The following is a 72089-nucleotide window of genomic DNA, read 5'->3' as shown; positions in this document are numbered from 1 at the left end:
CAAGCTATTGACATAAATGGTTAAGAAAAGTACTCTGCAGGAAAATCACTACAATATGTTCATGTTGTGCTAAAAGCATCAATGCATCTTCTAATTGACATTGAGTTTATGACTATTTAAATCTTCAGCTTCAGAATAGGATTCAAATTCATGTGCAGCCATTCCTCATCTCAGAAGGGACAATATCAGACTCCATGTGAACAGCAGGGTTTGTTTGCCCCAGTGGGAGCTCAGTCCTCTTCTTTTATAATCCCCCTTGGAGCATGGGGAACATGGAAGAGTCAAAGGGGCAGACTACACTAGAGAACCTGAGTGATGAGGTCCACCAGAAATAACACTAATCGAACATCTCTTATCAGTCTATCCCACAGGCAGGGCCTCCTTTGGTGAGCACAATGAAATCCTCTCCACCCTTAGGCTGAAATCCCTTCTGGCATGCACACAATTGTCTTGACCTGGCAAAGTATGGGTATATACCTGCCAGTGCAATGTTAGTGAATCTTGTCTGCTGTCTGTGTCCTATGGCCTACCCTGTTACTTAACAGTGAGAATAATACCTCACACCCAACCACATCACTCTCATACTCTGAAAAACTATTCTGAGTTTTTCTGAAATAAGAATTATGCCTGTAAAGAATTCTATTACTTAAGGACATGAATATTCATAAACCTCTTGATTCCAGCCTATAGGGAGTTCTGTTTTCAAGCAGTGAAAAATACATATTTTACACTGCAGTCTCATCCTTTGTTTTTGAGCACCTGTAATGGGAATGTCAGGAATTTATCCATTGGTGATGCTGCGGATTGTAAATTTAGGCCCTGTATTTCCACAGTTGTCCTGTGATAGCTAAGGAAAACCCCATTCTGCTACTTGTTGGTAATGGAAGATCTTGAATTCAGAGTCTTTAGTACAGTTTGTGTTATTATTTGAAATGGCTGATCTGATGAGCTTGATGTCTGTGTTTGATATGTCTCTCTGTTATGGCTGTTGTATAGGAAGGAGGGCAGGCAGACATCAGACAAAGATGTCTAGTTCACCTGAACAATTTTGAAATTGCATTTATCCAACTTGATCCAGGGATAGATGTTCCTCTGCCTCCCCAGCTAATGCCTTCCAGTTCTCCACTGTCACCAGCAGTTAGAAGGCTTCCCCTAACCCAGTTGTCTATTTCTAATATTTTTTCTGGGATGCAAATATTTTTTTTCTAGTGCTATTTCCAGAAGATAAGTTCTGTCTCCTAGCAGCTAACTCCAGCAAATTTCTAGGTAGTTAAAAAAATTCCCTTCTAAACCAGTATCCAAGTACAGTACTTTCCATAGACACAGGGATAAACAATAATTAAAGCAATAGGAACCACTGGAATGTGTGGGATGCATCCTGAGGACCTTGGGGTAGGCAAGCTGGTCAGAATGATACCAAGATTTGCTGTCCTGTTAGTCTCTGAGAGACTGTGAAAAAAGGAAGCTGCAGAGAATCTAGAGGCTGGTTGCACAAGCTGTTTCTCTTTTGGGTTGGGAGATGTGCAGGCAGGAAACAAGTCTGTGGTTTCTGTCATTTGTGCAGTGTCTGTCTGAAAGCTTGTCTTTTATTATGTAGTGATACCTGGACCTTGTGTCCAAAGTGGCAACTTAGAGCCACACTGGAGTTATTCTGGATTTATTCTGATGTACCTGGAGACAGAATTAGGGCCATAGGATGTGTATGGTTCTTCGCACCTTCAAAGCAATTTACAAACAAGAATTAACTAATCATTAATTGAGTACCAAGCAATATCATATGTAATTATGGAATCCTCCCTCCTCCACCTACTCAAATCTAAATGACTGAACACGCCTTTAACATCTTCCCAGCATTATTCATATGGGATCTGCTTCTCTCTCTTTGAAGTCAACAGTGGCATTGTTGTTGGCCTGGATGGGAGGAGTGCTGAGAACTCACACGTATTGTGTTAGTCATCAGGCTGCAGTGGTAGCTCTGGTACTGTCAGCATTTTGGGACTTTTACATCTTTCTTACTCATCCACAGCCCTGACTAGAAAAGGGTTGCAATAACGAACCCTTCCCTTTATTCATTCTACATCTCTTTAAAAAGTGATACATCAATGCATATGAAATAATGAGAAGCAGAGTTCAAATGTAAGACAAACACTCATATTTTAAAAATATGCAATTTGATCACTTTTTAATTGAAACATGGTTTTCTTTTTCTATACTTTGCCTTTTCATATGTCACTAATGAATGTAGTTTATCCAATTTGATCACTTTTTAATTGAACACGATTTTCTTTTTCTATACTTTGCCTTTTCATATGTCACTAATGAATGTACTTCATCCAATTTAAAGGGGAAGATTTTCTAGATGATTTTTCTGGCCTTTTGTTTTCTGATTCAGAGGAGGTAAGGTGTTTCCTGTATTAGCAATACTTTGAATTTCACCCAGGATGGAGAACCCGTTACTATTTCAACAGTTGTGAGAGGAATTATTCAGGAATTATGACAATGCTTGTGTCAGGCTGAAGAATATACTTTGAAGTTTGATTTATTTTAAAATAAGTTTATTGAAAGAACTGAACACTTTGGGAAAGATTCCACTGAGATTGTTTCTGTTGTCCTATTGTTATCTTTTATTGTATGTAGATACAATACATTTCCATAGAGTAACTGAGCTTAACCATTAAAAAAATGAACAGAAAAGTAATTTCAATATAGGGTGTATGCCATTATCATTAAAATTTGAGTTTTTCAAATTAGTCATGCTAAGTGCCCTTAATAAACCTCCCCAATAAAATCTGAATTCTGATATGACTTTGAGTGTTCTGGCTGCAAATGCATGTTTGCTTAACGGCCATTTTACTCAGGAATGTAAAACTACAGGCTTAAGTACCTAGTCTTAGGTGATAATTCCTGCATCTGGAATTGCTTTAGTTTCTATTTCTACAATAAAATTTTTGGCAGAAGAACCTATAGGTTCCTGATTCAATTCTGGCAGATGTTTCATATGAATATACATGGAGAGGATTTAGCTCCTGACTATTTTTATGTGCAACCAAGTTATTAGTATGATGCGTAACCATAGCCTAACAACCAGGGGGGGAAAAAAATAAGCATAGATAACACATGGGAAAATGTATCCAGACAAAAGTGCATAAGAGATGTGGTGAATTTAAAATTATTGGCTGTCACATGATAGCTGGCAGGAGAAGAGTCATACCCGATCAAACAGGTTATTTCCATAAAACGTGTCTGTGCTGGTATCACAAACAGAACTCCCTTACTCATGAGAATAATGCCTTTGAAGTCACATGAACAAGGGTTGCAGAATCAGTCCCACCAATGGTGAAATCCATAGAGAAAATTATTTGTTTCAGGGCTGGTAAGTTTCCTTTTTTTTTTTTGACAATGCAGTAGTGTGCTAAAATATGTATAACTTCATGGTAATTTTATTTGATGCAACTTATTAACAATATACTAACCAGACGCACCATTCAGACAGGTGATTTTCATGAAAGATTAGTCAAGCTGAAAGTCAAAATCCTTTCTCAGAATACACTAACACTGGATACATAAATTTATAATTTATATCTCTACATTATCATTATAATTTAATGATCTCTACAGTTTGTCTGCCACCTTTCTATAAAGTGCTGAAAGATGCTATTAAGCTGCACAGGCCATCATGAGCATTGCTGGGCAGAGCAACGCATAACAAGAACAAGGCTTTCCTCTGGGTTGTAGAAGTTCAAATATTTGATAGTCATCAAAACACAATGGCATTTTTCAGAATCCCTCCTTTTTTCTCACCCAACACCTACCGTCCATCACTCACAATTGTAACAATAATACACTGAAAGAAAGAAAATGGCTCCAGAGTTGCTGAGAGGAGTAAAGCAGTAAAATCTCTTTTGAATGGACAGATCTTAGATGCAACACAGTCAAACTTTTTGAACCTCGACACACTGGGAGTGTGCATCACCAGGTAACTGAGTAAAATGAGTAGTTACTAGTGCTACTTGAAAATCCGGAAGTGTGAGTGTGGTGTGCAACAGGCCAGTCTCAGACACCTCTGTGCTGCCTTGAAAAAGCAGAAACTTATCCGAACCATAACTTGCTTTTGCCAAGTTTTGCCCTTGTTTGCTTGGCAGCTACTCTGTGTTAGTTCTACTTTACTGATTGCAGAGCTGTCACCTAAAATTAATGGATTGCATTTTCCAAATGGTTTTAGGATTTCTTATTCTATAACACAAACTTTTTCTCAGACTACAACATTTCTAGAAAAGTCAGTAATGAGAAGTTAACAAACATTTACCCTTACTAATACACTGTGTAAAATGTAAAATTGCATGAAAACCACAGGGCATAACTATAGTAGAAATCTCACTCTTCTCAATCTTCAGGGCCTTAAACCTCTACCTAATTTCAAAAGGTCAGCACAGATGAGTAAAATTAATCCACACAAAAATCAGATTGCAGGAACAGTAGGGCACCCATAGCCCTTTTAAGTCCCTTCTGGGTAATTTCCATGCCTTGATGAGCACATCGAACAACTATGCCACTTGACCATAGCCACAACTTTCCTTTTACAGTGAGAAAAACAAACCCAAAGAGTAACACTTTCATCATGCACTCACTTGCTCAGCACATGGCGGCTCAGACACTAATGCACTACAACACAGGAACCCTTTGCAATGTGAAATAATAGGCCAAGTCTTGATTTTTTCTCAACTGAGATCTTCACTAAATTTTGTCATTTTTTTCTCTCAAATATAGCTGTAGGATTTGGTCAGCTCTGAAACAGTCTTGCTAATGAGTTTAGAAAAAAGAGATTTGAATATTTTAGAAAAAGATATTTCCTCAACTGATAAAAAAGTAAAGACACAGAACCAAATTGTATCCAAACATTAAATTTTTTGTAATGACGAGCATTTTATTAATAATTGTGACCCCTAAATAGTAGCCACAGAAAACATTTGCCTGAAAAGTCATACCGTAAACATAGAAAGTCACATCTTGAACATCAACAGATTGCCAATAGTCTAAAAAGAAACATTTGTCAGTATTTAATGAAAAGCTAATTTAATTCTATAAAATGTTCAGAGGGGCTGTTTAGAATGAGCAGAGCTTTGATTTTTATGGTAAATTTCACAAGATATTTTTGGGGAATAGTTTACACTGTAAAATGTAATCGTCTGCTGAGACCAAACTACTGTAGTCACAGAATTTACAAATAATATTTTAAATTCTGACTTACCAAGAAAAGGAACAGAAAAGCAGCTGTTCGGTGAGGGAGCCAATCCATGGCATCTGACTTCTCAGAAACAAGTCCAACTGAGTTGTGGTTACAAGCCTGTTCCTGTACCCCTCCCCCCCCCAGCTCTTTTGACTATTTAGAAAGACGCTCCGTATATGTCCTTATACTCGGCCCTTCAAGGTGTCTCTGCCTCCCTCTGAGGGAAGAACTGAAGATGCTGTATAACAGAGTGTCTTTCCCCACCCCAAAATCCTGGGCTGGTCTCACCTGAAACGCTTGACAACATCATTATTGCTTGCAGGTAAAAGCTAGGAGACACACCTAAATTCTTATTGCACTGAAACCCTTTGTTGGATACGAGAAGGTACATTTTAAAAACAGAAGGCAAGCTTTGCTGAGAAGATACCGAGTGATTTATAAATTACTCACAACATAAGGAATCATTAAAATGGTAACTTATCATTGCTTTGAGTGCAACTTCCAGTTTTATCTTTGCACCTTATATAATAGAAGAAGTTAATGAATATTACCATAAAGAATATGGACTTTAAGAAATTATTCGTTTAAATTAGAAGTCCATTTGTTTACTTCCAGGCACAAAGAAGTCAGTTCCATGCACCTTGTTCACAGAAGGGAAGCAGTCAAAGCAGAATGGGGTTGTTGCTAAAGAGGTATCATATTAATTTTGGGGAAAAAATAGTGCTTTATTCATGAGGCCGCAAGAATATCTGAAGCAGAGGAAGAAGATTTTCTGCCTTTACCATCTGCAAAGCCTCCTCATGCCACACTTCTCCCTTCCAATGGGCTGTGCTCTTGCTGACACAGTGGAGAGGGAGAATGCCAGATAAACTGGAGAGCTGCTCAAAACAACAGGTAGTGGAGCTCCGGGAGAGAGGATGTTCTGCACAGCTCTCTCGTGGCCTCATTTTGGATGGCAGGAGCACAGTTTTGTGGGGGACAAAGAAATCAAAGGGGATTCCCCACTTTGCTCTCTGTTGTGCAGCAGAGGTGTTATAAGCGCCTCCTTTTGTCTTTGGGACACCTGAACCACTCCTTAATGGACAAGAAAAAGTCAGAGTGACCTTCTGCTCTTCCACTGAAGCTGGGAGGGGGGTGCACACTTTGTCCCTGAAAGTGCAACACCACTGGTGTGCTTCTGAGCCTGCTGAGCCCTCCATGGTGCTTGGCATCTCCCAGGGCTTGGCTTGAGCTGGGAAAAGAGGGCTCAGCACCTCTGTGGCTGCTCAGCCCCTGCCAGGGTGAGGTCCCATGCTCCTGCTGGGTAAGCAGCTTTGCAGCACGCTGCGTCCCTGTGTCACTTAGCATGGGTACTTTGCTGTCTTGCAGCTGGCTGGGGCTGCCAAAGCCAGTCGTGCATGTCCCCATGGTCACTCAGATCTTGGTGCTGAGCTCAACATGCCCAGCAGTGAGTCAGTGAGGCAGACTGGGACAGGCTGTGTTAAATGGATCATATCTGGATTTTCTCTTTTCTGGGAAATTCTCAACAATCTGAAATTTGATTTTGGATTAAGTAAAAAGTTAATTGTTTTGCATATAAAATATGCATATTCCTTTATGAACCCAATTATCTTATTTCAGAACTTTTGCTTAATCATATAAATCATCATTTAAAAAAAAAAGTCAATTTAAAAACACTTTTTGTTTTCGATTTTTCAATTGTTCTTTTTGGATGGAATTTTATTTTTTTGTTTGCAGAATTGAAACATTATTTTTGTATTTTTTATTCTTTCACATCAGACTGATAGCCAAGAAACACTGACAGTATGTATCACTCAAAACTGCTCCTGGCAATGCTGAAATTCTGTTTTGACCACTGAATAGAAGAAGTTATTTCTTGCAAATGTAAAATAGGCATGTTCTTTTACAGACCAAAATATCCCTTGCTGTGTCAATTTTTTTTTATTATAACAGAAGACAATTTGAAAAAGTTGATGAAATGCCTCAAACAACTATAATAGCCTCAGCAGAAGTGAAACAGAAGTACCAGCTGTTACCACTGCCTCTTTCTGTGCCATACCTCATTATGAAGAGTACACGTGGACATATGAGAAAAGATAAATAAGAACAATTCTTCAGTGGGAAAACTTGTCATGAAATTTCAAATAGGATTTCCAAACAAATGCTCAAAAAATACAGTTTGCACATTTACAATGTTTTAAAATGAGTTTATTCTAAGTAAAAATGACTAAAAAATTGATGCAGCTTGAAGAAGAAATCCTAATCTGCTGACTTTACCCTTTTGGAATATGGGAGTTAATAAAACAGTACCATTGGCATCCACCTAACAGTCATTTTGTGCTCTTGGTGCTTTTCTCTCCTTTATATTCTGGATGAATGTTTTTGTGCTTTTTTCTCTTACCACTATTAGCACCTTACAAAACAGTAGAGGAAGGGGCCATGGATCATTTTGGAAACAGAGCTACATAATTTAAAGTATAATTGGCACATAATGCAGTTAAAACTTTCATTTCCATGGAAAGATTTTTAAAATATTTTTTTGGCATCCAAAAATTCGACCAGTGACTTACTGATATTACAGAGCTAGCTAAGAGTCCACATCCTAGTGACTCCCATTTGCAGGAATTATCTGATGTATTTGAGTGCTTCTGAAAGCACCCTTTCTCTATGGTAGTGGTCTTGTTACTTTTAAAACACGGTTCTTGAGTCAGTTTTTTAAAATGGGTCTCCAATAGTGCAAAAGCCCAAGCCTGCAGCTGATTTCAAACCTGCTTCATCCGTATTTGATGCAGTCTACTTTCAGACAAATATATACATATACACACATTTCCGTCAACTTTCTGAACATCTCACAGGAAAATATTTGGTTCTCCACCCCTCCCTGGCACAGCCCCTCTTGTGAGGTTTGGAGAGGAGGCTTTTGATCCAGGTCAGCAATGAGCAATTTCCCCCTCGAGGGTCTCGTATCTACATGAGATAATAATGAACACACACCCTAATACTGCACTCTCAAATTAACCTTCCTGTGTGGGAAGTGAAAAACCCCAACAACAGAAACAATTAAACTTTTCTGCTCTAGCTTTACCCTCTTGATGAAAGGAAGCATGTTTACCCAGCAGTTACCTAGGGAATCTGTCATACTTAAGTTAACAAAGACCTCCATTCTGAAAGAGAAATCCAGCCTAAATCCCGGACTATCTGTTTTCTGGCAAACACCCAGGAATACGGATTTAAATTATATTATCAGTGTTATATTCAGACTATATGGAAGACTACAAAATAGAGTTTCTGTAATAGAAGGGGAAGGCAAATGGGAAATGCCATGAGCTCTGTCAAAGCAGTGTGTGATGAGGTTGGTAAGATTTACCTTGTTTTAATATGAGGAACCCAAGGGACAGCAAGATGCAGTGACTTGTCTGAAATACCTCAGTAAAGCAGGGACAGGACTCTGTCTCACCTGGTGCACTTGAAGATAACTTATGAGTGGCATATGGCAAAGCACTCACCTCTGATATACCTTATTTTACATTTATGGAGCTGAAGCTCCTGGGACTTGTTTTACAAGTAAGGCACACAGACACACTTTGCGATGCTTATTATACACAGGTTTCTGCTTCATCATATACTTATGTTTTGACATATTTTGAGAATCTCACTTAAATGTCAGCAGGACCACTGGTTTTTGCTGATAAAACTTTTATGCAGTATGGGCTTCTCCTGCTAACATTATTTCAGATTGCTAAGCATACGTATCAGTCCAAAAGAATTTCTCTCATTATATTATCAACCATCTGTCTGGGTATGAAATTGAATGTTAAAATTTGATTTTCACAGAATCATGCCAAAGGCAATTTTCAGTTTCCTCAGAACAGATGATTTTTGGAGCCTATTCATTCAGCTTACTGCTGCTAGTGACAGTTGATAATAATAATCATGATGATAAAAATGTCATTTCTGAGTTGCTGAAAATGTGTGGGGCAAACCTAGAAATATAATCAGAAAGACAGCCTTGCAACTAAACTAGAAAATGTATATAAGAAAAAAGTGTGCAGAAATAAGAATGATTAGAGCAATGCAATCATGAAATTGCTCACTCTCAGATTATGCCTGTCATCTCTGTCAAACCTTTGGATTCAACAGCAGCAGACAAATATTTGGATTCATAAGAGCCCTGAGTCACAGTCATCTGCTATTTTTTCAAGCAATTAGCATCTCCTGGCTGCCTTCTTATTCTCCCATTTTGGGGCACAATCTTCCTTTTATTTTTAATGAACAGCTAGTGAGTTTCATCTTCTGCTGAAGCCAAGTTCAGTGGCTCAGGGGTTTGCAGTAGGGTCTAGGCTTACATGCAGGTTAAGGATGCCTGAATGAGTTACTGCCACAGGTCCCCCTAAGTGACGAGTCCCACCACTGAAAGACAATCTTGTCATCTCTCTGCTATTACAATCATGGGAGTACTTCCCAGCTCCTGGGCCTGACTGCACAGCCCAGGATCTCTCCAAGGCCTATGTCCAAACCATGCTATTCCCTTAAGTTTTCTGTGTAAGGCAGGTCTGCAGTGGTGGAGCACAGACTTCTGGTGTAAAATAGAACATTCACTGGCATGGCAGCATCTGGGAGGTGATATCAGAGAATACACGATGTGCTGACCAGAGAAGTTCTTCAGAGGTCTTCAGGTGCCATGTTGGAAAGTCAAGAAACTCTTTGGAGACTATGGCCCTCTCCATCTCTCTCAAACCCCAAAGTTGTCCTCTGTCTTTCATTATTATCTCCTAAAAAGGAAGACGTAATTGAGAAGGCAGAATTCACTTACTACTGAAGTCGTCCCAAGCTTCCTCACTTTCTTTACCTCTTAGAGGGAAAGAGGCTAGGCAGATCTTTTTTTCATTCCTTGAGTTTACTTAGCCTATCTTTGGTGCCTAGAAAGGAAGAACTGAAGACAGGGTAATAGACATCAGATAGACTCTGGAAAGCAGCAGCAATCCAGGAGCGGTAAAGATCAACAAGATATTTGCTTAGGTAGTGAGTTCCATATGTAGTGGCCAATCTCACAAATTATTCCTTTAAAGATGGGGATGATGATCACCTTCATTTCATTTTCTAGGTTTTACTGCTGATTGATTACTACTGGTTTTAAGAAACCAAATGCAGCAGCTCCCATTCCCTCCAGTGAAATCTAAGGGTGCTTGGCCTTGGCTTTGTAGCTACCTGGGTCTCCAAAGTAGTAGACACAGTTGTCTGATTTCTGGTATTTGTCCAGACTAGATTTTGCTTTTGTTTCTGGTGAAAGAGTATCGGTTTGTGGGGAATGGACTCTGCCTTGATCTTATCTCACTTTCACCAGAGAGAGCAACAGACAGGATCAGGATCATTGCTCTGAGCAGGATGCAGAAGTGCTGCAGATAGGTGAAGGCAATGGCCTCCTGGTACAGAGAGAAATTCTGAATGCATCCAAGATGAACAAAGTTTGGCCTAACTGTTACTTGAAAGTCAAAAAAAAAGAAAGGAGACGTTCAGAAACTTCTGCAGTTTTTACTCAATTATCACAGAAAATAAAAATCCTAGAAACTTATGGTTCATATTAATGAAAGGTGAACATCTTGTATTCCTGGTGGGATTAGCAAAGTCATAATGAATTAATGCCTTCACAGGCTTTGGCCTGTGATGGTGATTTTAGAGCTGATTTTCTTGAAGATGTTTAGGTATGAAGGGAAGCATCCTTGGAGAGGGGAACTGAAACCAAAGGAGAAGCACAGTCCTTGCTGACTTGAGGGAGAAAATGGTCTTAGTACAGGAAAGTTAGACAGGTCAGTGGCAGGACCAGTGTGCTGCTTTGCTGCAGGTTGCTCGTATCTGCGATGCTGCATGTAAGAACGTAGCTGCCTGTATGGTGGTCTGCTTTCTCCTAGTTTGCTAAATAAAGAAATAAAACCAAAACCTTCTGATACAATAGGAGAGAGGAAACCTGTTCAGTTCAGACAGTAAGCAAAGCTCATGTGAGTGCAAAATAAATGGTTTATATTACTGCTTTTTAAATATAATGTTTAAAACATCACTTGCAACACATAATTAACTTTCTTCTTGTTAAAGAAAGACATTGATCTAACAATTTTATATGAAGGGCAGTCAATTTATTAATGTATCTCAGCTGACATTTTGCCTGACTCGCTTTGGGTATGGGTGAAATTGGTGTACTTCCCTGTGCTGTGCCAATGTCTTGACAGCATTTTGAATATAATCCATTGCAAATTTCTATTTGGGTGTGGGGTTGGAGACAAAGAACCACACTCACAATTCAGGAACAAAGGGGACACTGCTATTTTACTTCACAAGCACTGGAGAGCAATCAGTCTCTTCCCTTAAAACACATGAAAAAGTAAAAAGCAGTTTCATAAAAAAAGGATATGAAGAAACCCCAACGTGCTTCTGGAATTATTTCATAGAACACCTTACTTCATTAAAAGCTATTGGAAAGTTGTTCTTTGCAGTACCTGTGACATACATATTGGCAGCTAGATAAATAATGAAAGATCATCAGAATTGAAGAGACTATAATGTTAGTTGAAACACCCATCTGAAACCAGAAACAATCTACTATTTATATTGCAAATATTTTAACATTATTATATCTTTAATTATTTATTTCAGTTTTTTGAATCATCAGTGTTAAGTGAAAGATAATTAGTGGTATCTGATTACATTTCTGGAATTTCAATAATGCCAAAAGATTACATTATATCTCCAGAGGTTAAAAAAAATCCAAGCAACCAAAAAACCCAACCCCAAACTAAAAACCCAGTGAAGTACATGCGAGGGAAGTTAAGGTTAGTTTGGCAAAGAGTAGGATGGATAAAGCAATGTGGATAAATAAAACTCTGGCATAACGTTTGAAATATGTTCTATATTTTACGATTTAGTCCAAGTTTTTCAGTGCCTAATGAGTAAAACATTAATATTAATTTGGAAATTTTGCTTTTACAGTTTATTTTGTTTAACTAAAAATAAATTAGAAATCTCAAGAGCTATCCTGCTTACAGATAAAGAAGAGAACTTCTGTGCTGGGACAAAGAACATTTATAATCCTAGATTTAAGGGTGAAAATGCCAAGAAAGTATAGGTCTAGGAGGATAGCAGCAATATGGAGCTACTCAGGACCAATTTTGTGACAGGCAGAGGCTGAACTTCAAGCAAAATCTCTTACCAGGTAACAGAATCATGAAGTCACATCCAAGCATCTAAGTGGCATGACATTGAAACATGTCAAGCACCACCAGATTAGTGCTGCTAAAATCAGGCCTGCTAATTAGAAAACCCTGTTGGGTAACAGCATCACAGCATCACTTCAAGAGAGGATGATTTTGAGTCCAATTTCAGCAGTTAGTAAAAAACCCCAAACAAGCACAACAAACCAACAACCAGAAAATCTTGACTTGTAAAGCTGAAGCATGAACCTTTATACTTATGTCAGTTAAAGGTGAATTTGATTTAGATGGTGAAAGTTAGGTATCAGTTTCAAAACATTTGGCTTCAGGTAAGCAAGTGGAAGAGCAGAAGCATGTCTGGGCATAACGGGAAAAGCTGTAAAACTGTGTCTGGAGCCCTTCTTCACTCTTCTGGTGATCCTCCCTCAGCTGACTTGCTAACTCTTTGTAGTTGATAAGAAGATAACAGCAAGGATAAAGTCTGCATATAATCTTGAGAACCTCAAAGTTCATGACAGGAAAATTCAGATTTTTTGGATAAATATTCATAGCTATATATTTATATATTTATATTTCAAGTTCATGTTCAGGCCCCAAATGAGCCAGGAATGTATGTCTAAACTAACACAAACAAACTCACCATCTCTAAATATATTAGATTAAAGCATCCATGGATTTGAAACCCTGAGCAATGTTATATTTTTATTTGGTCTTAATGCTTTCAGTAGCCAAAAGCAAGTAAACTGCAGCATAGTGCTCTCATCCTGCTTTTACTTTCAACTTTTTTCCACTCCAGCCAAGAGACATCTCATTCCCATCTTTGTTCAACCAAAGTCTTTTTTTCTGGAGAGCTCTGTTATCTCTGGTACCTTGATGTGTTTCCTTCCCCCTGAAAACTGCTAAGCAGGATGGGCAGATGAGAGACAGGCAGAAAGACAGATAGGCCTGCTCTTAGTCCAGCTCTCACTGCAGCGGAGCTAGAGGAGGGGTCGCAGGAGTCTTGCTGGCTGGATGCTTCTCGCAATGCCTTCAAACGTGTTGCAAGGAGAGTTAATCCCTTAACGTCGCCTCCTTCCTGAGAAGAAGGACAGATGAGAGAAAGGAAAGCAGTGCCTTTCCTTCTAGCCCTTAGAGCCTGTACTCTAATTAATGGGTATGCCTGGTGATTAGAGAAGTCCCAGTGCAGCCTTTTTATAGCAATGACCAGGTATTTGTAGATGCTGCTGCAGGGCATGGTCAGCAATCTTCATCTGCTGCCTTTGCTGAGGCTCAGGGAGCATTTGCACTCCCACAGCACTAACAAACCAGCTCTCATGGCAGTACTGGGGAGTGTGATCGTTTCTTTTCAACTGACTTTATAGTCTAGGTATGTGAGCTACAAGCAAAACATGCAGTTTCTTGTCTAATCTGACGGCTCAGGCAGTGATTGCTGTGTGAATTGCATGACTAATAGCACAAAGATATTCTTGATCCAGCCTTAATCAAGTATGAACTGGGTCCCTGAAAAAGTAGCCATTTGTTTGGATGTTTTTACCATTTTAGTCATCATGACATTGATAATGACTTCAGGTGGTGCCCTGCCCCTCCAAATTATTTTGGTGCATGGACACCTGTGTCTTTTTTTCAAGACATATCTTTGTGGTGCAGCCTGCATCTGGGTGTTAAGGCACAACGAGAAAGTGGAAGTCATAGGGTTCAGCAATCATCATTGCTGTATTGCCATTGGCAACAGTAACCAGTAAGGTTAATATCACCTCTCTAACACAGTGCTTTATTAAAAATTAGTAATTAGACATGAAAGTCACTAAGTAAAATAAAAATATTTTAAGAGGTCAGATTTTTTAATAATTTTCTGTGTGAAAAAGCCAAAGTGACAGGCTTAAGCCTGGAATATGTATTTTAATATTTTCCATAACATAATACTTCTCTTTTATATTTTATTTACATAACATATTACACATCAACTTCTTTAGTGCAGTGGCATTGTTATTTTCTGGTTTTATATCAGCACTGGTAATGTCGGCATCTGAACTTTTTTATGTTTTAGACAAAGCCTGTCGAGCGTTATGTCTGGCTGAGGATCTTTGTATATTCTGTGCTTGCATACTGAACTTATGAGAAGATGTCTTAATAAAGATATTAAGTGGACACAATGACATAAATATGTATCACATCACTAGCCATGGATATCAGACCATAGTTCCCTTGCCTAACAGCTTGAATCTGAGAGTGGCCAACAGCAATTGCTTGGTGTAATAGCCAAGCTCAGAAAGGAACTCATGAAAGAGGGTCATTGGTGGTTAGGAACTTCATGAGCTGGAAGTTGCATCCATACAGCTAAGCCTAACAGTATTTGATGCACTGTTAATGCTTCATTAATGGAACACTTTTATACCACCAAAACACCCTGTGGCAGTGAGTTCCTCCAATTTGGTTGGGTGCAATGTGAAGAAGTTCTTCCTTCTGTTGTTTTAAACATGAGGACTTTTTCACTGAATGCAGTCTGTTGTGAGAGCAATAAGTTGTCGTTCATTAGTCGCCTTCTCCAGGTCATTTACTGGCATCTTACTGAATGATGGGGCCTTATACAACAAAATAAAGAGCATACCTTCTAAGAATGACAACTAAACTTCTCTTTTAATCAAGAGTAAGCCTTCCCTGCAAATAACCATCATTATGTACTATTAAGGATTAATGTGGTGCGTTGCTGGAAATAAAGATCAGCTTGTTTTATCTCTCCAGTTGTTCTGGATTCTGTCTTTCATCTCTGGGAAGTGACTGACCCAGAGATTATTGAATTCATGGGAATGGATGTCTCTGAGTTCCCTGAACTTTGGAATAGGTCCCATGAGGGGAAATCTGTTTCTGTAGGTGAAATGGGTTTCCCCATATATAGTATAGCAAGAAGCATCTCTACAGGAGGTTTGAATCCCCATCCATGAAGCTAAATTATGTGAATCAGGCTTCTAATTTATTCTCCTGATATAGGCACTTTTGTACACCTGTCTAGTTTGTTAGGCCTTGCAAACCCTCTGTTGAAGAGCAGATGGTGGAAATTTCTCACATCTCTAAGTCCAAGAAATAAAACTCCCCAGGGTGTAAAGGGGATCACCTGAGGCTGGAGCAGCATTTAAAAAGCTGTCTACTATTTCCCATGCCTATCATACCTACTGTGTGGACCAGCTTTCCCTTACATCCCTCCAAGGCCTGGGTTCATATAACCTGCCTAAGTTAAGCATTACAAATACCTCTATTGTCAATAGAGTGTCACCTGCTCCAGACAGATCAAAGATGAGCCTCGAGAGATGGCTCTTTCTGACTCTTTAGAAAGTTGAAATGACTGTGCTTCTAGCATCACACTCTGTGGTGCCTTTGTTGGGCAGGCGCTTAGTCAGACAGGTGGGATTTATCTGTGCCTGGGTTCTAAACTCTGTGTGAACTGAAGATGTGACCAACCCTTGCGCTGGTCACTTGGTGATGGGCAGGCTCACAGTGTGTTATTCCATTGTTCCTCTGTCAGCTTCTGTTGCAATCTGGCCCATGGACATTTCAGACAAGTTGCTGAAGAACATCCAGACTGGGTTGGGTACTTATTACAAGCCTAATTAAAAGGAAGCAATTATTGGGATTACATATACGACTGAGATTCTGTGCAAGCAAATATCCACTTTGGTATTTATTGAAGCTTCTTTTTAAAAATACTTCCTACAAAATTATTTGTCTATTAATTTGCCTTAATTATGTATACAATACAGAGATTTAGATTTCTTATGAAGTTCTGCATTTTATCCAGATCTGTTTCCTTTTGAATCTTGAGAGGCTAATTTTCTGTTTTGGTCACCATCACATGGAGGAAACTCTGAAAAGTTTGAGATCCCACTTCTCTCCAGTATAATTAACACAACTTTTACTACACCTGTGAAATCTCCCTGCTTTCTGTTGTCTACTCACAGTTTTCACAGACACCACAACTCCCAACACCCATGGAGACAACAGCGCTGCCTCTGAGCACAGGGGGAGCCAACAGGACTGCAGAGACTGATGCCAAGTGCTCACTCACCTTGTGTATGATATCTAAAGGACACATGAAAAATTTTAAGTCATGCTTAGTTTAAATCATTTGAACAAGCATTCTAGGTATATGACAAAATCTCAGGAAATAGGTATTCTCCATGTTGACTAATCTAGTTTTTGTTTGTTTGTTTGGTTGGTTGGTTAGTTGATTGGTTGGGGTTTTTTTGCTATTTCCCCCCCTCTGGGGGTTTATGTGGGAAAATTGCCTCTAGGAAACCCTTTTAAACCAGCTGATATGTATTTTTCTAATTTTGTTTGTATGGCATTTTGGCTAAAATGCTTCAGACCTGAGCCATACAAATCTAAAAATGTGTATTTTTCCACTAGTGCCTGGTACACACCCCCAGTGGCACTATGAATTTGCAGTACTTGTAGGGACTGGTGCTGAGCCCCTTGGCATCTTAGGGGATGTCTCAGGGGTGTCCCTCAGGGCAGACCTTGTCACTGTGGTAGATCATCCCGTGGTACCTGCAGTGGGGATTTTCATTCTCCAGACCTTTACCATGCCCTCCACCCTTCCCCACCTGCAGCTTCCTCCATTGCTGAGGAGGGCTCCCTTGCTGCTATGAAAGATACACAAGTTTTTCCAGGTGCTCTCTCTGATCATTTGGTATATCTAATCCATGCATGAAATATGACACTGTACTTGAAGACACATTCAGAAATTTATCAATATGATGGGAATGTATAATCACCTTGCATCTGCCAAAAGATGTTGAGATACCCATGCAACATCAGACAATATTACGTTGTCTGCCATTTCACTGAACTCACAGTCATCCCCTCCTTGCCTTTCCTCTGCATCTGTTACTCAGCTAGAGATGTTCTGAAATTTGACCTTGAGACAAAGCTGGCTCTTGCAGCAAATTTAGAAAAAAACACAACCCCCCCACATGCTGTCTTTGAGCTTCCAGGATATTTTGGGTTTCTTTTACACAAAGACATAAGATGGGAAGGTGGAGCCAACAAAAGAAAAGCAGGTATTAAGAATAAGTCTTCAAATGGATTTCACACTAGTACTTAGTTCTGTAAAAAGGTAAATCATTACCAGCAGTTTATACCTTTATGACTGTGATGCATAAATGATGTTGCCAGAACAAGCAAAGATTAAACACTAAAAATGTCTCAATCACTGTTAAATATAAAACTGATGCCTCAACAACCCCAAAAGAAAAAAAAAAAGAAAAAAAAGAAAAAAAAAGAAAAAAAAAGAAAAAGGAATCATGGTCATAATATTAGCAAATTATCCAGTTGGTTTCACAAGATATGACAGTGCACATGTAATTAGACAAGGAATGAGAGTGGTGAAAATGGAGAGGTGTGGCTTTATAGTGCACTGAGTACTGGCACACACCTAAGAAAACAACCAGTCACTCAGGAAGCTGATAAACAGTTTCTGTACCCCACATCCAAGGTGATAAGCTGAGCTCCAGCAAGGCAGAACGCTTCATCCACTGATTCAGCTGTGTACCTGAGCAATGCAGGTTTGCCAAACTAGCTTTAGAAAAGTGTGTGAAACCTAAGTCTACTTCAACCAAGCACTGACTTCAAGTTGACGGGGAGAGTGCAACTCCAGGAAGCAACACAGAGGGTACTGTGTGTTCTGCAAGGATAGGCTACTCTGCTAACCATATATACTCTTTCTGCCCTCCCACCTTTGGACTATGGGCTGACTGTAACTGTGTCTATTTTTTTTGTTAATTACTGGCAAGTGTCTTATCACAGAATGGTTTGACTTGAAAGCGACCTTAAAGATTATCTAGTTCTATCCTCCCTATGGATAGAGAAACTTCCATGAGATGAGGTTGTTCAAAGCCTTATCCAATCTGGCTTTGAGCACCTCCAGGGATGATTCGTCCACAAGTTCTCTGGGCAACCTATTCCAGTGTCTCACCACCCTTACAACAAAGAATTTCTTATATATCCAAACTAAACTTACCCTCTTTCAGTGCAAAGCCATTCCCTTTAGTCCTATCACTACATGCCCTTGTAAAAAGTCCCTCTCCAACTCTCTTGAAGGCCCTCTTCAGGCACTCAAAGGCTGCTATAAGGCATCCCTTGGAGCCTTCTCTTCTCCAGACTGAACAACTCTCTCAACCTGTCTTCATGGGAGAAGCCCTCTGATCATATTCATGGCCCTCCTCTGGACTTTCTCCAACAGTTCCCCATCCTTCTTATGCTGAGGGCCCCAGAGCTGGATGTAGCACTCCAGGTGGTGTCTCACAAGAGCAGGCAGAGGGGCAGAATCATCTCATTTGACCTGCTGGCAATGCTGCTTTTGATCTAGTTCAGGTTGCGGTTGGCTTTCTGGGCTCATAGCGCACATTGCTGGTTCATGTTGAACTAAAAGCTCCAGGTTGTTCTCCTCAGGGCTGCTCTTAATTCATTCTCTGCCAAGCCTGTGTTTGTGCTTGGAATTGCCCTGATCCAGGTCCTTGCATTTTGCAATACCTTGCACTATGCTTTGTTGCACATGGGCCCACCTCTCAAGCCTGTCCATGTCCCTCTGGATGCCATCCAGAGGAAGGCATCACTTCCCTCTGCTGATTGCACACACAGCTTGGTATCAGCAGCAACTTGCTGATGGTGCACTCAATCCCAGTGCCTGTGACACTGACAAAGATGTTAAACAGTGTTGTTCCCAGTATCAGCTCTGAGTAATGCCACTCATCAGTGGTATCCATGCAGACATCAGGCCACAGCTGACCATAATTTTTGATTTGTGACCATTCAGCCAATTCATTATTGACCAATTGACCATCCATCAAATCCCTGTCTCTCCAGTTTAGAGACAAGGATGTTGTGCTAGACAGTGTCAAATGCTTTGCACAGGTCCAGGTGGATTACATCAGTTGCTCTTCCTTTATTCACCAACTTTGTAACCTGGTAACAGAATACCACCAAATTTTTCAGGCATGATTTACCCTTAGTGAAGCCATGTTGACTGTTATCAATCATATTCTTATTTTTCATTTCCCTCACCACAGTTTCCAGGAGCATCTGGTCCTTAGTCTTGCTGGGCACTAAGGTAAGACTGACTGACCTGTAGTTCCTTGGGTCTTTCTTGGTTATCTTTTTAAAAATTGGGGTTATGTTTCCCATTTTTCCATCAGTGGCAACTTCACTGGACTGCCAGAACCTCTCAAATATGATGGATAGTGACTTAGCCACTTCCTTGTCCAGTTCCCTCAGGACCTGGGGATGTGTCTCATCAAGTCCCATGGATTTCTGTACCTTCAGGTTCCTTAGTTGTTTTTGAACCTGATCTTCTCCTACAGCTGGCAGTTCTTAATTTTCTCAGTTCCTGTCTTTACTTTCAGTGACTTGGGTGGTGTGGAGGGAACAACTGCTGATGAAGATTGAAACCAAAAGTCCTTGAGTACAACTGTCTTCTTCTTATCTCAGGTAACCAGATCTCTCATTTCCTTGTTGAGAGGACCCACATATTTCCTAGTCTTCTGTGTATCACCAACTTACCTATGGAAACTTTCCTTGTTGCCCTTTATGTCCCTGGCCAAATTTAATTCTCTTAGGGATTTAGCTTTCCTAACCTGATCTCTGGCCACTAGGACAATTTTCTCTTTATTCCTCCCAGACTACCTATCTGTGCTTCCACCCACCATAGACTTCCTTCTTGTGTTTGAATTTGTCCAGGAGCTCCTTGTTCATCCACACAGGGCTTCTGGTGTTCTTGCCTGACTTCCTTATTCCTGAGCTTAGAGGAGGTTATCATTGAATATTAACCAGTGTTTTGGAGCCTCTCTTTCCTCCACACTGTATTCCCTGGTGCTTTATGAAGCAGATGACTGAAGACGCCAAAATCTGCCTGATGTGAAAGGTAGGGAACTTGCTGTGCACCCTCCTCACTGCTGTGAGGATCTCAAATGCCACCAATTCATGGCTGCCCCAGAGCTTCACGTTCCCTGCCAGCCCATCCCTGTTTGTAGAGCAAGGTCCAGCACAGCACTGGTTTTTGTTGGCTCATCTGTCACTTGGAGAAGGAAGTTACTATTGGTGCATTCCAGGAGCCTCCTGAATTGCTATGTTGTCCCTCCAACAGATATCCTGGCAGCTGAAGCCCCACCATGAGCACCAGGGCTTGTGAATGCTCCTATCTGTCCATAGTGAGTCTCATCTACCAATCTTTCTGGTCCCATGGTCTGTAGCAGACCCCCACTATAAAACCACCTGTCCCTGCCCTCCTTTTAATCCTGACCATTAAGCTTTTGGTGGCTCTTCCTCCATCCCCAAGCAGAGATCCATGCACTCCAACTGGTCATCCACTTAGAGCACAACACCCTCTCCTTGTCTTCCCTACCTGTCCTTCCTAAAGAACCTCCATCCTTCCCTTCCCTTCCAACACTCCAGTCGTAGGATCCATCTCACCATATCTCTGGTCTCCATTATGCCAGCAAGATCATAGCCTGCAGGCATGTGCACATCTCTAACACCTCTTTTTTATTCTTTGTGGAAAAGAATTTGGGTTTAGTCATGTTCATAAAAAACACAGTGTTGTATAATTGATTTATAGTAGTAGCAGTATTATTAATAATGGTAATAAAAATGGGAAATCATAGAATAACAACAGCCTGAGTTGGAAGGGTTGCACAAGGGTCATTGAGTCCAGGTCCTGGCCCTGGAAACTTGAAAATTTTTGTGTGGTGTGCAATAGAATCTTCCTTTGAAAGAAATATTTGGGGTTTTTTTCCCTCCAAGCAATTGCTCAGATATTTCAGACTTGAAAGGAGCAGCAAATAAAACCAGAAATGTGAAGAATCTATAAAAACAACCTTGTCAGAATAAAGGAATGCTGAATATATCAGATAATGGGACTAGGTGCCTATAATAAGCTTATAGGAGAAATTTGTACATTATGAATGCTATTGGTTCCCTCTGTGTGAAACACATGATCTTCTAAAATAAGCTGACGTTGACTCCGGCGAGGGAAGACATGCAGACAATCAATGTGATTGATAATGCAAGCTTTAGTTTATTGAAATCAAGACTTTGCTTTTATACACTCAAGTATGCATACTTGTCACTTCTCTATTGTCTATTGATGCTGGGTAAAAAACTACATTTTACACGTATTGCTAATGTTGCGATTCAGGGTTCCTCCTCATTCCTCATGGTCAGTACATCTTGTCAGCATGTCCTGTTGTCTATCTATAACAGGATTGTCAGGAACACTGCGTTTGTGTCCTTGCCTTCTTTCTTTATTCTCATGATTTCTGTTCTCACGATTTCCTTATTCTGCAGCTAGCAAGAGGCTTACAAAGGCCTGCTGATTTCTGCAGTTAGCAAGAGGCCTACTTATGTCAAGCTAAAAAGGTGTTTGCTTGTACAGCTCTTCCAGGGACCTGCGTCCCTGATCTTCTAACCATTCTTCAACAGTAAGCTAATAGTCCTTTTCTTAACAGCTGTCAAAAAAGCTAAAAGAAGGGTAATAAGTCAACCTCACTCTACTGGTACAACCGGATTTAGGAAACGGCTGAGAAAGACACTGACACAGTTGGTAGTTTGGCATGGAAATTGCTAAGAAAGCAAAAAGCAGACTGTCATCCTCTTTAATAAACACAGCTCTTTCCACTTATACCAAATCCATAGATTAGAGGGAGGAACAATGTTTCTAAGAATCCTGTTAAAATTCAATCATGATTTATCATGAATAAAAAGCCAATTCTTCAAAAACAAGCCCTACCAAACCCACCAGCTCCCACTATGGACACTATGTCAGCTATTCTTTGCTGTTGATCACCAGAAATGGCTGGAAAAATCTTATCTGATGCATTTCAGATAAGAAATGGCACAATCATGGAGTTTCTCTTTTTATGGAAAAAAATTAACATTTTACCATAAAGTTTAAATGATTTGAAGAAAGGTCATCAAAACCTTCAATTTTTTCTAAATCACATCTGATTTTATTCCTTACTTCAGAAAAGTATACAGTGCATGTTCAACCAGTTTTTGAGGAGGAGGAAGCTATATGGAAAAGTTTGAGGAATCTGCAAGTAAGTAGTTTGTGGTGGGTGCTGTGAGCTGAGTTTGCACTTGAAACATTTTCCTGGTGAAGAAAGCACCACCTTCATAAAAGGTGGCACTTGGACAGACATAGGATGCAAAACTAGAGAGCTGGACCACCAACACCAATGGAAGAACATTCTCAAAACCCAGTTTTCACTCTCAGTTGTGATTTTCCAGATGCTTCTCCTGGTCGTCCTGCCCCAGCTGGTGCAAACCGCGCTTGTTCAGAGAGGAGGATGAATGAATCCTCTCTCTGTGCTGGTCACTGTTGCCTTTCATTAACCTACCATACCAATTTCCTCGCAAGCACCTTTCCTTTGGGGCGTGGTTTTAAGAGAAGTGGCTGGCGCAATAAACTCCTTCTCCCCTTGGCCTGCTGAGTTAGGTTGCTGCACCAGAGGAAGCAGTTCATAGTTTTAAGGCTAGAGGGGACCATTACAATAATTTTACTTGTCATGCGTTAGAAACAAAGTACATAATTCAGAACATATCTGGTCCTGATACAAAGCTTTTACATGCTGGAGATTCCATTGCTCCCCATGGTTATTTGTTTAATGTTTATTTTACTTCCATCTGTAAAATTGGTACTGCATTTATAGCTTGTGTTTTTCTAGCATACAGATTTCAGCTTTGGATTCTTGTTTAGTTTAGTGAAGTTAGAGAATCCTCTAATGACCAAATTTTCTACTCATGTACATAATTATGGCCTATGAAAATATCTATGGACCTTTGTGCCCCCAGTCACAAGAAGTAACACCAGCAACAGGTGCAACTCGCTGTTCCTCCTGGAAGTCATGAGCTGCAAGACATTTTCCTCAGTCTCCGTTTGCAAAAGCAGTCTCCATCTTTTAATCAAGAGCTCCCAGTTTTCCTTGTCTTTGAATCTAAAATATGCAATTAGATTTAAATACCTAGATGGCTGATTACATGCTACCAGCAACAGACTTAAAGAGGAGAGAAAAAAGAGGTAGGCAACAGTCATTCAAGAACTCTTTGTAACTGGTTATCGATGTGACAGAGTGATTGATGAGGGGATGTTGGACTTGGTATCCAAACACTCCCTTTCTACCCACCATAAATCCCCTGAACTCCAGGCCACAGTCTGCTTTGCTCATCCTTCTCCCTTCCTCATGCAATCAGCCATGCACTGGAAAAATGATCCTTTAGAGAAACTATGTCTCCCAGAAAGAAGTAACCAGAAAGGCAATATGCATATCTGAGGAGGAGTAGGAGTAGTTTTTTTTTCTCCTTCCACCTCCTAAACTGAATCCATCAGTAAGGGTGGAAACTCCAGTTGTAGGAGCATAACATCTATGGCTAAAGAGGAAAGGAGCTGAGTGGGCCCAAACCATTCCCAAAATATTTGGGGTAAAGTCTTAGTGCAGTTGGGGATAACAGTAAGAAAAATAAACCTGTTTATTTCTCTGAGAAAAAGATACTGTGGCCAGTCTCATTTGCAGAAGGGAATGCACATATTTTAAATACAATTTCTGTGTTACTTGATTTCCAGGACAGAAAAGGAAATTAAGATGGAAGAAAACACTGGAATTTCCCTGGCTAGTCTGGAGGAATCTTTAGCTCATTTAACTTTAAACACTTAACTTGGGTAAAGCAAATATGAGCACTGCCTCCCTGGGCAGCCACTGGAGAGGAAGTCTCCTGTAGATGATGAATCAGAGCGTCCAAGTTCTCAATTACTTGCTGGAGATACTTATCTCCTCCCAGTGACGACAGAGGGAGCACAGGGTGATGACATTTGGCAAGACAGAGCATCAGCTGAAGCCCTACAGTGAGTTGGCTTTCCATCCTTCTGAAGAAATACCCAGTACATGTATTTCTCCACTTACAGAAGTTATTCCAAATGGTGTGACCACAGAAACAATGTTGTATGACTTAAGTGAGTGGCATGGCAGATCTACTTCTAAACCTTGGTTTTTGGGTGTTTAAATGAATTCTTCAGCAGATTTTTCAGTCACCTTGCATTATCAGATTGCCATTTTGGCTAAATACAAAGGAAATACACAAATAATTAAACCACTCTTAAATCTTAAGAAGTTTGTAATACAGGCTGTTTACATACAGTATTAGCTGCAAATTTGTTGCCTAGTCATCTGCAAAACTTTGTGGACACTTGGCACAGAGCTAACGCCGACACCTAAAAAAGGAGAAGATTCTGTGGTTAGGGTGTACTTGTGGCTCATTCCCTCTCCTGTTACCCTTCCCCTATGACACAGTGTCAGGTATCTACTCATGATTCAGCTTTAGAGCTCACACTACCCATTCAATGGAAAATATTGTCCTTTTCTAGAGCAGTTGCTAGAAATCATAATGTAGTAAAGCACCATCAGGGTTCAATCTGGTCATGTACAAGATCAATTGTTCACCCCTTAAAGTATTTTCAATCAAGATTTTTCTTGGTGAACACAAGTTTTCGAACAGTTTTTATAACTGCAGAAGCTCTTACTCCTTTGCAGCTTCTTTCATCTTTCACTTCGTCACTTTATAGCTCTAATTCATCAAGCAGGACATGTAAACTTCCAGAGATAAACGAATACCATGCATTCCATCAGGCTCATGCTCTGTGGTCCTTTCAGTGCCTTAAACACATGATAGTTTCAAAGCTTTGACAGCTGGCTGGAAAAGAAGCCTCAAGGCTTATGCTGTGTTTAGTTATGCTACCAGCTCACTTCTGCATATCTTGCAAAACAAGCTCTGGTGTCTATGCTGCAGCTGAATTTACAAGAAATTCCACAGAGGGCAAAAGAAAACCTATCCTGTCATTTGCAGATTACAAATTCAGCCAACAAGGGGGCATTCATGCCTCTTAAACTTGGAAATTAACCATATGAGCCACAGCCATGGCAGCTGGATTTTTTCTGGCTTAGAAGTCATATATGTGTGTGAGTTGAAATATGCTGATATTGAGCATGCTTTGAGACATGTACAAGAGAAGGATGAATCACCCCTGAGAGCTGGCATAATTCAAACTGCCCTGGCTGGTGTCAGCAGTAGTCACTGAGCCTGAGGGACAGCTGAGCTCCTTAGTGAGGGGAAAGGAGCCTGCACGGCAATTCTGCAGTGGTATGCAAGGCAGGGGAAGTTTGAAAGAGTTGTGCTTGCAATTCCTGCATGTCTGGTTGCCACAGCTCCATCTCTCACAAAGTTATGTCAGTAGTCTGCAGACACCCTGAAGATACACAGGTGACTGAGGGCATGGCATTGCACTGGAGTCCTCTGTTGGGAAGGTTATCTTCACCAGGCACTGCACAGCAGACTTCCTTTGGGTTGCGTTGTGGTTTCATACAGTAAGAGTTAAAGCAATGTTTCCCTCTGCAAAACACAATCCTGCTTTTCCTCCTCCTGCAAGGAGTCCCCTGCAGCCAGAGGAACAAGTTGGGCTTGTAGGTTGCATATATATCAGCCTTTGAACTGAACTCTACCTTCAGTTACGGCTCCGTGAGTTAGAATAAGTCTTGCCCTTCACTGAAACTAGCTGGGAAGTTTCATCGCTGATGCAGAGGAAAGATGACAGTTCCAAGAGAAATTTCCCAGTACAACAGCAAAAGGCCAAGTGAAACAAGTTTTTAATATTGTAATCATTAAGTCACCCTTGCTTTCTGAAGACAAACCTATTCAGAAAATAAATTCTTAGCATACTTCTATAATACGGTATTCATTTACCCGAACTGAGCTACAGCTTTAAGTAATACATTATATTTAGAAATCTAAGGAAGTATAAAAAGCATTTATCAGATTTATTGACCTTATAATTTTAAATTTAAAAAAACCACAAACGAACAGGACTTTTCTGCAAGAGAGAGGTACAGTTTTTCTTCCATTTGTGGGAAATAAAAAGTAACAAGGCTAAAAAGACAAACAAATGAGCCAGTTGTGAAAATTGTGATTTTGCTTGTTTTCCCTGAAGCAAGGGCTTTTAAGGCAGTTTCTGAAACAAATGTTAGCGAAAAATTATTTAACAGGGAGAGATACATTAGCAATAAGTTTGGCTGAGAAGAGCAGAGGAAACCTGTGAAGCGAGAAACAACAGTTCATGTAGAAACTTAGTTTTAATAAGATCAAGTTTTGCCCTGCTGTTTTGAAACTATCTGGAAGAGCCTGTTGCCTTCCACAAAGAACAAACACAGCTAAAATTACTAACGCAATGACTCTACTTAACAAACAACTTAATACCTGAAGACTTTCTAACTGGGTGTGGAGGTGTAATTTGCTCTTTTGGATATTTCTGCTTGGACGGGAGCCAGTGTAAACTCCCAAGGCAAGTCATCCTGATTTAAAAGCCATTTTCTGAAGCTCTCAGTTCCCATGAAAGCCTAATATCTACTTAATATTGGCGATTCAGATACAACTGAAGCAGTTCATACGGAGGTTTTCTCTAAGTCCGTAATAGCAGTACAGACATGCTTTTGAAAACAGAAATACATTTGCAGTACACTTTGTTACTTCTACATTAATAAAAGGAAATATTTACAAATTGAAAATATCTGTTTATGTTTATTAGATCATCAAGCACAAGCATCTGCATTAAAAAGATTTTTTTTATATGAAGGTTACATTATTCTTGCAGTATCTTTCCTCATAAGGTGTTATTTATAATTTTAACAGGAAAAAATCTCTGTGATGAATTCCAGCCACTTTCATATTGTCAGAAAAATATTGTGAATATTTTTTGTAGATTCAACAACGAGGTGTAAAGGTAAAGCTTTCTATTTGTGACTAAGATATCATGCACATTTCCGTTTACCATTTTTTAAAACAGCCTTGGACATCTTTTAACCTCTGAATGCTGGAAAAGCTTCATTGTGCAATTGTGTTGACTTTTTATTCCAATAAATTAGATTAACTTCCACTTATCAAAATATTATGAGCACGAACCCAAAACATACTAGCCACCACGAAGAAAACTAACTCAACCCCAGCCAAATCATGTACAGGGGCAGAGTTTCATCTGGCATGTGAAAGAGGCAAAACTTCAAATTAATTTAAAAATACAAGGATTTGAATAAATCATTGGAAAAGCCTTTAAGCAGCTAACTTGACAAACTTTCATATCACTCAGCTAGATCTGAATGGTCTGTAAAGTATTTATGGCTTATCTACTCATAGCCTCAGTGAAAGCTCAAGGTAGAGAGAAAACAGATTTCTGAAAGTATCGCTCTTTAGTGAGAGAGGAGTGGAAGGAGGAGTAGAGAGCTGGGCTTCCCCCCTTTGTGTGACAGTCACCAGACATGAGTGGACACAGAGGTAGGACACAGACAAGCTGCCCCTGCAGAAGGGTGCAGAGGAAGGATTCTATTCTAGTGATTGACCCTACTGTGTGTGGGCACAGCCCAGTCTATACTCCCTGCTACACTCAGGGCTCTTCTACAAGTCTAAGCTTATTTCAGAAACAGAAGGAAGTCACAGGCCTCATTTCCACTCAGTTTAACTTTGCTCTTTGTTATATATATTTCTCCTTGAAATAATTATTTTTATGCTAGTAATTACTAAGAATGGCAGGTCAATAACAATCAGCTGAGGTAATGCCACTCAGCTACTCCAGTTTTCTTTGCTATAAACTCCAACATGTTGTCTTCATATCTCCATCTCCAAGCATGTCTGGAGGGCAGAGTGGCCGAGGTGAAAACAAAACCACAGGTATAATACTGACAGTCATGAAACCACACAACGGATGAGCTAATTCTGCTTTGGCAGAATTTTACCTTGACTGGGGCCAGAGGTAATGCAGTGGATCTCTATCAGCTGCATTTTTGCCAGAGAGAACTGACAAAAAAAATTTTTGGAGTGAAATCCTGCATCACAAACTTCCCAGCACAAATAACAGCACCAGTGTCATTTCACCTGTGCTAATATTGCAGAGCACATTCAATAGCAACTATCCCGACTTTACTGAGGTTATATACACATTTTTACAGAGCTGATGGTTTAAGTCCTCCTCACTTATCTGTTAACGCAGGGAATGTTTTCTGCAGGAACTAAAAATAATGAGGGTAAATTGCAATACTAAAATTAAGCAGAAAAAAACCCTTTTGAAGTATTGCCCTGTAGGACTAGCTTAGACTAGTTTGGTCAGGTTTGGGAAGTGTTAGAAGATGGAGAAGCTGAAAATGTGGTGAATCTTGCTTCTGACATGACAGAAAAGGCATTTTACCCATCTCATCACTGAGAGATGTAAGACTGAGCAAGACAGAGACAAACCCTCTAAAGGATTTTGATGTGGAAAAAACCATGACAAGCAGGTAAGCTAAGTATTATTCATACTATTTCAACATTTTTTAAGACGTTTTCTCCTAAGTGCTTTTTTTTTCTAATGAAATGGTATGTGCTTTATGGAGCTGGATGGCTGCTGGGTGCCTCTGAGGGAGCAGCACGCTGGGAGAGGTGCAGGGAATCCAGGCCACTCTCTTCAGCCATCAGGTTCCTGGAGCAGAAACCCAAATACAGAACACTGTCTGAAGGTTTCTGCTCCAGGAACCTGACAACCAAAAGCCTGTGCTCCAGCAGGGAGAAGGTCCTGTCAGACTGGAAAATATGCTTTGCATACCAGAAAATGGCCAAGAAGAACTAGGGGGTAGTTTGCAACATTTAGGTGTAGCCATTACTAAGGAATGATGTAAATTCTTCCAGGAGGAAGCATGAGGGAATGTGCCCACATATTGCTTTACCTTGACAGAGCAATGCCATCCTGCATGGGGTGGTTTGCCCTGCTTACCCAAATGTGAAAGCCTGGACTTACCCTCTCTGAAAAGCCTGTTTTTTCTGAGTAGATGGGGGTGAAGTAGAGCTTGTCTTTCTCTGGGGACAGAGTGAATTTCCCTCTGGCTATCCCAGAGACTTTGCAACAGCAATGTGTAACTCTTCTAGGCTTTTTCTGATATGAGTCTAGCCAAAGAAAAGTTTTATCCCATAATCTGTAAGCTTAATGGAACTTTTCTCCCATGTTTTCATGATGATCTCTTGTGTGTGTTACTAAAGGCAATTAAAAAAAATTTGCTTATGTAAAAATGGTTGATTCATGCCTCTGTATATATACAGACATGGGTGGGTGAAACCCTTATCCCTTATTTTTTTGTAACCAGTCAGTCTACACAGGCATAGGTAGTAACTACGAGGAATAAAGTGGAGGAAAAAAACCCAACAAAAATAAACAAAGCCCCTTGCAGACAAATAGAGACTCGCTAGAGTTTTCATTTCACATTATGAAGAGGGTTTTAAGGTGTACAGAGAAGACAAAACTTCTGTGTTATGGCTGCTTTTACTTTCCCTGTGTTATGTAGAATAACCTTTGCAAAACCAAGAACCAGGCAAAAATATTCCGAATGCATAATTTCTTGTATGCAATTCTTACATTAGTTAATGAAGACGAGCAGCTTGAAATGCTAAAAGACATCTAAGTGGAAAAAAATGTTCTTTTTAAGTTTTACAGCTCAAGAGAAAAATATGGGAAATACAACTGCTAGCACAGAGCATACTCCCAGTTATATGTGTTAAAAGGTCATATGTGGCACTACTGTTAAACTAACACTTATAATTTCATGGTCATATTCTAGGGTTTTGCATACTTTGAAGTTTGTGTATAGGTTTAGCCAGGATACTGCCACCTTCAGGAATTAAGTTTTGTGTAAATTTAAGGTAACTGCAGTTGTAAAATGAAATAATTCTGGTGGTAATCTTAGTTTAGCTAATTTGCCAGGCATGTAAACCACTGAATCCCCTGATATATATCCCCACTGAATATAATGAAATATATCCCTATGTAATTCCCTGTTCATTTGATAGTCCATCTCTGAATTTATCCTTTGTTGTCTAAGGGTAAGAAGTTCTAGGGCAATCTAAGGCTGGTTTAATTAGTGTGCCAAGGGACTGGGTAAGGGTGTGCCATGTTAAGCAGATAGCAAAAAGCTATATGAATGTGTAAATTACAGTCAGTCAAAACCCCTTTTAAATAAGCCCCACTCTGTGAATGCATTCTACCAGTTGGATTAAAAGTGTTCAATGTTCAATTATGCTTTGGAGGCACACACTGTAGCAGAAAGATGGTATGGAACTGAAATGTGCAAAATAAATATTTTCATCCCTGTGAACTATTAGAGATATTCAGATGAGTCCTGCACCACACTGGAATGAAAAGGGGAATTAATTTTTTTTTTAAAGGCCATTCACATCAGAATAGTAACTATGGTAGCCCCATAGTTAGTAGACTTTGATAGAATGTAAAATATGCTGATTTCATTCCTTGTTTTGACTTATTAAGAACAAAGGATTGTCCCAAAGTCTTTCCTATTTCAAGAAATAACCTAATCAGCTGGCTATTTTAAACTGTGCCTTGCTCGTGCACTTGTATTAGCTCTGTTTGATATACGAGTGAACCTTACGAAAACACTGTTCGCAGTACCAAAAGACCAATATTAATTTATGTAATTTTTGATGTCTGGGGTGTAGATGTCTACATCTGAGCTAGTCACACAAGGTAACCCAGGGTCACCTAGACACCATCTGTAGTCAGTGGAAGTAAATACAATCAATGCCACATAATGCAATATTAATCTGACCAAATGTAGGGATTGAGTTTAGGATGAGATATCCATCAACTATTGGCCAGATCTCTGTTGACTATTAAAAAGCCCAAGCTCATATGTTTGTGTTGCTGTAGTAAAACATGATTTAGTCAGATGAGTCCCAGACAATTCCCCACATTACCTAAATTTCAGGGATTGGTTATGATACTTACCTCGGGTGCCTGGGAACAAGGATTAAATATTTCCTTAACCAATTTTCTCACATCCTCCTAACCAAACAGACCTGGTCCACATTGTAAAAACAATTAGATACTTTTTGGTCATCAAGCCTGATTCTATTTGATCTGATCAATGAGATCTTTATAGCATAAAGCTTCAGCTTGTATTAGTAAGCAAGTATTGTCTCAGTTCTTTCCCTTTACCTTAAACTGTCTTTCAGCTGAAAAAAAAAGTGCATATATATATATATATATAAAATTACTTATTTTTCCTATAAATCTTCTTACAAATTGGAACTTCTTTGTCCAAAACTTAGTGAATATCAGAAGAAAAGGCTTTCAGCTTATGAAAGGTATTTTTTCTTTTATCAAAAGTAGAAGTCATCCTTCCTTACTTTCAGTTTCTAGAAATTTAATTTAAAGCAGTATTACAGCATCCATATATGATAACTTTAAAGTTATTATAAAGGAAAAAAATGTAAATATCATTAAAACAATGATTATTGTTTTTTAACCAGTCCCTATAGTATGTTCTCCATTTTCGAGATAATATAGTAAAAAACCCCAACAACTCTGGAATATCCTTGCGTACCCTACAGATTTTATATGCCTCTAACATCTGATGATCACAGCTTTATAAATATATATAGTCACCTAAAATAAGACTTTGCTTTGAATTGCTTGAAATGCAGCGTGAAAGAACTGCACACTCCAAATGCACTAGTGACTTGGATTCTTAGAGTATTGAAAGGCAACATGCAGTTAAATTAATTATGGGACAGAGGGTTTCTGTCTTGTCCAAGACTATACCACAAACCCAAGAAAGTCCAATTTAACTTCATGCTCAAGTCAGAGGGGTTTTTTCTTGTGACTTCAGTAGGAATTTTCCTGGATCCAGAAAAGAAAGGGAGGATGCTATCAGGCATCAACTACTTTGTCTTGAGAGAACTGTGAGACAGATATAGGAGGGTATCAAGGAGCCTTGATGGGGTAAATAAATGAATGCAACATCACCTTCAAATATTTCCCCTTCTGAATCTGAAACAAATATAAATTACAGTGTAAGATTTCAAGTATTGCCTTTTCCTTTATCATTTGACTGCAACTTCTGTTGTGGCAGTACTGCACCTCAGGTGTAACAGCATGTTTTTTACTCTTTTTAATGACTGAATTTAAGAAAAATAGTGTGAATGAAGGTGGAAATGGCAGAGGAATCCAATCAGCTATAAAACCTTTGGAATAATAACCATTTTCTTTCTATTATCTTCTAATAGGAAGAAACATTTTGTAGTTACTGTGCAAATTTTTTCTTTTTCCAAAACCAAGAGATAACTTTTGGCCTGGCTAAAAAAATTTTTAGCAAAGCACAAGGTGAGGAAAAGTGACTAGAAGCTGTTGCCATGTCAAGTGGGGCCAGTGGTGCCCTTGGAAAACTCCACCTCTCTGGCACTTAGGGTGGGATGGTCCAGCAAGGTGAGGGTAGGGAAACAAAGCTGGGCAGGCACATTGCCCACGTTGAGGGGCTGAGAGATATTTATAAATATCATGGAAGAAAGTCTTTCTCTGTTTTGTCTCAGACCACTTTGCCTTCATATAGAGACACTCCCATGGATCCTCTCACAGTTTCACTTGTCCTGAAATTACCTTCCTCCTCTTCTACTCTCCTCTTCCTGCAGCAATTTTGAACAAGTTATGATTCCTCCTCTGGGTCTTTTCTTCTTTGGACTAAGCAACACAAGTTCTGTCAAACTGTTATCAATAGCCAAGTTTTCCAGGCCTTTGATCAATCCCGTATCTCTTGTGTAAGGATCTTACAAACATCCCACATGAATAAAGCCTTATCAGAGATTAGGAAGTCAGAAAGTTTGGTTCTAGGTCTTACAAACAGTGCTTCTGTTTATATATTGGAGTTACCAGGATAATAATAATTTTGTTGTTCCTACAGGCTGTTTTTCTTCAGCAGTTGAAAGCCTTGGATCCAGTTTAGCTTGTGATCCTCAAAAACTTAAAACCTATTCTACATATTTGTTGCTTAGATAACCATTGTCCAACTCATATTTGTAAAAGTAAGTCTTTTTTAATGCAAAAGCAGAATATTTTTTACATAACTTGTGTCAAATTATTACCTTTTCTGAAATTTAAAAACTACATGTATTGCTGAATAATACTGAAGGCAAACTTACTGTGGCAGCACTAAAAAGAATTTGTTTCCATAGATACAAGTTTTCTAGTAGTAAACTTGAGTGTGTATTTGGTGTTTGCATCTGTTGATGTGGGTTGAATGTGGCAGTACCTGAGTATGTGGAAATCACGTTAGTAAATTGCTGCTAGCATTTGTACAGCAGCTTGCATGTTTCAGCTTGGGTTTCATAGCATTCCACTACGCAGGGATCAGAGCATTCCTTGCTCTTTTCAGTACCTGGTAGCCTTGTTTAGAAGTACAACACCTCTGAATATCTCTAAAAAAGAAAAAAGGAAGGAAAAGAAAGCAGAAAAAATGTTTTCAGTCTTTGTAGTTTTCTGAAGGTGGAATACATTTACTGTTTATACATAATATTGTTTTCATTTGGATTTTTGAAGAAAAAGGATAAATAAGGGTCAGCAAAACTGCCTGGAGGTAGATTTGGATCACTAAATCATTCCTCCTGGATTTAATTTAACTGCACAAAGGACAACCAAGTGTTTCAGATCTAAGTTGGATTTTGTATGATCTTTGGGGGAATGGTTATATGAAAGTGTTACACACAAGGAAAACATAAACAGTGAAAAGGACAAGTTGTCTTCTTCAGATTTCATGTGGTTTGATAGGGTGTAAATATGGTAAATAGCAAAGAAATATATCAACGAGCTCTGGAGAACTTCAGAGATTTTGCAGAAGCTTATGGCATGCAGTCTTTAAACAGAGAACAAGATACTGCCTGTGGCTTAGGTTTGACTGAATAACACAGTCCAAGGAAACACCCAAAAATAGTCTTGACAAGTTACTTTCTACTTAACTGGCATGCAATCCAGTGTGTTCCATCATGCATATTAATGTTTTTAAAGGATAGTGAGTAGGCTTGTTTCTCAGTTCACATCATTACTATCAGTGCTACCAAGACCTGTTTCAAAAAGATCAGCAGTATGATGCAGATGAAAAAAGGTGCAAACAATTAGGAAACAAGGCCCACTGTTCTTACAGTTGTTCACTGAATGTGCCATTAAGTAGTTACTCTCTACTCCATTACTCTCTCCGCTGTCTTTCCTTGTACAGTCATTTATAAAGTGAGAAGCAGCAATTATATATTTCATATTACAAGTGTCTATGACTGTAATTATTTTCTGCACACTTTCCACAGTAAAAAAATGACTACCTAAGCTACAGCTCTTTATTCTGGAGGTCATTTTGTGTCAATCAAAATATTTTGGAATACTGCAAAAGGAGTTAAATTTTTCTGGAGACAACTTCCTTTTTATCCTTACACGCATTTCTTGCCTGAAAAATTACTATGACTACTATGACCAATGACATACCACATGATCATGATTATAAAGTAAGTGTGAACAACAGTGGTCCTAGTTGGCTCAGAATTGTTCATTATGCATTATTCTGACTAATTATACTAAAAGTAAGGTCAAAAGTAGCCACTATTGTTCATATAAAATGTGTTATAAAATATTGCACATAATTAACTCTTTCCTAAGAGTAATTTCTTGCATGGGAATAAACCATCTTTGTTGACCATAATTAAATGAAATATTAAATATATGATACAACACATTAAGAGTTTATGATCTTGTCAGATAATGTTCAAAGCTGCATCAAGGATGGTTCCAACTGGATGTCAGGAAGTATTTCTTTACTGAGAAGGTAGTCAAACCCTGAAACAGGCTTTCTGGGGAGGTGGTTGATGTCCCAAACCTGACAGTGTGTTAGAAACATTGGGACAATGACCTTAACAATACACTTTATCTTCTGGTCAGCCCTGAAGTGGTCAGGCAGCTGGACCAGATGATCCATGTAGGTCCCCTCCAGCTGAACTATTCTATTCTATTCTATTCTATTCTATTCTATTCTATTCTAAACTTTGTCACCCCTTGAGAGGCTTCGTCTTTGATCATGTTTGTGCCACCTACCATTTTTGGCTTCAGTTTGTAGTGAATGTGCTGTAACATTTGGAGAACAAATCTTTTATTTAGCAATATGACTGGAAATAAGAGACAGCACCTCAAGCCTCAGAACTGTCCCAGGAGACTCAGCTGAGAAACAACTTCTTAAAGGCTAATAAAGAGTAATCAAACAACAGAGAAACAACTTCTTAAAGGCTAATAAAGAGTAATCAAACAACAGATAAGGACTGAAATACCATTGGACTGTAACCAGACAAACACTAAAATCAATTTTTGACAGGCATGTTTATCTTTTGAATACCTGGAAGGAAGTAATAACTAAACATAAAAGAAACTGTCGTATTTCCTGCAGTAAATGCAAGCTTAATTGATTACTTTCAAGTTTATGTAAAAAAACTTTGACCAGCAATCTCTAATACAACAAAAAATTGTATTGAAATGATTCTATATACTAAAGAACAAACATATATTCTCAATAATTAATATTATCATTGACTATACCATGAAAAAATGTATGAAGCAGTGAGAACACTACACAAAGGACTGCAACTGTGAGCTTGTTTTTACATCCATTATCTACTTAGCAACAGAAAGAGAATAAAGCATTTCATCATGTTTTTATTGCCAGTTTAAATTGCCAGCTTACAAGAAAAGCACAGAGAATTTGATGGGCTTCTGTGTCTGTTATATCGAGAAAAAATCCACACTTGTGAACTACATGCACAATCCCAAATATAATAAAAAAGTTACAGTATCATAATTTTTGCATTTGTAGAAACTCTGAATTTTTATTTGTTTTCTGAAGGGATATGATCATTCTGCTATCTATAGTACCCATTCTTTCAAAAATAACTACATACCTTGCTTGTTATTTCTGTGAACTTTAACTTTTAGGGAAGCTGGAATCATACTGACAAGAGAAGCAGCTTTGTGTGTTTTGCTGAGGGCTCTCTGTTTTTTCCTAGCCCTCTCTCCAGAGTTTCTAGCCCTCTGCACATGCAATGTAAAACTTTATTCCTCCTACGACTAAGCAACACTAAGCAATTAGGTGACAGAGCAGCTAATGTACCTCAAGCCTTGCTCTGGCACCTCAGGTGGGCTAGGACAAATCTGGCTGTGGATCTGTGTGCTTTCCTAGTGAAAACTTGGAGATTGAGTTTACCCTGAGGAACAGAGTGGGAGGAGTGTTAGTATACAATCTACTTATCAGTCTTAAATAGCCCAATAAAATGGTGTTAACAACAAAGACCTTTTGTTCGCCTGACTGCATAGAAATATTTCCGGAAGAAATCTTTCCCGTTCATGAAAAAAGTGCATGAAATACTTCTGGAACAAATCATTCTTGCTCACCAATCGAAGCAGATCCTTTTTTTTTTTTTTTCAGGTGGGCATTATTTAACAATGCAGGAAATCTTTTACTTATAATATTTCTGATTTTTATTCACGTGTATTGCCCGTATATCACATGTATGTTGTTATATACAAAATACGTATGTAAAAGACACATTTTCAAACAAATATAAAAATATTTCTAATTTTAACTAACTTGGGTGACCAACATGCTGCATTTACTGTCTGAAGGTGATAACCAGCTAAGGAAATAAAATGTCACAAATATTTCAGTTGGCAAGCTTGAATAGCTTTTACCACCACAGAGGTGAAACGTGAGCCTACTGTGAGTGTTCAGAAGCCTTCATCTGCAGACATCAGCAGAGCTTGACAATCAGCTCTGCCTGCTTCTTTATAGAGCTGATCACAGCATTACACCAAAGGGAATATGTAAAGAAGAGAGCCATGAAGTGTGGCCTAGCTAACCACAGTGAGGGAGGTACAGTCTGCCCTTTTTAAGGCGAATCTTATTTCACACTCTTACAGAAAAACCAGCTGGGACAAAGTAACAGCTTAACTTGTTTAACTAGTTCTGTTTTATTTAGAGTAAAAGGTAAAGTTTACATTGAAGCCTGAAACCTTAATCTCTTTTCCCGTATTTTCTCACTCCTATTGTGGTGTCTATTTTTTGGCCATTTCTATAATTACAAGCACCATCTGCTACAAAAAAAAAAAAAAAAAAAGGTGCTGAGACATCTTAGAAGGATAGCACTAGGGATGCCTGCCCCACCTTTCTGATTGCGTTTGGGTCACAGAAGTGGATGTGAACCAGTTCCTCAGGCATAGCAGTTCACAGCCCAGCGTGGTAATGTCAACCAAAGTGGATGTTGGCTAATGCACCCAACCGTGAATTACAGCAGCCAAATGTGGGCCCAGTCTTGCTGACTCTGTGAGAAATCTGAGGGGAGAAGAAATTCTTACACCTGTTATCTTGTTCTTTATAGATTATGGAGGTTTCTCATCTTTTCCCATTGGGATTTTTTTGCGGATGGACACCATCATTGTCAAACACATAACAAAGCAGGAATTGTGTTTTGTTCAGGATTCTCACTGGAGCATGTGTCATACTAACACAGAATGTTGTAGTCTGGGATTAGGCAGAACAGGGCAAATGAGGGGGAAGGAAAAACAGAAAGAAAAAGTGATTCTTTAAGCATGCAAGTGAAAAGTTCATGCTGGAGTCACAGCTTTTGAAACCGTACTTGAGATATAGGGAAGCACAACACACCCACAGAAGGACAGAGGACTATAAGAAGAGCTGTAAAGTGTGATTGGAAATAAGGCTAATGAGGAGACTGGGTACCACTCTACCGCTGAGCTACATGCTGGAAAAATCACCTGGTCCTCCAGTTCTGTTGCCATCAACGCTGTTAGCAAAATTTTTAGAGTGCTTGTATACGAGTCCTGAACTAAAATGCCAAATTAAGTGAATTTTAGCCCCATAACAGCTTACCAAAACCATCTTGCGTCGGTCTTAAAAAGAAACCACATAGTGAACATTTTGCTTGGTATCTCAGCATGAGACACAGCATGCAGCCAAGCAAAACCACATTCCCCTGCTTTTCAAGGATCTTAAAAATTTTATTGCCCATTAAATATTTGTTTACTCAGCCTGTAGTTGAAACCACAGCACTGTAAACATTGCTAACCAATGCTATTTGAGGTTTTGACTAAAACCTCAATTAGATGTGAGATTTGTTGGACTTTCTCAGAGAATCAGCCACGAGTCTGAGCACAAAAACAAACCTGGGTGATGAGAGAATGTAAATCCAGGGTCCCACCCAGGGTGTCCTCCTGGCTCAACTTTTACTTGACAAGTCCCAAACCTGAGAGTCCATTTGGTGGAGCCATCATTGCTGAGGAGAGGGTGCAAGAAGAAGGATTCACGGCTTTCTTGAAGTCTAAAAATAGGGAAAGTCTTCCATTCAGGGTGTCCCGGCATAAATGGGATCAGAAAATCAGGGGGTTTTGGTCATCAGAGTAGTGCCTTTTGTTTTGGGGTTTGTTTTTTTTTTTTGGAGATAAAAATGGGCAGAACAATTAAATTAATTTAGAAACTATCTATTAAACAAAAGTGAAAGTTAATGTGTTAAAGCAGCATTATTATTCTTTTAATCCCTTTTTAGACATTTAACCTAAGCCTAGTATGGAACTCTCTATAGTTGACATCAGAGAATAAACCATGCTGTGTTTCTGCTAGAGCCACGTAAAAGTTTAGTTGAAGAGAAATACATGCATGTTCATGATTTTTACCTGAAAATAGGAATATATGCCACTCTGTTTTTTCTATAAGGAAAGACATTAGTGTATTTTCATCAGAGGCATTATAATACAGTCATTACAAAATACTCAGACAGCATTGCTAAAAGGCAGTTTCTTCCTGTCTGTAAAGCACTTACTTGATTAAAACTCCTGCAAAATATAGAAGGGAAGGGTTATTTATTATTCTGAATTAATCTAGCTGATAAATATTTTCTTTTAAAATAGATTAATTTCAATAAATTGTCAGAATATGTAACAAACATTACTCTTTTAATGTATCAATATTGAAAACAAGATGAAAATAAAGTGCCCTCATCTTGAATTTCTCTTTGAGTGTTCAAATTAGCCTGACTTCAACACTCCATAACATATGAAAGAACTACAATTCAGAGGTACTTTCCTGATGTTTTGTCCACTAGTCAGATGGTTACTTCTTAGTGGTATCAACCACATCAGTTCAGTAAATATTTATGTGAGGAGTGTGACTAAAACAAGTTCAACAGCCCAGCCATACAGACACATGTTGATTTTATTGAAGGACTACAGATAGCAAAGATTTAACACTCACAACAATGTGTTGAGTCTAGTTTATTAGCTGAATGCACAGTTATTATTTTTTTTAATCAGAAACAATTATAGCTACACAGGGCAGAAGAAGCAAAGTCTTTTATTCTTGACAGTTTTCAAAACACGGGCAGTTCCCATCTGTATTTGCAGAACCTAATGATATAAAAGATGTACAACATTAAGCATGAGGCTACAATCTGTGTTTGAATTTTTCTAAATTACAGTAACAAATTCATTCATTTGGGATATTACATTAGTATAAACAAGAGAAGAATGTAGCTAACAATCCTCAGAATGGCAAACAAATAACCAATTAATTCATTATTATTATAGTCCTTATTGCACGTGTAAGAGAGACAGAGAAGTTCAGGGATTTGCCCAAAGCCACAGGTAGAGCTGGAAGTGCATCAAGGATTAAAATGGAGGACAAACTGGTTATCATTGTGTTCACACTTCTTGTAGACTGTCCAATAAAGACCACATGCAGCTAGATCAGACACATGAGACAATTTGACTCTTTCTGTTATTTAATAAAACTTGTATGAAAAAATGGGTATTATGTGTAAAAAAAACAAACTATGTTGTAAATGATTGATTTATTTTACAGCCTTTGACAACTGTGCCTACTAAATAGGTCAGGTAAAGATTCTGCTCTGTCAGCACACTGATTGTTGTACATATTGTTCTGATGCTATCAAGAGAGAATGTGTCATTGAGTCTCATCTTTTACATGAAAAAGGAAAAAATAACAAATCCTAAAAGTGATTAAGCCATACCAGAATGAACAATGAAAAAACATAATTGAATAGTGATCCTTAATATCCATTTTTACTATATAAATATATATATGATATACATGTATATAGATATACATGTATACATATACACACAAGTATATTTGTTGCAGTATGTATGCAAGAGTAAAGATTTTATCACCTGCAACATCAAGATAATGCATAAACTCTCTGACTTGGTTCTAGCTGTATAAAGACAGATCAAAGATTCAGCCCAGGTGTGGCTCTGGAGTTTCATTGCTCAAGGCTAATTATTCACAAAAAGTCCCCGCCCTAGAGACCTGTCAGGCTGGTTTACCTTTTGGCTGGTAGACATTTTAGAGAAGACACTACCTAAGCTCAGCTATTTTGTATGGCACACTACAGCATCTAAAACAATTTCACAGATTTTATGAGATATTTGACAAACTGCAGATTACACGTGAATGTAATTTTGTTACCTAGAAGCAGAGAGGAGTTTCCAAGACCTTGAGCTCATGCTGAGCTCTAATTAAAACCAATTTCAGTGAATAGGCAAAAGCACAATACTGTAGAGATGGCTCAATGTTTTAACTTCATTATGATGAAACGTACTAAAAATATTTATTTTGATCATGACCAAAATGTGTGAAACATTACACCACATACAATAAAATAACTCATTTAAGAGTGCACCAACTATCATCATTTTTTAAAAATCACTTTCAGAGATCTTTTTTTAAAGATGGCCTCTACCTTTATTTGCTTATGAGTCATTAACTGTGATCAAGGCTGCTCTAGTCTGAAATAAGAAAAGACAAAAGATTTATTGCAATCATCTGTCCTTGTCATAGCTACACAGAGGATTAGCAAAGAAAAACAACAACATTTTTGTAGAGACAATAACTCTGTCCTGGGCACCAAGTTGAAGCTAAACAAGCAGAGACAGTACTGTTTCTTGTTGCAGTGCTCTGTTCAGTCTTTTCTCCTGGATTTCCTTTTAATGATACAGCTGGAACATTGAGGAGACTCACTCAATTATTTGAGCAAGGACTCTGTAGAGAAGATAAAATTTATTTCCCAGTACTAGCAGCCCATTTGTTAAAATGTTTATCAACGTTGTATTTAAACAAATTTTTTCCTTTTAGGAGTTGAGATTGTGGGGACACTGGTCCTGCCTATGTTTGCTCTCATTTGAAATAAGATTTTTTTCTCTTCTCTGCTATATCTAGTATTTCTATATCTACCTGTTAGAAATGTCTTGACAGTACTGAAAAGTACCAGCATGTACCACATCTAGAGTTTTCAAGAGGTAGGTAAGCTAAGCAGTCAATTTGCATAAATATTTGAATTTGGCTATAAAAGCTGAGATTAAAATTCAGTAAAAATTCTCCTGGAGGACAATACAATTTCCAGGAACTGACTCAGGAATGACTAACAATTTCACTCAAGAGGACATCTGAAGAACATTTCATCTTCTATTAATATTGTAAACATCAACTAATCAATTAAATGCATTTGTAAGGAAGGCGTCATTATGCATGAGTTGGGACGCAGATACTTTAGTAGAGGAAAGATAAATATGTATGAGTGATTATGTGAGCTCTTACTAGGATCAGAAAGGTTGTGCTATTAATGTTGTGTCTTGTCCAATGTATTAAACCTGTCATGAAATATCGCATCCACTTATTAAGGGCTATCACTGCATGGAGAGAGGCTGACTGGGTCACTGGACAGGATGCTCTGGCATAACCACAGGCCACCAAAGACTGGCTTTCTCTTTAAGGTCATTAGCCAAGTATCCTCTTTCCCTCCATAAAAACAACATTTTAGTCAATTAACTTTATTGTGTGGTTATAACTCCCATGAATAGGTAAACAGAAACTGTTTCTGTGTTTTGTGGCTTTGCAGGATTCAGCCTTTCAGGAAGATGGAATATGTGTGGAAATGTAAATGCACTGAATACTTTTGATACCAATGAAAGATTTGTATGAATTTTTAGCAGAGTAAAAGTAAAGCTGTAGTAAATCAAATAAGATATTTTCAGATAATTCTGATTCCAGGTGTGATTCTCCCCTTTTTTCAGTTTGCACATGATCTTGGCTATTTGTATCAGATTAGAAGACCACAAAGTTACCTCTTTTTATATGAATCAATGAATTAATTACTTCCTCAGTTCCAATGTATGAGCTACATAATTGGAAAAATATTTTATTACTGTATTACTATATTTTGGATGGCACTTTCTGTCACTTTCTGAGCAGAATATGTCTTTTTTTTTTTTCAGTTCAACAATATGATGTAGAAGAATTCAAATGATAATAGTTTACTCTTCCTGCCATTTTGCATTTGTGTTTATGTGCGTGTTCTCCTCATGGTGTTACATCTGGGCTTTTGGCAAGAGTACAGTTTTCTTGAAGTGCTACAGAAAACAGCACGTTCAAAACAATTCTTCATGATGTCATCAGAACAACTTCTGTAAGTGAGATCAGCTTGGAAGAGGAAGTAGAAGTTACCTGGGATCTCAGGAAGGGGTCCATGAGACTGTCTTGATCCATTAGACCAGGGGTTCATCCTAAGAAATACAGCCTTGGCATGGATGGAGAAATAATGTTATTTGAAATAAATAAAAGCTTTAAATACTTTAAACTCTCAGTTGTGAGATCATTTCTATTTTGGGTCTTGTGTGTTATATGAGACTTGCAAATGCTTAAGACAGTTTTAATCAGAGCAATCATGAGACCTCCTAGCTTTCATGGAGGGTGTTAATATGGATTAATCCCCAATGGTTAAATGCAGTATCTTGTGAAGAAAGCATATGAATGATGGTCTGAAATTTGATCTATTAGCTATTCTATGTCAATTATTAGTACATTTTTGTTCAGTAAAATGATGACATGGAAAAAAAGTGTATGAGTAGTCTCTATCATTTGGTGTCATACCACTAGTGAAGCCTTTTTTGCTATTATCTAATAGCAAAATGCTGTTGTAATTTGTAGCAAATACTGTGTAAGGAAATTAAGAATAAGTTACCTGACCTTGAACTCAAATGCATGTGGACTATCATAGCCTGCATGCCCAGTAACTCCACTCATATGGGTGGGGATTAAGTAAGCACTAAATAAGTAGTGTTTGTAATAGCTTATACTTTATTTAGTGTAAATAGCTCTAAATAAGCAGCATATAAAGCAGTGTAACAAGATGGCACAATTTGCAAATAATGTTGTCCATAGCACATGTATCAGTTCTTCCTGTGGAAAAAAGGGAAAGGAGGGAGAGGAAGAGGGAACAGAGAGCTCCCTCAGGGCCATGGTGCCTCCTGAGGGTATCCAAAGGTGAGCTAGAGCTCACTGGACATGTCTGGCTCACAGATCTGACCTGTTTGTCATGCTAGAGTGGAAATAGGACCAAGGAGTTAATGTTGTGCATAAACCTGTGAACAAGTTCATATGTGCATACATGGAATTAGAAAAAAAAATTGGAATGTGAGGAATTTTGTAAACTAAGTGTGACTGGAGGTTTCCAGTTTTCTTTAGAAGCTGCGTATTTTGTAGGAGAGAGAAGGGAGCAGAACCACTGCAGAAAGAGAAACTGTTATATGAATAGGCTGTCAGTGTTTTCAGGAATTTGCAAGTATTTAAGCAGTTAAAGGTGCTAAATAAGAACCAGAACTTTAATTTTTCCTGAGCTTTTGCCCATGACACACCTTATTTTAACTGATTATTATACAAATCATGAACTATGAAGATCATTGCTTCCCTGGCCAAATGACAAAGGAATTCTTATTTCCAGTATATGCCCTGTTGAATGCCGAAGGCATTGTGCATGCTAAGGCTAATGCTTTGCTGTATAATAGACACCTACTGATTAGTAGTTCTCAAGCTTAATTTGGTTATGGTATGATAAATTAGGGAGTGTCTTTCTAAGTAAAACTGACATAATGCTTTTTTTCCACTGGAACTAAAATAAATCTGTGCTTCCAATACACCACCCCCAGAAAAGTTAATTAGATTAAATTTAAAGCATCTTTTACATTTTTTGTATTTGACAATTAAAAAAAAATATGCCATTCTTCTCACATTTGAGTGTTGTGCCTGTCTAATCATTTTCCAAAGTTGCATTAGGCAACATGAGTACTGGGCTCACGTGTGGCTCCTCTGTCTTTATTTCTCCCCAGGGGAAATGCCTGTGTTTTTTCTTTACATTCTACTAATGTTGTGATTCTTAAGAAGCCAAAGAAGACTTCTTGTACTGATTTGGCTTTTGCATTGGATACACACATTTCTCTATTTTGAAGCATACCAGAGGGAGCAAACTAAATGCATTTACGTGGAGGAGGTTTCTGAGAAGACTGATGCTGGGGTATCACTGTAAAGGTAAAAAAAGGTAATCATGTTGATGGTGTCTCATTGGTAACTGAGAATGAGAGAGATCCTAGTGTCTGCTACTGGAGTGAGAGTGTGCTCTGTGTTTTGGGAAAAGTTTTTAGCTGAGAGAGAGGGAAGTGCTTTTGTATCCCTTGGACCTAAGTGACTGCGCAAAGTGACCGCCCAAAGTGACCGCCCAGCAATCAGCTAAGGCAGCAAAGCACATATAGGTGGCTGTCATTTTGTCTGGATAAGTGGCTCTTTCTCATGCTTGATAAAGATTGATGAGGTTCTGAACCCTTGCCAAAAATATGCCAGTGTGATTCAAATCAAATTTGTCTTTGGAAAGATGATCTATACAGCTTGAAAACCATTGAGATTGAGGCTGTGAGAAGGAGCAAGAATTTGGGAACTGGATCAAGCTTAATCTGGTGGGCTTGGGCAGTCCCACACCTGTACATCTGCAGCAGGCAGACGTATCTGCGCCAAGCAGGCTATCACAATAAAGCCCTGAGGTCTGCTCAGATGTGCTGATGCTGAGGAGCTAGGACCACGCACAGCAATTTGGTATAAAGTGGTTTAAGGTTAGTGGTTTTCCACCTGTTTACCTGCTCTAAACAAGCTCTGAATATGTTTGCTAAAGCATACACATAAGGAGTCAAATTGCTAGCAAAAATATGCAAAATGCATGCCAGAGCAAATATATGAAACATTCAAAAAATATTTGTGCAGGCAAATAAGGGGCTTTGCAGAGCAGTAGGAGGGAGAAACTTTACACCATCCTCTGATGTTTGCGCTGCGCTGTTCACGTGGGAGTAGTTACCAAAGATCAAAGGTCACATTTCAACAGAGGAAAAGAATAATGTATTCATACTAATTCACATAATTATTTCCAATTAGCTAGAAGATAAACATAACTGTCATTTATACATTTTATAGATTCTGTTTTTGTATTTGTAGGTCATACGATGAAACCCCACAGACATTACAGACTCCACCTTAAATTTAATATCCCATGAGGACAATAAGACCGATATGATGAGAAGAAGGTGACTCCTTGGTGTTCGTACCATTAACTGACCTAATAATATAAGGATATCAAAATAAAATTGAGTCAGTACTTTAATCAGTGATGTTCCTGTAATGGAATACCCATGGAATGACCATATAATCATACCATATAACCAGCATGTATGTCTATCCATATTTCAGCTTGGCTTTTCTAGAAGACAGATATTTTATCAGGGAAGATATGAAACGATTATTTGAATTTTATTAATAACTATTTTCAGGTTACCTAGTCAAACAACACTCAGAGTCACCTACAATACATTGCCCACAAACTAATTTTATGCAAATTACTTTAATTTATTAAAAAAGCATCCCTTACTATTGCATCTATAATTCTATCTAGCTTCCTATAAGATTGGACATAATAGGTGGATGTCATGAAGGAAGAATCATCCATCCTCTCCAAGTTCACAGCAAATACCAACTGTCATTCTTTCTAGATAAAAGTTTTAATGTGAAAGTACTGTTACAAATGCAATCCAGATTTACCCATTAGGCAGTAACCACAAATTCTGCTGCTGACTTTTGAAAATTGTCCCAGGGCTGAAGAACACAGGACGTGCATAATAGCATAAAGTCTAAGTAGCTGACAGGCAGAAGCACAGATGTGATAGTACCTCCCAGATGCTCACAGTCCCATTTGAGGTACAGCTGGTACTGGTGTGCTTCTGACCTGAAAGGTAGCCCAGAAGTCCCTGCTTACTTGCTTCCACCCAAATCGTTGAGATGATGTAAGTCCATCCCTTTGTCCTTCACCTTGGGGCCAAAAGTCTATGGAAGCCATTAAAGAATTGCAGTGATTCAAATATTTATTTGGGGTTGAAGAAGAATTCAGGAAAGGCTGCAATGAACAGGAAGGGCAGGGAAAATTTATTGTTTAAAAAACCCAGAAATTTTGTGTAAAAACAAACAAGATTTTCAGCTCTATAGCACCTTGAAACAAAAGCTCTCCTAGCTGGATAATCTGAGTTGAATGTGCAAAGACTGTAGTCCCTCAGGGGGCAGCTGCACCATGTGGAGCCTTGTCTGTGAGACACAGTCTCTTCAGGGGTGTACCTGCTCTGGCATAGACTTATCCACAGCCACCATCCCTTTGAGGTGCACCTGTTCCAGCAGGGCCTTCTCCAGGGGCCAATGCCTTCAGAAATAGACCTGCTCCAGCATGGCCTTACCCACAGCCACAATCCTTTCAGAAGTAAACCTGCTCCAACCTGGCCTCACCCTTGGATGCAGTCCCTCCAGGGGTGTTCCTGCTCTGTCGTGGTCTTACCCATGGCCACACGCTTTGAGGTGCTCCAGCACGACCTCATGCACAGCCACTTGTGCTACAAGCTGCACCTGCTTCAGCATGGATCATCCACAACCACAGATGCTTCCAAGAGTACCTTCTCCCGCGTGGACTTCTGCTTGGGCCACAGCCCCTTCAGAGGTACCCCTGCTGCAACACAGACGCAACCGCAGATGCAGAGTGTCTCATCCACAGGGGATGGTCTCTTCGACTCAAGTTCACACTGGAGTTCCAGCCTGTCCAGGACAGCAGCACAGAACCAGCAGCAATGCCCTGGCAACCTGCCAGCCCAGGCCCATCACCACTGCTGTTATCAAAATATTCCCAGGAACAACACTACAGCAAGGAGCGAAAGCAAGAACTGCCCGCTGATGAACATTGAGATCTAATACACATCTGGGCAAGCAAGGCCCATGGCAAGCACAGGAGCCTGCCAATTGATAGCTAAACAGCAATAAACTAAGATATAAAACCAATGTAGCATATTTCAATGTCTGAATGTCCCCTCCTTCCTTCTTGCCCCAGCTTTCTAACAAAAAAACTGCACATTTTTTTCCAAAAAACTAAAATCTTACTTCTTAGCATTCTCATTATTACACAGTGATAAACCTCTGAATGTCCCCTCCTTCCTTCTTGCCCCAGCTTTCTAACAAAAAACTGCACATTTTTTTCCAAAAAAATAAAGCTTGCTTCTTAGCATTCTCATTATCCCACAGTGATAAACCCCTAATCTTTCACCAGAAATAATTACTGATACTATTTGTTCAAAGTATTCCGTACCTATATTATGAGATAATGAATCATTCCTGATAGAATTCAATGCAGCTTCGTATTTGAATGTTCCATGAAGTGTTCAGCACAAGGACACTGTATTTTAAAAAAATTATAAAACCCAACATATTTAGGAGCAAATCTAGCTGATGCTATGCAGTGGTTGATATTTGAGCCAACATGTTCACAGGCACATAATAGCACCATGAAGAAACACTAGGTAAGGTTTTGAAACAGCATAACTGCTTTCCAGCTAATTAGTCTGAACGCAACATGCCACCAACTGCAGTTAACAGTACTAGCTCAGTAATACACCAGGGATTTCTGCTCCGTTACACAGTACAGACTCCCCTGCAATATTGTGCATCTTACATTTTTCAGGTGCTTTTCCATGTCTCCTGGTTGTACATCAATTTTCATGTATCTGCAGATTTACACTGAATAATTGTAAAAAACAAATGCTGTATAAAGCATCTGGAATATGTGCAAAAAAAATTGGTTAATTCTAGGTGTTTCTTAATCTATGGGACATTCCTTGCAGACATTATGCTCTGGGGCTGGGATCATAGACCCAGAGAATTAAGATTTTGTACCACTTCCGTCCTCCTTTGAAAGATGGGCTTGTAGGTGGAATAAATAAAAGAAAACAAATTCCCTGTTATCATTCATGGCTCAAGTGTGGGTAGGCTCCGCCTGCTTTCTCATGACTTGAGGTGGGACCCTGAATGTCAAACTTTTCTTTCCTATTTGGCTCCCTGACCAGAGGTGGCTTCAAGGCTCAGCAAGGACTCAAGCTCTGGTTGACAGTTTTCCTGTCCTTGCAAACTGTGGCAAACACACACTTTTTGACCATACATAAGAGCAGTGAAGCATCGAGGTGCTCTGGCTCGCTGCTGAAGGACTCTGGTGGCTTCCTATGAACTGTTTTACCCCACTGTCAGACAAATCAAGACCCGGTGTGCAACTGGGCCCAAGGGGGAAGCTGGCCCAGCAATAATAAAATTATTTTGTTACTTTTTCTTTAAGCAGGGCTTTTGGGCACAGAGCAGCTGCTCAGCAACACCACTTTGCTGTAAGGCTTTTGGTGGAGCAAACTTGGCAATGGAACTACAATAAAACCAGAGAAGGGACATCCCTGAGACAGCAAACCCAAGAAGAGGAATAGTGTTTCCTGAATTGGCATCACTGCACATAAGGGATGGAGAAGTAAGCTACAAAAGAGATGCTGACTATAAAACCACACCACTATATCCTTGGTGCTGTTTTTTAAAAGGCTTTTCTCAGTAACCCAGCTCATGTGCCAGCTCTCTGACAAACTGTACAGTGGGCTTGTCCATGTGGAAGTCTCCAAGAAATAAGATATAACGATTACTTGCAATATAAAGCACTGGTAAATAATTTGGCTTGATTTAATCTTGATACAATATTTTTAAAAAGAAAAATCATCTGAGGGTCAAAGGCTGAATCAGGACCCAGCTGATCTGCATCTTTTCCTGGGCCTTTTCAGCACAGTCCACAGCCTTGGACTAGTCACTTCATGGCTCCATACCTTCATTTTCCTCTCTACAGAATGGACTATAGACATTCCTGCCCTGTGAGGTGTTTCAAGGAAGTTTCAGAAGAAGGATGCTATTTATGAGCAAACAGCCACCAACCAGTAAATAACCTCATATTGAGTTTGATGGCTGCCCACCAATCAGTATCACAATTACCAGTGTGACTGTGTGCAGAACATCCAGTAATATCTGTCTTTAGGACTGCTTTCACTCCCCTTTCACGAACAATGCATTAGCCTGGCATTTTCAACCATTCTTTCTTTGTTCTAAACAACTGCCCTCTCTATTTTGTCTGCTTGGGCATAAAAATTAAATAAACAAACCAACCTGATCTAGTGATGATTCATTTGGGGTCCAGGACCATACAAGTGAGAAAACATGCAGTATTTCTTCATGTTTATCACCACTGGGGACTCTACCTCTTTTCCAGTGAAACCTGCTGTGTTATGCATGCACCTCACCTTGCCTGCACATGGCTTTGTTTGCTTATACTGTTCTATGCCTATCTGCCCCTCCTGTGTACACATTTATTATATAAATAACTCTGACTTAGTGACTTTTCTGTGATCTACCCATGACACTTAACAGTAAGCTGCTCAAGTTCAAAAGTAATGCACTGATATTAGACACAACGATAAAACTCTCCCAAAACAAGAAAACAAAAACATATAGTGAATGCTTGACCTTGGTGTGGTGGAAAATCATGTGTGTTCCCATGGTTGTGCAGATGCTCCAATGGCAGTGGTGGTGCAAGCATGACCCTGTGATCGCCCAAGTTGAACAGATAGGCTTCAGAGCAAGGGATGTGGCACTGGTCTTCCAGTGTCCCTATGAAAACATGAGGAAACTCAAATAAGCCATGGAAAGAACAGAAATAACCAGGTCACCACATAAGGATTTATGACATTGACCATGAAAATGCATTGACTCTTTGGAGTGTTTATGTGCACTCTTAACAGGAGCTAGAACATGCTTCAAAGACTTGTACAACTCATGGCGAAGGAATGACATTAATTTGTATTGATCCATTTTAAGATAATATTAGGAGGAATATTGTTATCCCATAAATACATTCATAGGTGTATGCGGTTTTGACTATCAAGCAGATTGGCCCAAGGGGAACTAATTGCAAATTGGACTATTATCTGCGAGTCAGTGATATAATGTCTTTAACATATTCACCTCAACTATTCATTTTAATTTAATGTATTGTAATATTTTATTTTATGTTAATAAATTGAGTTCTCTCTTCAGATTTTTTAAAGACTATTGTTTTATTCTATCATACTGTAAAAGAAATTATCATCTATGTAAGAAACAAACTCATTTTCTATTAAAATAATTTTTATTATGCTTATGCCTTGATATTATTATCAAGATCCTGTTTGTCCTTTCCACTTTTTTTTTATTGCAGTATGAGCTTTTTCAAGGGCATCATCCTGTGTTTTCAATTTTAAAAAAATCAATAGTATTCTGGAAACCAGAACATGTTGTATCTTAAGAGTTATATTTACTTAAGGCACAAAAAAGAGGCGGTTATGTAGGACATATATTTTAACATCAGATTTTTAAAACATATAAAAGCTCACTTTCCTTGCATTATATGCAGAATATTCTAAGTAAAAAATATACAATATATTCTATATGATAAAATGTAAACCATTTGGCAGTATGCACAGTGTCTCAATTTTGTACTCTTGAGTTATGTGAGAAATTAAAAACAAAGATTATTTCTGGCAGTGTGCTCCTTGCTTTACAAACTCGAGACTTTGGTTACTTTCCAACTTACCTCCCTCTAGACCTCTTTCTGTTAAGGACAATTTTATTCAATGCTGGACTGGTAATATTCAAAAGCCCTTTGATCTCAGTATTATTCTCTCCATCTGGCAATGAGCTTGAAAAACACCAAAATCATTTAACTGCTCTGTCTTTTGTCATCTCAGTGGCATGCTTGAGGCAGCGTTTCTTGTCTCATATATCAATGAACATTTCTATCTGCTCCATCTTCTCTACCAAGTCATGGTGAACATTATCAGAATCTTGGCCTCCTGTCTAACACTGCTAAAGGAACTCTCAAGGAAAAACATCCTACCACACAGTGAAAGCACTTTCCTGTAATAATGAGTTAGAGTTTCTTCTGCAGTTGTTCTTGATGCCTTGAGAGGCCACCTAAGACAGAGACTAGACAAGAATAAGGAAATAAAGGTAGGTATTTATTTGAAGGGCTTTCAAAGGTACCCCCTGGGGAGCCAGAGGCTTTTGCCAAGATGGACCCAAAGATGGACGAGAGGTCACAAGTTCTTCACACTTTTAAAAGTTTTGTTCATTTGCATATCAGGGTTAATTCTGCAATTAAAGCTTCAGTTAATGATGTAATTTCCCCAAGCTTGCCCCCCTTTCAGAAGCTTTTGGTTTATACTTTTTGGGCCTAGGAAGGTCTGAGTGTCCTTGGAGAGCAGGCCTGGAGAGAATTTGTAATGTCTAACCAGCAGGAGAGAGCAGCAGTTAACAGGCTACTAAAAAACTTCAGAGTTACACACTAGGCAGTACAGGATTTGAAAAATATGAAAGTTAAAACCTAAGGCATCATTCTAACTATTCCTTTACAAGCCTTTTGCTCATTGCTGATACCTGCCATAAATGTCACATGACCTTCTAACTGGTTCTTAATTGCTATCTAGTATTTCCCTATAGAGACTGAATTTTTTAATGTTTCTTATATACCTGTGACAAATACATTTTGGTGGAGTCTTTATGTCTCTCTCTTACCCACAGGAAAGCTACAAAAGGATCCCGGAGTTCAGGAGTTAAAGCTTAATGGCTCCTGGGAAAAAGTGAATAGGAAAAAGAGACAGGCAATTGCTCTCCTTTTGAGCTACCATCAGGTCAGCTGAAACAAGAATGTGAAATGTTCCAAACAAAAGCAGGGATCGGTCACTTGAGCCATACCAACTGCTGGAAAATCTGATGCCCTTTCCCTGGCACCCACACAGCATGGTGATGAATTGGCAGCCTACTGACCTAGACAGTTTCCTGTTTTGCCTAAGCCTACAGCCATCCCCGGATCCACATTCCCATTTTGGCAAACTAACATGGGAGGCACAGGTATGACAAAAGCCCGGTGGCATTACAGGTAGTCCTCACATCAGACTTGTAGGTGCCAATGGGTCTTTACTGGTGGTAATGTAATGATGCAGGAATGCTGCTACTGCCAGTGATGACAGCAAGTGACAGGCTTTGGAGATGTTGCTTATATGCCTACAGTATCAATTATTTCCTACACCCTTTTCTCTAGCTGTAAGTAACTTGTCAGTGTACTAAGGATGCAACTTTTTTTATCTCAAAGTATTAATGCTGAGCATACTGATTTCAGATTCCCCTGAATGAAAATTGACCTTAAAAATATATTAAATAGTACTAAATATGTGTAGGTGCCTGAAATTTATTAATAAATAGTTGATCATGAAACAGAGAAGACAGAAAATAAATTCTTGTTAAGGAATCATGTATGTCATATGATCAGAAAAAAAGTTTTATTGATACCTCTGATCAATTCTGAAACACAGACTTGCTCTATGTATCTATCTATTAATAAAAACCATTAGCTCCTCCCTCTCATTCTAGTAACCACCCAATGTGAGCTTAGAAGCACCAATGAATTTCAGTACTCTGTTGTATCCTGGAGGGTCAAAGCAATTATTGTGAGAACACACCTAAAAGGAAATTTACCCTTAGCAATCCATTGTTTTCTTTCCCAGACATCTTCACTACCTTCCCTTCTACACCCACTTCTGTTTTCTGTGAGGAACAAAGCTGAGGAGAGGAGATGAGACTGCTTTCTACATAAGATAGAGACAGAGAAAGGCAGCTCATGTCTCTTGGCCCAAGTGAAACCTGCCCTTCAGGACCAATTCCAAGTTTCAAAGTAGACAAATCCACCTTTCTCACGGCATTCATTATGCTGTGCACTGGAGGACAAAAGGTTAAAAAGGCATGTATTTCCATACATCCTGTTTATGTGAATTGCTAAGGTCAGGCCTGAATTCTGAAGATATGAGGAGAGACACTGGAAGAATCTTCTCTCCAAGGGAAGATCCCTAGGGTTTAGAAAATAATTTCAGAAGTCCTGTACAGTGTCTCACTTGACACATGGGCTGTAATTAGAGCGGACTTTTCCTCTAGGGACAGGTCTACATGCCCATAAAGACATGATGGAACAGAGAACAGAGGAAGGTTCAGAGATTTCAAATCTCTTAGAGGGACTGGGTCATGCTGAGCTGTGCAATACCTAGCAAAATGACAATAGGAGAACATTTTCATTGTTGTCATTGTCCTTCCCTTTCTCTACTTCTGTTCACCATCTTCCATGAGGCCCAATACACTAATTGAACAGCAGAAGGATCGTAGCTGTGCTATTGTTTTCTTTTCCTCAAATTATTTAGCTGCATCAAGGTTTAGATTACACTGTAAGTATTCCTGCTGAGGTCTGTGTTTAGCCAGCAGTTTGTAAAGCAGCAGCAGCAGCACAAGAGCCTTGATAGCCACAGGGTGCTGGAAATCTCTTTGTAAAAATAAATGATCATGTATAGGTCAATATTTTTAAAGCATTCAGTCTACAGTATTTAAAATCTTAACCACACCCACCATTGTCACTGGGGTTTGAGGAAAGTTAGGCTGGATATGAGAAGGCAACTAAGTGGCACAAGGTCTCTGAGAAACCCTGAGTCAGCTCTGTGCATTCCTACTTGAGGTCTCTTATAAGACATTTCTTGGTACACAAAACACAGATTTGGAGGATGAGTGGGTAGTCTCCATTTACAAGCAAACATTAAATATGCTACATTGTGTTCTTTGGAATGGGATTCAAGGCTGAACCTCCCAATTTCCATCCTAGTGGAAAAACCATCAGGCACCTGAAACATTCTCACTACAGACAGTTAATACCTAATTACCTTGGGCACTCCCACGAGTAGCGCAGAAAAGAGGCAGAAAATGAATTTAAATACTAGAGTAATACCTCATAGAGTAAGTACTATAGCCTGAGTAGTACAGACTGCTGATTATACCCTGCCTTCCTACATTTAATGAGAAAGAATTGATTGAAGCACCTAACCTGAGCAAATAGATGGCTTCTTAATCCTCTTTACAGCTATGGATTAACTGCTAAGTTTTCTTCCTGAATACTTCTGAGTTGTCAGTTTAGGCTGCTCCCTGTCCCTTTAGGATCCTCACACAAGATCTTAAGCTTTGCCTCTACATGCTGCAGGAAGATTCAGCATTGAATTTAAGGACTGTGTGTACTGTTGCTGGGGAAATGGCATGAAATGTATATTAAAAACTTTTGCACAACTTGTGTTACGTGAATATACTTCTGGTGGTTAGGAACTGTCCCTAACTCTGATGAAGTCAGCAGTTGAACCCGCACTGAAGGCAGAGCTGCAGAGTCAATCTCAGCATCGTGCTGGCCAGAGATCTCCACTGATGGAGCATGTCCTGAGATGTGATGTATTTTCATGGAGATTATGAACAGAAGAGTGAAACGAAAGGCTCAGGGATCATGGAGTCTTGAGGATTTAGCCAACACAGATCACAAAGTAAGGAAAGAGAAAATGAACTTCACTCATCAAGTGCTCCTCTCTAATGAGAGGGCTAGTTGAGCCTCATTTGACTAAAAGCTTTATTACAGATTGTGCACATATCAGCCACAAGTCAGTCATATAAATTGCTGTGACTGCTGACTACAGAAATCTTTCCTGTTACCTAAAACGATCCTTTCTTGAGGAAGTACTAGAGTGAGACAGGTGCTCATCCATCACTATAGTGTAATAATAAGAGGAAAACAATAAAGGTAAATATTTAATGGAGTAACATTTTAATGTATAATATAATACAATATGATTTAGAATTATATACAATATAATTAAAAAGCATCATTAACTCTTGATAAAATGAATCAGTTTCTCACACATCAGCTTCATGGAGTAGAACAGTTCAAAGGTCTGATCAGCTCTGGTTTACTTTCAGGAGGCATCAGGGTGTATTCACCTCAGGTGTGATGCAAAACAGGGATCTGTAATTGTGGGGGCTACACTGTAGGCTACAGACCTTCAAAGCTTTTTTATCACCTCACCTCAGCTCATCTTGAATATTTTTCTCTCAGGGTGCTGACATCACTTATATTCATGCTCTTGGATGATCATAGCTGGACTGCATGAAACATAACTCCGGCATTGGGTCCTGTGTGAAACATAATGTTATTGTTGCTGTGCTACTGTGCTACAGATTTAATTGTAAATATCCACATGGCCCTCATCCTGTACACAGATGGCTGACTTCAAGGGGTGCTATCTAGTCATTCACTAGATAAAACTGGACTGTGGTTAGCCCTTTCCCGGGGCAAATTGCAGCTAATTGATTGCAAAGAAAAGATGAACAATTCCGACGCAGTACCCTCCCATACATTCATTGTCACTTGTTCATTCCTCGACAAGGAAGTTACAGTTTTGAAGGATTAATCTACAGCCTGTCCAGACCTGTCAAATCATGTGCGCTGAGTAAAGGCTTGCTCACCCTTCTGGCCCCCTCTGCCAGTCCCCTCCTGGTGACATCTCAGGTTTTGTAGCACGTAGAGGCGGCTTCTCCCTTTGTTGACCCCCTGTGTCATATGCAGCTGGCCACTGTTACCAGCTCTTTCCTGGGAACAATGCTCTGCGTAGGTCCTGTCTTATCACAGGCTTTTCCAGCATGATTCTCATGTCTTGCAAAATCTGATTGCAACACATTCAACAGCTCCTCTTACTGCAGTGTTATTGATGTTCCTCTAAACAGATGCAACTTGTATGTGAGTTGGGAAGTAAACATAATCCTGGCTCCATTTTCTCAAACTTCTGTCCATCTTTGAATGGAAAAGACAGACAAGCCTGAGAGGAGTGTAATGTTAGTCAGTGTGTGCACTGCAGCAGCAGTCCAATGCTATCCCCATTCTCAAAGATCATGGGAAAAGTTTGGTACTTTTTGTGCTGATTCAGTGCAGAGCATTTTCGATTGTTTCCTCTCAAAGTAATGCCGTACTCAGTGCATGTCATTCATTTACTAATTCAGTCCTAGCTTATATTTTTCAGCAATTCTTTTCCTTGCTAATCTTTCACATATGCATGGGTGGAGTACTCATGGTAACTCAAACCTGTCCAGCAAGAAAGAAGTCACTGCATAAAAGACATATAAATCTCCATTACACATTTAAAACTGTAAGTGATGATGTATTCTGGAGTTTCAGAGTGATTTCAAGAGTTTTTCAATACCGTATTATTAAACTTTTATTTAGAGAAAACTTGTTAGATTATGTTGGATTTTTTTAAAGAAATGTGTTAATTTGGTAACATTTTATTAGGCACAGGATATGGTCTTTTATACTAAGATTATTGTGTCTGGTTAATTCACAGTTCCAAACAAAAAGAATTCAAGTTCTTGTTCTATTGTTTAATTAATTTATTTCTTGTTGAATTCAAAGATTAGGAGAAACATTTTTGCTGTTACAGCAATGTAATAAGCACCAAATTCTCCAAATTATTCACAGGCTGGGAAATTTCAACCTCAAGCATCTTTACATTTTGTTACTCAAATTTTCAGTCATAATGTTGAACTGACAACATTTTTTCTCATTGCTTTCATTTTTCAAGTTATGCATAGAAATAAATGAATGTTCATTAAAATACATATCCACTTTGGACTCCTTGCATGATTTTTTAAGCTTGTTACGGAAATAAAAGTAATGCATAATTAAGAGCAGATAGTAAAAAAAATGAAACCTTGCCAGAGCTTTACATTTGCAAAATGATCCAGTAAGAAAGCCAACAAACACAAGAATGCCTAAAGTAAAGAACACCCTTGTAAAATAGAAGTAGCAATTGATTTTAGTCAAGAGAAACATGCCTATTTTTTGAAACTTCTCTATGCTGACAAGTCATGAAATATTTTGATCAGAAATGAATTGAGTAAATTGATATATGTACCATGCTGAGTATAATCTGATTAAATATTTAATTTAAAAAGAATATTGTAACATATAGGATAAACCTCTGTTTCTTAGATATATTTTAAAAACCTGTGAAAGTTAATTATACTTCTAGCACAAAAAAAGGTAAAATATGCCACTAAGTTATAATTCTAATAGAACTATAACAGTTCAATAAAAAATGGAGTCAAATTCTTCCATTGCTTACAGAAAGAGCTGATTCTGTCAACATTCATGAATGGCCTTTCAGATGTCTGGGAGGAAATTCCACTAAATACTTTTTTGAGTAATTGTACCAGAATATGGGAAAGGGACAAGTCTGGTGCTCTTTTTCAGGGTGTGCTGTTTTGCTTTGCTCTTTTATACCACAGGAAAAGTGGTTCCAGCTAGGCTATCAACAGAGCTTGGACACCTTTAGGAGGACATCTCACTCACATTGCTCCTTAGTACATTGGACTGCCCTAGTCTGTTAACATCTATGACTCACTTGTGTCTATGACCCTGTTTAACATATTTTATAATAAATTCTTTAGTGAGCTGGAGTTTAACTGCTTTAGACAACCTCTATTAGCATGAATCATTATTATCTAAACATTCAAAGGTAGAACTGGATCTACATTGTCTGGTTTCAGCACAGCCAAACCTAGCTTGCAAACACATTCTAGCCTGGAGCTCTATCACTTAAAAACAAACTTGAATTTGCTATGCCAAAAGCAGAACTCATTAGTCAATCTTGAATTTCAAATCCTGGCTTGTAATAGGGAATCGAGAGAAATAAAAGTTTTAATAAATGTGAACACTAAAATTGTTTGAGAAATAATGCTTGTGGTTATCAAGGTGTTGCTTTGTCCTTGCATAATGAATGTTCCAGGCAGCCCTGATTCTCCCACCTCAAAAAAGGATATGGAAGAGCTGTAGTAGATAGAGAGAAGGCCAATAAAGATGATCAAAGGTATGAATGACTTCCAGGGGAGGAAAAATTACACAGGCTAGGAGACTTCAGCCTGGAAAACAGACAGTTGAGGGGATATATGATAAATTCATAAAAAATTGGGAGTGGCATGGGAAGGGTGAATAGGCATCACTTGGTCATTGTGTCTCTCAATGGCAGAAGTAGCAACATCAAATTAATCCATAGGTGGTTGATTCAAAAGGAACAAAATGAGGTGGTTTTTTCATGCAGAGTGTGTTAATGTTAAGCACTACTTGTGAAAGGGTTTCTTGAAAGTTAAAGCTTGCACAGGTGGAAGGCCAAAATGGAAAAGTTCATGGAACAGATATATCTATAAGGTCACAGAGTACACGGTGCTCATGAACCGCCCATATCTCAAGTAACCAGTCTGCTGCAATGCTTGGGAGAAGCAGGACTACTCACTTGCCCTGTTTTCATAATTTTTCACCTGGTATCGTGTTCTATCCATCATCTTGGTCTGGCCCAACACAGTTATTCTTATGTTCTTTGTTTATTAGTTGATCATCTTGAATATTTATACAGCGCGTATGCACTTTTTTGGGTACCTAGCCAATAATTACGAGTTTGTCCCTCAAGATTACTTCCTGAAGAACATTGCAGAAAATCTGTCAGAATAGAAATAAAATACGAATTAATATAGTGTGATCTGCATTTCAAAATGAAATAAATAATAAAATACTAGTCCAAATGTTTGTAGCTTAAATATACACATATGTTTTTACTAAGTCTTCCATTATGGTATAAAAAATTTAAGAGATTTTAACACTGCTATGAAAATGCTTTATTTTTCACCATCAATGAAATTAAGCGCCAAAATATATTTTGAAAAGTCATTATATTGGAAAAGGAAATAGTATGTAATGAGGACCGGAAAAGCAGACAATTACAGGTTGAAGAATCTGACCTATAATACAGGTAGTACTGCTGCTAACAATTATTTGGACCTTTTTACATTATTCACCTGCTTGAAAATCTAGTGAAACATACTCTGATTTCGATCAGGGTCTTAAAATTTAGCATTTGGGTATGCCATTGACAGACCTCAGGGAGACACTGTAGGGGAGGTATCTATTTGTTTTTGGTGGATCTCTTTTATTTATCTGGTAGGTGAAATCACTCCTCAGTTGAAAGCAGAAAACTGGAGTGCAAAATTGATACTAGTTTTAAACTCATAGTTAAGCACATGTCTCTGGTCTGATGATTTCACTTTTTTGGGGGGAGATTTGGGATGGAAAAGGGGACAGACTACATGGACATTTAACCCTGCCCCACAAGACATCCTGTCTCTAAATTGGAAAGACATGGATTTGATGGATGGACCACTCAGTGGAATTGGCTGGATGGTGGCACTCAAAGAGCTGTGGTCAACATCTCTATTGCTGAGTGGAGAACAGTGACTAGTGGCATTCCTCAGGGGGCAGCACTGGGACCAGCACTGGTCAACATCTTTGTCAGCGTTATGGACACTGGGATTGAGGGCACCCTCAGCAGGTTGTCTGCTGACACCAAGCTGTGTGGTGTGGTCAGCATGCTGCAGGGAAGTGATGCCATCCAGAGGGATGTGGACGGGCTTGAGTGGTGGGCCCATGTGAACTTCATGAAGTTCAACAGGGCCAAATGGAAGGTCCTGCACTGGGGTTGGGGCAATCTCAAGCACATACAGGTTGGGCAGAGAATGGATTGAGAGCAGTCCAAAGGAGAAGGTTTTGGGGGTGTTGGTTGACAAAAAGTACAACGTATCTCAGCAGTGCATGCTTGCAGCCCAGAAGGAGACTGTATCCTGGGCTGCATTAAAAACATGGTGGCCAGCAGGTCGACAGAGGTGATTCTCTCCCTCTATTCTGTTCTTATGAGACCCCATTTGGCATATCATCCAGTTATGGGGCCCCCAGCATAGGAAGGATGAGGACGTGGTGTAGCAAGTCCAGAGAAAGGCCACAAAAATTACCAGAGGACTGGAGCACCTCTCCTATTAAGAATTGGGGTTGTTCAGCCTTGAAAAAAGAATACTCCAGGGAGACCTTATAACAGCCTTCCAGTTACTAAAGGGGGCCTACAAAAGAGCTGGAGAGGGATTATTTAATAAGGGCATATGACAAGAGGGAATGGCTTTAAATTGAAAGAGAGTAGGCTTAAATATAAGGAAGAAATTCTTTTCTGTGAGGAGACACTGATTGCCCAGAGAAGTTGTGGATGCCTCATCCCTGGAAGTGGCTGGCCAGGCTGGATGGGGTTTAGAGCAATCTGGTATAGTGGAAAGTGTCCCTGCCAGTGTCAGAGGGACTGGAGCTAGATTATCTTTAAGGTATTTTCCATCCCAAACTATTCTGTGATTGGATGATAATTCAAGTGAGTCAGTGGTGTGTTTGTAAAGGAAATGTGAAACTAACCAGCAAAACACACCAATGTCATTGGGAAAGTTGACACTTTTGCAGAAGTGAAAGCAAAGGACTTACACCTCCTTTGCTTCTTACTTTCTTTGAGGAAGAGGGAAACATTTGCCTTGGTAACAGGGACTAAAAATCGAAGTAGCAAACAGACAAGTACACCTGTTCAATAGTAATAGAATACGTGAAATGAGATGTCAACTGGTATTTCTAGAACTGCTACTCAGTCAACAGCAGCTTCCTTCCTAGTGCTTTCTCCTGCCATTGGGCCCCATAGCATGTGTCCCCAAATGACCCAGTAGGAAGTGTCAAAGAAATCTGACTAGGCTAATCAAAGACATCTGACTGCTCCAGAGGGCAATATGTGGGACAAGACAGCGTGTTAACCTCTTGGGGAGATGCTGGAGGGGAAGGACTGTTCACTCCCCAAAGAAACAACACTTTGAACAGGCTCCTAATATGCCTTTTCTTTTCTCATATTTTGCTCATATCATCCAACTGTTAAGAAAGCATAAGACCCGACCATTTACAATAGAATAGCATAAACTAACAAGATAAAGAATCAAAAAGTAACAGCAAATGTCTGAGTAGCCTTTTTTTTGAAGGCTGCAACTCACCACAACTTGCATGCAGACTTGCATACCAACAACTCTCATTAGTGCACAAAACATAAAAAAGCATCAAAAAAACCTTTGAGATACAGATGGTTTGCTTCACTGTTTATATACATATATATCTTCAGCAATGGATTTACTTTCTGAATTTAGTCTTAGACTTACTGTCCTTTGCAGCTCAGAAAATAACCTTTCTTTTAGCCTCAACAATAATATTTTATAACTGACACCAAGTGACAGATTAAAGCACAGTTCTACTTAATGAGGATATTCCAGTGTGTATGGAGGGAATCTGTAAGCACAAACCCACTAATTAACAACATTCTCTAATAAAATTATTTGTTCTACATTATCTCATTTTCTGTGGTCTTTCCTCATGTCAAAATTGGAGGAAATAAAACAATGGACCAGCTAGAATACAGCTCACTGCCTCAAACTTTCAAGCAGGAAAAACTGCTGTCATGAAAATAAAACCCAGCAACAGTGGTCTCTTATTTTGTGTTAAGTATATTGACCATCACACAAAAAAAATCTCCTACCAAAAGTTATAAGACAAAGACTCTTTCTCAATCAAGAGGGGTATATCGTTATTCTAAAAAAAGTCACTAGACAGTGATCTGTGAAAGCACTAGTTTATGAGAGATTGGTGACTTTTGGGAGAGGGGGAAAAGTGTAGGTAAAAGAAACATCTGAAGGTAGAGTTGGGCTTTTCTCTCTGCAGGGGAAGTTTGGTGGAAAAGATTAAGAGGTTGTTCCAGTAAAAGGTGGTATGAAGAGATGACGTAGTCATTTAGAAGACAGGTGATTAAGTGAAACAGAGGAAGTTGAAGGCAGAGGGGCCCTGAAGAGAGACCTTGATAAATTAAAGGGCTGAGCAATTACCAAAGGTATGAAGTTTAACAAGGGAAAGAAAGGGAAAGATTCTGCACCTGGGATGAGGCAAACTGGGATGTACGGACAGACTGGGGAATGAGATACTGGAAAGAAGCACCATGGAAAGGGACCTGGGGGTCCTTCCTGGCTGCTGGCAAGTTGAACATAAGTCAGCCGTGCCCTGGCAGCCAGGAGGGCCAGCCCTGTCCTGGGGGGCACCAGGCACAGCATGGCCAGCTGGAGAAGGGAGGGGATTGTCCCACTCTGCTCTGCACTGGGGCAGCCTCACCTCGAGTGCTGGGGGCAGTTTAGGGTGCCACAGTGTAAGACATTAAGCTACTAGAGAGTGTCCATAGGAGGGCCATGAGGATGTGAAGGGCCTTGAGGGGAAGTCATTCGAGGAGCAGCTGATGTCACTTCATCTGTTCACCCTGGGGAAGAGGAGACTGAGGGGAGACCTCACTGCAGTTACAATTTCCTCATGAGGGGAAGAGGAGGGGCGGACACTGATTTCTTTTCTCTAGTGCCCAGTGGCAGGACCAGAGGGAATGGTCTGAGACTGTGTCAAGGAAGGTTTAGATTGGATATCAGAAAAAGATTCTTTACCCCAGGGGTGGCTGGGCACTGAAACAGGCTCCCCAGAGAAGTGGCAACAGCACCATGCCTGCCAGAGTTAAAGAAGAGTTTGGACAACCCACTCTTGGTGTGACTCTTGGTGTGCAGAGCCAGGATTTGGACTTGATCCTTGTGGGTCCCTTCCAAATCAGAATATTCTGTGATTCTTTGAAGTGTGTGGAGGAAGGGGGTTTTAGGAAGCCAGAACTGCAAATAGATGGATGAGTCATGTTAACACTGAAGAAGCCGAGTTTAACATATTATGGAAATGGGAACCATAGAAAAAATGTTGAGAGAAAGAAAAGCAGCAAGAATGATTCAGGAAAATGACTTTGTAATGTAGGGAAATAAATAACCAAACCTTTCTGAAAGTTTGAAATAAGGAAAAAAATGCGGCTGATTGTATAATAAGCTAAACTAAAATGAAAATTCCCTCTCCTTCTAAGATTCGGGCAACATTGAGTAAAAAGTAGAGAAAGAAAAAAGTTAAAAACAATGTGGTAGTGACTGAAAGATAAGGCAGATCACTGAATTTCTATTTTAGAAGGACACCCGAAATAACTCCACATCATGGAAGCCAGATGAGGAAAATCTTTTCCTCTGTCCCCTTCTGGCCACATTGATGTATCACAGAGTTGTTAGACTTTATATGATTTCCAGCACATCGGTGAATTCTGTAGGTCTGCTACTCCAGGCAAATCAAGTTCTCAGGATATAAACTCCTAACAAGTCAGGCCCACTGAAATCAGAAACATTTATTTACTTAGGAATTTATGATTTTCTCAGTTCTATCTTCAATTTACCATAACAGACAGAAACCACATTTATAGAGGAAAATAAAATAGACAAACAAAAATTGCTTATATACCCTAAATCTTGCTTTTGACAGAAATCTTCTGAGCAACACCTTCCTCTCACCTGGAAAGACAGTCTCCCTTTAAAGATCACTATTTTTTATCTGAGGTCAAGGACATGTTTCTGGCTTTGTCTTGTAAAAAGTTTCAGTGACTTGTGAAGAATTAATTTAATATTAAGAGTAAAAGAGTCATTATTTTGTCTTCTTGTTTTTTATTTCTTTACAAAGCTGTATTACAATTAATCAATATCCTGTTACAAAAATATTCTAATTGCTGGGCATACACTATTGCCACAAATTATAGCAGAAATCCTATGGTCTTGTAATGCACACTTTAACTACATCTTGTTGCAGTAAATATTAGAAGAGGTTTATTACAGTAGCTGAGGGAGAGGAACCTGTGCATGTTCCACCCAAAGGTGTATTATTTTTCCATGAATTAAAGCAACCTAAACAAACAAGGGATCATTTTTCTGCAGTGTCACCGAGATTATAATTAAAGGACAGTGAACAACACATCTATTATTAGGAGATGGGAACTTGATAACTTTGGGGAAAGGACGTCTCTGATGTTTTGCTTACAACAACAAGGAGCTGGACTCAGTGAACCTGTAAATGTATTTTATAGCCTTATATTATGAATGTCAACTCAGAACTTATCACCATTTAGTCAGACTGGAGACAACAAGGACAAAGATTTGCTCGAATGTGTCAGCCTTTTGAATATCAAGCAGATTCGGACTGCTTATTAAAATCCTGTCACTCTTTAGCTCTTATGAAAGGAATTAAATATTTATACCAGGTTATTTAATCACTGAAGATATATCACTGTTATCCTGTATTACCTTAAATTCATTGCTATCTGCTTTTCATCATAGAATGGCTTGGCTGGTTAGGGATCTTACAGATCACCTAGTTTCAACCCTCATGGCCAGGGGTAGAGACATTTTTCACTAGACCAGATTGCTCAAAGACCATCTGACCTGGCCTTGAACACTTCCAGGGACAGGGCATCCACAACTTCTCTGGGCCAATGCTAAGCTTCTCATCACCAATACACTCCAAATCCTTCTCTTCAGGGGTGCTCTTAACCCATTCTCTGCTCTGCCTGTATTTGTACTTGGGACTGTCCCAACCCAGGTGCAGGACCTTACAATTGGCCTTGAACTTCATGAGTTTCACGTGGGCTTACTCTTCAGGCATTCTGGATGGCATCCCTTCCACCCAGTATGTCGAATGCACCATGCAACTTGATGTCAGCAACCTTGCTGAGCGTGTTCTCAATCCCACAGTTCATGACACTAACAAAGATGTTAAACATCACCAGCCTCAATATCAACCCCTGAGGAATGGCATTCATCACTGGTCTCCACATCTAGCCATTGACCCCATTATGGATAAATCCCAGGCGTACTAATGTATTTTCAAAACAAAAGTTAGTAGTTAAGTCTGCATGGTCTTTAATCCACATTTATTATATATGGAAGAAGTAGAACTGCTGAGCCACACTAGTGATAGGAATGAACAAATTGTTGGCAGGCAGTGTAGGATGATTTACAAGATTAAAGTTCCTATGTTAAATGTTTTAGAATGAAAAGAATTGAAGTATCAGGCAATTTAAAAATCATTCCTAATAATGACGAGTTCTGAGATATCACTGCGTGGTGTTGCAAACCAGTTAAATATTCAAGCCAGCAAAGCCCTGGATACGTCATTGGATACACAAATCAAGCATATGTGATTGACATTGGTCAGTCAATGTGTTTCATGGAGTGACTGACTGAAAAAAGATAATATCAATGATGGAAGGAAGATGGTGCTGCATGAAGGGGTGGTTAATGCAGCCCTCTATGATTAATTTAAAAATCCTGCTGTGATGATGGAGTCAGATGGAGAATTCCTATTGAGTGACACCCAAGGCACAGCACCACTCAGTTCAGAGATGTGCAGACAACAGATGCCAGATGAAGAACTTACATTTGATGGGGTGTGTTTGCCTTCTGTAGTTTACTGGTGTACAGAATCAATGTAATGACTAGACAGAAATCAGCTCCCAAATTTCATTGTCAACAAAAAAAAAGCTATAGGACCTTGTTTCTGTTTTCACCATCATATGAACTTCAGAACTGAGCAGTCTGCTATGCAAGAAGCCTCATCATGGCAGGTTTACTTTTTTCATTTTTGTTTTTGTCTACACCAGTTAATCTGTATGAATGATGTTGCTATGAGCTCTCTATATCAATGGATTACCTACATTATTTTAAAATCTTTCAGGCAGGATATACAATATGAAAATCCTATTTAAGCAAAAAGATAAAACATTTCCCCTAGGAACAAAAGATGTACTTTAAGCCTTGATGGTACAGTCCTTTTTCACTGTCTGACTAAGAATATCAACATGTAATCTTTGGAGAATAATAAATAAGCCTTTGAGAGTAATAAAATTACTGGTTGGAATAGCTACTGGAATATCTAATGACCTTAGATTCTTGTAAACATTATTGGTGTTTTTTTGTAGTACAGAAACACCAATAATACAAAAAATGCTGTAACACCATGAAAAGCATAATGATTCCACTGAAGAGCTCTGGACCATGTTGCTAAACAAAGCTAAAGTAGTGAGATGGTCAGAGACAAACATGCAGAGATTCTTTAAAGCGTTATTTTCTCTGAAAAATATGGTTATTACGTCTAACTGAAGTAAGAGGGTACAAATAACAGTGACAGGGAACATGTGAAAAATGTAGGTCTCAGAGAGTTTCTGGCTTTTACCACTTGTTGCTTTGAAAAGGGAAAATGTTAATGAATCAAGTTCCATCTTGTACAGAAGATAAGGCCCTACAAGCAATTGCAAAGAGTAGGAGGTGTTGACGAGTGATATCTGCACAAGTGCCACTGGGAGAACTTGCATTGCTATTTGATTTGGGCAGCGATAGGGGAATAAAATTTTCTTCATTATTATTTAGACTAATTCAAAACATTAGTAGTGACCAAAAGTAATTTTTGCAATTGTTTGAAATAATCAAGTTCTGTTTTCTGATTATCCAAACATTTTTGTGTTTATTACATAAGGAAATCAAGAAAAAGGCAACTCTGTTGCAATATCTCTCATGTTAATGTGCAAACACACAAGCCGAATATCATACGCAATATGTGCAAATGACAAACATCTATTGTATTGACAGTTATCACAATTATTTGCACAAATCAATGTCATATACATCTGCATAATTAGATACATTCAATAACCAATTTGTTTCCAGATTGAAGTGTGCATTTTCCACGTGCAACACCGCATCCGAACAATTTGCTATTTTCCAGATGCTTTCATGTTTTTTATCTCCAAGATAAGCATTTTCCTTCCCCAAATAATACCCAGAGGTATATTTCTAAAGACAAACAGCTGTTGTTTTGTCCTGTCTGTACATCACCTGAAGGAAAGTCACCATTGTGGTATCTTCTATCTCCTCTTTTAGTATAAAATAGATATAGTTAATATACTTACTTATACTTAATATACTTATATACTTAATACACTTAAAAATACTGTAAATCTATCTTGCACTCTACAGCCATCAAATCCCGGACACATAGTTTTCCTCTTACAGTGGAAACAACATGCAATTAGGCTATGCCCAGAGTAATTTTTAAAAGTAATTTAAACTGATGATGGAATTTTTTTTTTTTTTTCTGAAACCATCACAGGTAGTATGGCAGTAATACTGAGGATGTGAAAGAAACCACAGTAAACAAAGAAGAGGCACTGGGCAAAGGTGCAGCCACTTGCTGGATCAAAGTCACGCTTCTGTCTCACAGTGGTGCTTTGGCCTCTGGCTGCAGTCCAGGAGAAAGGCCCAAGGGAGCGAGCTCCCCGGCGAGTCACGGCGTCTCTCCAAGCAGGTGTGACATCTCCTACAAAATCAGACTTGGCCTCACCCTGCCTGAAAGCAACTCTCTGCCCAAGCTAGGAGTATCTGAGTTAACTTCTAAACTCAGTACCAAGCCCATTTTTAATTGGCAAGGTAATCGTGTGAAAATGCTGACTGAACGTCACTCATAAGTACCAGCTTTTTAGTTGAGCACATTTGTAGGTGGGGCATACATAAGCATAAAAAGGCCTGAGGACAAGTTGGAAATTGAGCTCTGGCAGCCACATTGTCCCCAGATTACAGCTCATAGGAGATGTTCACCAGAGCTACATAAACTTTGCAAACTCTACAGTCTGGTAAATGCCATGAAATCCAGTGCTTGAGAAACTTGGCTTTCGCTTGGTGTTTGCATGTTGAATCCATATTTGTGCCTTTTCATTGTATTTTGCACATCTTTATAGGACTTTAATTAAGTTGGATTAAAATCTGAATTAGAAGTAGAATAAAATTCTAAATTGTGTAATTTCAAGCTAAAATCTCAAATTAAGTCAATAAAGAAAGTTCCCCACATCTTCACATTCAGGTCATAGAGAGGTCTTTGAAGTCAGTTGTGTTACAATTCTCTAAAACAGTGTTACTGGCCCAATTCTAATTTAAAATCCAGTTTTATGACATTCAATTAATTTCCATGATGTTTGTTTCTCATTTGCAAGTCAGATTAGGACCAAATTCAATGAGGTTTGCTGCAGAAGGTCAGATAAGACTGAAAAAGTATTTCCAGGCTCTTTTTCCTATGGAAACAAGTCTCCTAAATCATGTTGATTCTTGCAAAAGTATCAGGAATGATTATTAAACAGCAATTGTATTGTCTTAATTTTACCTGTTTGGTCTGCATCTTAAGTCCTGCATGAGCTTAAGGCCTCCAGAGACACCTAAGGTTTTAAAAGCAGCTGTACCAAATTAAACCACAGCTGGCTCAGTTCCCTCTCTGATAGTGGCCAATAATGGATCCAGGGAAGAGTATGTGAACAAGGTAGGTATATAGTGGCACGTTCCTAATGCGCTTTTACAGCCTACAGCAATCTTTGGCACAGTGACTTCCCAAGGAAAAACGTGACATGCTTGTTTCTTACAGCAGAGTGCAAATCAAGAGTAATTGCATTGAAATTTTGTGGAGTTATAAAAGGGTACACAACCAACAACAGTAGGTGTATTTTTTTCCCTGTAGACCCAGGCAAAACACTTGATTTAAATATCTTCCTGTCATTGTGAAGTTTAAATTATGTTGAAAAATATGACACTTTCATGAAAAATACCTCCTTACCTTTTGGTAATAGTAACACAGTTAGAAAAATAAATACTTTTGAAAGATAAATGATAATTATATTGAAATCTGCTAGAGGTTACTACATTTGAATTCTAATTATTGATAAAAGAAATAGCATTAAAATATCTTTAGTATTAATCATGTTTATGTTCCAACCATAACTTATACTGTAAACTTTAAAAGCTGTGTGCTTTTTTTTTTTTTAAATGAGTACACTGAATGAGAGTTTTAGACATATCTGTTATTCATTAAGAAGGTTCATGATGATTTACTGTCCATATAGTGCCCCAGGTGCAAATTGTGTGGATGGAACTTTGTAAATACAAATTTAGACAAGGTTCACACCCTGAAAAATTTGGAGCCTATTTGGAACAACTGCAACACTAATAATTTAAGGATTAGGCACAGGAATAGGTGTAAAGAGACAGAGAAGGTCAAAAAGGTTACCTGAAGGAGGTGGGATTTAATATGACATCTGAAACTCACTTGATTCACAGGTGGAGCAAACTTGTTCCCAGAAGAAATATTATCATGCATAATTTGTTCAAAATATTTTTGAAGGACACTGAAGGCCTTCATAAAATACAGGAGATAGACATATGAGCTGTTCATAACTAAAAATGATGATTTCCTATGACCTGAGTTTCTTTCCCTTTTGCACAGAACTGGGCTGGCAAATAAGTTCCTGAACTTATAGCTTTTGCTTTGCCCCAAACTAGTAAGGATTGCATAATTAGAGTTTTAATTTGCTCTAATCTAACCACTCCTATTTATAAATTTCAGGCCAAATTGGAGTGATTGCAGGGAACCTCACACTTTCCTAGAAATGAAAGACCAAAATTGCAGGGCAGTCCTAAACCATCTCTTTCCTCAATAAACATACATTGGAGCTTGCACACTCACCCCCTAGCCTTTTTCTTTGCTCTCTTTGTGAATTCTTTCTCTGTCCCTGCATAGAAGGGGTTGGCTGTGCCTGGTGGCCAGTATAGAACACTGGAAATGGTATAAAACAAACCCTCTGTCCAAGGGCCTTATGACACTTCAGGTATTGTTTGGGTTTTGTCATGGTGAATCTGCTGAACAGCTTGGACATGGACTCTGAAAAACTCTATGTGCTCAGGCAGCTAGAATTTGTTACTAAACATTAAAATCATTGCTAGCTTATAAAGCATCTATAAATGTTTACCTCAAAATATAATGCTGACCACAATTCCTGGTTTTGTGTCATGAAACTTATGACTTTAGTGTTTCAGAGCTTAATCAGTTTAAAACAGAATCTAAACCTGTGGCTTTTTTTCGTGTTACAATCTCATTCTTCTAAGCATTAGCAATTGATTTTGATATTTTTTTTTAGATAATATGCAAAATATTACTATTTTACATATCTATCTATTATCTATCACTTGCAGTCATGTGATACTGTGCCAAAAGTGCTGTGTAATATCAGAAAGAAAACATATAACTTTGCTAGTTTGAAAGTATCATTTCACTTTTCAGTTTTTTATTAGCAAACTAATTTTACATGATTATTTGAGTCAATTAGGTTATTTTTAAAGGTATACAGAGAAGAAAGGAAATCTCCTAGTTAAGAGAAATACTGGATGATAATAAACAATCTCCTGAAACGTGTTTTGTTGGATACGTATGAGAAACAGAACAAATGCAAGCAGAAGCACATATCTATGATGTTAATGAGCTACATTTACAAGCTAGGGGAAGGGTATGCAATGCTGTATAGTGTACTGGATACTTGCAATCTTTGCTTTTGCTTTTCAGTATTTTATTGCTCTCTCTAGATACTTTGAAAAAAATACCACATGAAATTACATAACTGTAAATCGTAACTGGGCACCAATATAAACCTGAACCCTTAGAAAAAGCCGCCATGACTGAAATGCAGTTAGTGTCATGAAAGCAAGTAGGGACCTGTTAAATTATGTGTTTTAACACAGCTGTCTTCAAAAAGACACAGATTAAAAGGATACAAAAAATTATCCAAGGAAACAGAAAAAAAAAAAGTGAAAACTACAAAGACACTTTGTAAATTGTGCTTCTCTGGTGCCACCCAGACCACAGCTGGAAAGCTGAGATTTCTGCTAATAATTATATAGATTTATTCTTTGTTATAATTTGGTATTCATATGAAAAACAAAACAATAACGAAATAATTTAAAATGACCAACAGCACATCACTCAGTCGCTATACTTCAGAGGATACATAGACTCACATGAAATGTCTTTACTTCACACTACAGCCAATAAAAGGAAGGAAATATAACCTAGGAGACATTTGCATTTCCCACAAAATACTGTGTCTGTAGAAAAAAAAAAATTGTAGAGTGGAAATTGTTATTTTTTTATTAGATTTTCAAAAAAATTTTGTTGGTACTTCAGATCAGAAAAAAACAACAAAAGCAACAACAACAACAACAACAACAACCCCCCAGAAAAAGAAAAAGGAGAATGAAAAGTGAATAAGAAATGCTGGAAAAATACAGGATTTCACTGATGGCACTGGAAATGAAGATGAACAATAACCAGAGTGCCAAATGGCAAGTACAGTCTTTTCCTCTGGGCAAACTGGAACAAGCCAAGACAGCCCCAGAGCATAATCCTGTGAAGCTCTGGACCTGGCAGAGACAGTGCTTCAAACACAGGGCTAAGGAGGAGCAAGCACAGCTGCGGCATACGCCCCAGTTCTGAGAAGTGGCCTTAAACATCCCTTCTGCACTCCAACGCAGCCTGGCTCTCTCTCTTAAGAACCAAAGCTGTTTCTGCAAATCTGTAGAAGAAAAAAGCAAGAGCAAAGAACTAATGAGTCACTCTCTCGTTGAGTAGCCATAAAAGCATTATCCATGTTTAGTTAAACCACACTAACTGTTTTTAAAACAGATTTAAATGTGCTCAAGCCTATTCCCCATGTATGAAATTAATAAAAAGAAAACCCACCAATGGAAGTGTCACCTTCTAAGCTGAACTCAGGTCCCATGCTCAGAAACAAAAGGCTTGCCTGCATGTTCAGTTTTCCCCAGTCACTTTCTAACTCAGTCTAGACTCTGATTTTATACTTACATATAAAAAATACGCTTCATGTGGACCTGCAAAGACCTTCTCTTAATTAACCAGGGCTGGAAGAGGAACTGTTT

At 38.8% G+C, this 72089-nt stretch overlaps 1 protein-coding gene and 1 long non-coding RNA gene across 2 annotated transcripts in view; one reads left to right on the top strand and one right to left on the bottom strand.

The window, feature by feature from the left end:
* The window catches only part of LOC125317216 (desmoglein-1-like), a 24877-nt gene extending 19421 nt beyond the window's left edge, over positions 1-5456 (bottom strand). The window contains exon 1 of the mRNA XM_048286921.1: positions 5249-5456. Within this exon, the coding sequence (XP_048142878.1) occupies positions 5249-5296 (48 nt within the window). The 5' untranslated portion in view covers positions 5297-5456. The remainder of the gene's footprint in view (positions 1-5248) is intronic.
* Positions 5457-28486: 23030 nt separating this feature from the next.
* LOC125317377 lies at positions 28487-50581 on the top strand. The gene is made up of 3 exons (XR_007200039.1): positions 28487-28784; positions 44540-44748; positions 45690-50581. It is a non-coding gene; the product is annotated as an uncharacterized LOC125317377 (long non-coding RNA).
* The last annotated feature ends 21508 nt before the right edge of the window (positions 50582-72089 follow it).

This window comes from Corvus hawaiiensis, chromosome 26 (assembly GCF_020740725.1).
Source record: "Corvus hawaiiensis isolate bCorHaw1 chromosome 26, bCorHaw1.pri.cur, whole genome shotgun sequence".
NCBI lineage: Eukaryota > Metazoa > Chordata > Aves > Passeriformes > Corvidae > Corvus > Corvus hawaiiensis.
This window is presented reverse-complemented; position numbering and strand designations above follow the sequence as displayed.